This window comes from Lolium perenne, chromosome 7 (assembly GCF_019359855.2).
Source record: "Lolium perenne isolate Kyuss_39 chromosome 7, Kyuss_2.0, whole genome shotgun sequence".
Classification (NCBI taxonomy): domain Eukaryota; kingdom Viridiplantae; phylum Streptophyta; class Magnoliopsida; order Poales; family Poaceae; genus Lolium; species Lolium perenne.
In genome coordinates, this window is record NC_067250.2 from 262817524 (window position 1) to 262889612 (window position 72089).

Sequence of the window (72089 nt, forward strand, 5' to 3'; positions counted from 1 at the left end):
GAGCATGCGCCCGAGCGATCCCATCGTCCCCTGGACGCGCCAGCTACACCCAGAGCATCGCCTAGCCGTCGCCTACACGACGCGCATCCTAGCTTGCCCCTTCGCGCCCTGGAACGCCCTTGCCGTCGTCAACCTCCACGGACACCCACCGCACCCAAGCGCAACTATAAATAGAGGCACCCCCTTGATGATTTCTCCACACCAGCCGCCTCCCCTCCTTCTCCTTGATCTCCTCGAACACCTCCCTCGTCCCAATTCCGCCGGAGTAGCTCCAATTTCACCGCCGACCACCGCCACAGTAGCTCCTCACCGCCGTCAAATTAGACCACCTCAAGCTCCGCCACCGGTACCAGTCGATTCCTCGTCATCGACAACGTCATCTAGCCCCTGCGCCGCCCCTCGCCAGAGCTCCGTCACGCCACCGACCCCCTACCTCGCCAGCGCAGCAAGGTCATCTCCCCCGACGGTGACGACGACCCACAGTCGTCCGATCCACCTCTAATCGCACGGCCGACATTGCCAGGTACCGCTTCGGTAAATTTAAGTCACTGACGCGTGGGACCCCATGTCAGCAGGCCCGAATCATTACTGGGCTGTTTCTCTGTTTAAATCATTTCGGCCCATCTGCTTTTCCCGCGCAGCCCAACAATTCAAACCTTGTATTAATTTGATTTAGAAAATTTCAATACTGGTCTGTGCTATAAATTGAATAGTTTTAAATCTATAAATTCAAATCTTGTGATTCAAATTGTTCCAGAAAGACTATGAAATTATCTACATTTTGCCACTGGTCTCAACCTCATATCTTGTGTAGATTTTGAACAGCAAAAATAACAAAACAGAGACTTTTCAGTATTCAAATAAATCTTAAAAATCAACCAATTTGAATTTTGAAGTGAATCCAATTGCAATAATTCACATTTCACCAACTATAATTTACTATGTAAAAATAGGATATGGGTTCTGTACATGATCATGGGCTAGAAGCAAAATATTGGCTATGTAGTCAATACTAGTCCATTTAAACTATATCAAAATTTGAGGAATTTAAATCTATGAGGTGTAGCACCTCATTTAAATCATTTTCTCAATTATTATGAAGTAATGTGATGATCTCTACTGCATAGGCTCATACTTGCTCACTTGTAGAATTTAAAACATTATAGTATTTAAATTGCCATGGTTATTTAAATCACCTGAGATGATGAATCTCATTTAAATCACTTTTCTCAAATAATAAGTGTGAAGTGTTGACCTTGGTAAACATGGGATCATCCCTGTTTATTTGAGAAGATTAAATCTTAAGAAGATTCGATGAGAGGAAATTATTTCTCCAAACCAAAGAGAAACCCTAATCCCAATTTTCAATGAGAGGAAATTATTTTCCTATTGTTAAATAAAGAAACCCTAGCATAATTTGTGAATAAATGTAAGTAGTGATGCTAGATCATTTGTGTGAGCCAATAAGGCTAATTAAGACTACTTAAGTGTTGTTTGGTGATTGTATCCTCGTATTCGTTTATAGACGCTAGTACCGGAGACTATCAAGAGGAAGAGGTTTTCTACCAAGAGGAAGAGCAAGAGAACTTTGATCACATCACCAACCAAGGAAAGCTATTACCAATGCAAGCTAGACTAATGCAAGCTACTTTGTGCAAAGCTCTACAAGAGCAAGGCACCATTACTTTTTACTTTATGATCCTATCCCAAGTTTTTACTTTACAAGCTTTATTGGATTTTATTTATCAAAGTTACTTTTTGATTTATGATTCACTTGGTTTAGTTATGGAGTAGTACAAGAGCATCACACTTAGCCTAGAAGCAAGGCAAACTACTTAGCACCCCTCATGACTAGTTGCTAGTGCTCAATATTAAAAGTGACTACTCTAGTTGGGAACTTGTGAATTGAAATGACTTTGAAAACCTTGGAATGATGAGTCATTCTATTGAGAGATTTTGAAGGTGAATATGACTGGTGAATGACTTGGTGAATTTTACCAAAACTGATGGTTGGGTTCGGATGCGATACCATTCCAATTTTACAAGTACCCCCACAATACCTGAATGTGGGTAAGGCTTAGCTGGAAACTTATGTATTTTAGTATGGGTTCCCTCTGAACAAGCGTCATAGGGGTTATGCCGAGGCTGCCTCCATTGAATGTGAAATGATGTGAAATGAGGTGAATGTCCTACCCAAGCCCTGTGCAGTTCCCGGGTTGACGGTTTGTTTTCACCGGGAGGCCAAGCTCATGGGGAGAGGTGCCTATACTAGAGTATGTTAATGAAAGGTTAGGATTGGTAGTTCGCGTACTGCGTACGATAAATCAGGGCCAGTTACCCCTGACGAACTATTGCAATTGTTGTGGCACAAGTGTACAACCTCTGCAGAGTTAAACCTATTCGAATAGCCGTGTCCGCGGTTATGGACAGTTGGAAAGGCCATACTGTTCCGTCATCAGAACTTTTCCAAAAAATATGAACGGTGACTTGTGATTTGAACTGAAAGGTGACTTTGACTTTGAATCACAACTGAGTTGTGGGAATGACACTAATGTTCCCACTTGAGTTAGTTATTTGAAGAGGCTTTGATTATTAAAAGTGCTTATGAAATAAAACTGGCTTTATGCAAATGAAACTAGAGCTTAGAACCCCCTTACTATAGTTGATAGTATTTACCTTAGTATTAGTTTGCGAATACTTTGAAGTACTCACGGCTGTGTCCCTGGCTATTCAAATGGCCAGACTATGAAGACGAGTACCAGAACCCGGAAGAAGGACAGCAGGACGTCTACGACAACTAGGACCACTCCTGACGTCAACAGTTGCATGTGGAATAGATGGACTACTACTACGCTATTTCGCTTCCGCTATGTGTTATGTAATGGATCAATAGAACTTCTATTATTGTAATAAGACTGGATCATGTGATCCTTTATTTGTAAGACGATTATGGTATGTAATGAATGATGTGTTGTGATATCAATCTATTATGTCTCGCAAAAACAATATTCCTGGGATTGCGAGGAATGGCATAATAGGCATCTGGACTTAAAAATCCGGGTGTTGACAGACGGCGTGGTGGCGGTGGCGATGGAGAACTCCGGCGGAGCTTCGCTAAGCGTTGCGGGAGAGGAGGAGGAGAGGGGGCAGCTAGGGTTTGGGAGAGGGGGTGGCCGGCCACTATGGGGTGCGGCCAGCTTGAGGGCTTGTGGTGGCCGGCCCCCTCCCATATTCCCCTCATTATATAGGTGGAACCCCCAAGTGTTGGACTACAAGTCTTCGAATAAGACCCCAACCCAAAACCTTCCATGTAGTAGGGAAACCTACCCAAGGTGGGACTCCCACCCAAGTGGGATTCCCACCCTTCCATGTGGGGGGGTGGCCGGCCCCCTTAGGTGGAGTCCACCTTGGACTCCCCCCTCTAGGGTTGGCCGGCCATGGGAGGTGGAGTCCCTCCGGGACTCCTCCTTCCTTAGTGATTTCTTCCGGACTTTTCTAGAACCTTCTAGAACCTTCCATAAAATCACCGGATCATTTTCAAACTTATAAAATTACTTCCTATATATGAATCTTATTATCCGGACCATTCTGGAACTCCTCGTGATGTCCGGGATCCCATCCGAGACTTCGAACAATACTTCGAACTCCATTCCATATTCAAGTTCTACCATTACAATATCAAACCTTAAGTGTGTCACCCTACGGTTCGCGAACTATGTGGACATGGATGAGAACTCTCTCCGACCAATAACCAATAGCGGGATCTGGAGATCCATAATGGCTCCCACATATTCAACGATGACTTTAGTGATCGAATGAACCATTCACATACGATACCAATACCCTTTGTCACACGATATTTTACTTGTCCGAGGTTTGATCATCGGTATCACTCTATACCTTGTTCAACCTCGTCTCCTGACAAGTACTCTTTACTCGTACCGTGGTATGTGGTCTCTTATGAACTTATTCATATGCTTGCAAGATATTAGACGACATTCCACCGAGAGGGCCCAGAGTATATCTATCCGTCATCGGGATGGACAAATCCCACTGTTGATCCATATGCCTCAACTCATACTTTACAGATACTTAATCCCACCTTTATAACCACCCATTTACGCAGTGGCGTTTGATGTAATCAAAGTACCTTTCCGGTATAAGTGATTTACATGATCTCATGGTCATAAGGACTAGGTAACTATGTATCGAAAGCTTATAGCAAATAACTTAATGACGTGATCTTATGCTACGCTTAATTGGGTGTGTCCATTACATCATTCATACAATGATATAACCTTGTTATTAATAACATCCAATGTTCATGATTATGAAACTAATCATCTATTAATCAACAAGCTAGTTAAGAGGCATACTAGGGACTCATTGTTGTTTACATAACACACATGTATCAATGTTTCGGTTAATACAATTATAGCATGGTATATAAACATTTATCATAAACATAAAGATATATAATAACCACTTTTATTATTGCCTCTTGGGCATATCTCCAATAACCACAACCACCTCCATACGTTGATCCTAACTCCAACGGTGCGGTCTCGATGATTCAGAAGGGTAGGCCGTCCAATAGAGCTCAGAAAGTAATCTCGCGACAAGTGTTCATGGTAGAGAAGATGCCTCCACCAACGATTGAGTACCTAAATTGGTCAGGGCAGGACATTGGCTTCACAATAGCGGTTCACCCGCAGCAAGTTCCTCGACCAGGGCAGTCAGCACTTATCTTACCAGTAGTAATTGCAGGATTCGACGTATCTCGAGTATTCATAGACGGAGGCAGCAGTCTAAACCTTATGTACGCAGATATACTAAGGAAGATGAACATATCTCTAGCAAATCTGAAACCAACCGACACACGTTTCCATGGTATCACACCATAGAAGCCGAGTTATCCGTTCGGGAAGATCAATCTCGATGTTCAGTTTGGGACCCGAGAAAATTACAGAATAGAAAGGCTGGAGTTTGAAGTCGTGGATTTCCCGTCGCAATATCACGCCTTGTTGGGACGACCAGCATATGCCAGGTTTATGGCGGTACCACATTACACATACTTGCTATGGAGGTTACCTGGACCTAAGGGACCAATCACAGTCAAAGGAAGCTTCGCGTTAGCCGATAAATGTGACAAAAAAAATCATCGACTGTCAGAAACTTTCGGGATGCAAGCAGAATACATGGCGTCAAGGCTCACGACTGATTATGATATGCTGCCAGATGTAGGGAGGCCTAACAAGGAACCAACCTTTAACACTGCGAAAGATTCCAAGGAGGTGCAGATTCACCCGACAGATCCAAAGAAAACGACGTCCATCGCGACAGACATGGACCTCGCATAGGAAAGCGCGCTCGTCGAGTTCCTCCGTGAGCACTGGAAAATCTTCGCATGATGTCCAGCTTACATGCCAGGAGTACCCAGGAAACTTGCCGAGCACCACCTAAACTTGGATCCAATAGCGAGACCAATTAAGCAACCTTTGCGGCGCTTTCGGAACCAAACCGCAAAGCTATGCTGTCAGAGATTGATCGACTCAGAGAAGCTGGTTTCATTAAAGAGTTACATACAGAGGCCACGTGCGTAGCAAACCTAGTGCTGGTCCCGAAGAAATACACTAAAGTCCTTCGCATGTGTGTCGACTTTACGTGTCTAAACAAGCATTGTCCAAAGGATCACTTTCCCCTCCCGAGGATCGATCAAATTATCGACTCCACGGCAGGATGTGAACGTATTTCCTTCCTGGACGCATACTCTGGTTAACCAGATCAAGTTGAAAGAAGAGGATGAGGTCAAAACAGCATTCATTACACCTTACGGCGTGTTTTGCTACAGAACAATGCCCTTTGGTCTGAAAAACGCGGGAGCAACATATCAGCGGATGATGCAGAAGTGCTTAGCAACACAGATTGGGAAAAACGTACAAGTGTACATTGACGATGTCGTCATAACGTCAAAAAAGGGGACAACGCTGATCGAGGACTTAAAGGAAACTTTCGACAACCTCGACAAGTTTTGTCTCAAACTGAATCCGACGAAGTGTTCTTTCGGCGTCCCTGCAGGAGAACTTCTCGGGTTCCTAGTCTCAGCAAGAGGGATTGAAGCTAATCCAGAAAAAATTCAAGCTATCGTAACAATGAGGAAGCCAACAAAGTTGAAAAAAATACAGCAATTAACTGAGCGAGTCGCAGCTTTAAGCAGATTCATCGCCAGGCTGGGAGAAAAGGCGTTACCGTTCTACGCTTTAATCAAGCAAGGAGAGAAGTTCCAGTGGAACGAAGAGGCAGATAGAGCTTTCGAGGATCTCAAGCGCACAATTTCGACACCACCAATCTTGGTGGCGCCTAAAGAGAAGGAACCCCTCCTGTTATATATTGCAGCCACACCTCAGGTGGTCAGCACGGCACTTGTTGTCGAAAGAGAAGAGGAAGGAAAACTCCATGGAGTGCAGAGGACGGTGTATTTCATCAGTGAAGTTTTATCGCCTTCAAAACAGCGGTACCCGCAGTACCAGAAGCTAGCATATGAAGTCTTTACAACCGCAAGAAAATTGCGGCACTATTTTTTGGCGCATCCGATAATAGTGGTCAACGAGGCGCCTTTATCCAACATACTAAACAATCCAGAAGCTACGGTCGTGTCTTCCTTTGGGGAATAGAACTTTCCCCTCGGGACATCACGTATGAAAAAAGAAAAGCAATAAAGTCGCAAATTCTTCCAGACTTCATCGCAGAGTGGATGGAGCTACAAAATACAGGACCCCCGGATTTATCGAGAACTTGGACTATGAACTTTGACGGGTCCAAGAGATTAGAGGGAGCTGGAGCATGCGTGATACTAATATCACCTGAAGGCGACAAATTAAAGTATGTCTTACGGATGATGTTCCCAAATGCGTCTAACAATGAGGCAGAATATGAAGCTCTCATACACAGGATGAAGATGGCGAAGGCTTGTGGTGCAACTCGACTAAAAATATTTGGCGATTCACAATTGGTGGCTCAGCAAGTCATGAACCAATGTGATCCAGTCAATGATAGCATGGTGGCATACAAAGAAGTGTACAACGAGCTAGAGAAGCTATTCGATGGATGCGAAGTAAATCACATTAGCAGGCTGAGCAATGATGAAGCCGATGTTCTTGCAAACATCGGGTCGCAGTGCCTCGCAATTTCACCAGGTGTGTTCTGGGAAGAGATAACCGAGAGGTCTACAAAGCCGAAGAAGGCACAGAAGAAGCAGAAGGATGAGAAAATCTCGACGGCTCCTAAAGAAGCACTAGAAGAAGAAGAGGAACATGAGCTAGTGATGATGGTGCAGGTTCCATGGATGCAAGCGTACATATCATACATCTTAAGGAAAGAAATACCCGACGACCCAGTTGAAGCAAGGCGAGTTATTAGACGATCCAAATCTTTTACGGTGGTCAAAGGGGAGCTGTACAAGCGAAGTATTTCGGGTGTGTTACAAAGGTGCGTCACACCCGAAGAAGGAACGATAATTCTGAAGGACGTACACGAGGGAATATGTGGTCATCACGCAAGCAGTCGAGCTATCGCGGCCAAGGTTTTCAGAGCTGGATTTTATTGGTTGACAGCAATCGAGGATGCGAAGGAGATAGTACAAACTTGTGACGCGTGCCAAAGATTTGCCGCGAAGCCTCATTCTCCGGCAGCGGAGTTGATGCCAATACCGTTGTCTTGGCCCTTTGCTCAATGGGGCCTCGATATGGTAGGAAAGTTACACAAGGCCTCGCCAGGAGGATACGAGTATATGCTCGTCGCTGTCGACAAATTCACTAAGTGGATAGAAGCAAAGCCGATAAACTCACCAGACGCAGCGTCGGCAATAAAGTTTGTGAAAAGCATTGTCTTTCGGTTTGGAGTACCTCATAGTATCGTCACGGACAATGGCAGTAATTTCACATCCAAGGAATTCAAGACATACTGTGTAGAGGTAGGCATCAAATTGCACTTCGCGTCAGTTGGGCACCCGCAAACCAATGGTCAAGTCGAGAAAGCCAATGGTATCATCTGCAACGGTATCAAGAAGCGCTTGTTAGGACCATTGAAAAAAGCTCGACATACTTGGCCAGAAGAATTGCCGAGTGTATTATGGAATATTCGAACAACACTAAATACAGCGACACAGGAGACTCCGTTTTTTCTGGTCCATGGAGCCGAGGCAGTACTGCCGATAGAAATAGAGCATGATTCTCCAAGAGTCACGGAATACGATGAAGAAGCTTCCAGAAGAGAATTAGAGGATGTTAAGGATGTAGCCGTGGAAAGCCCAGCGAGGACAGCATTTGAGATCGATGAATTGACAGCAAACTATGACACGTCGAGTGAGAAATCTGTCCGAAAAGAAACAACCTGGAACAAACCACCGAAAGGATCTTACAAATTAAATATTGACGCCCCTATTTCAATGATGGTCTAGGAGCGGCTGGCGCTGTTCTTCAGAACTCTATGGGTGAAGCCATAGCAGGAAATTACTATCCTTTGGAGAATTCCCTCTCTGCCGCAACAGCGGAGGCTAGGGCACTGCTCAAGGGTTTGGAACTGCTGGAGCGTCTAGACTGCAGTAATGTGTTGTTGAGTCGGATTCTTTGGAATTGATTCATGCATGCAATGGTACCATCGAGATCTGGAGTCCATACTCCACAATCTTGGCCGAATGTGTTCTAAAGGCGAGTAATGTCAACTCAGTCTTGTTAGACTGTATTTATATGTAGTAGATGTATATGTCTTTATAATCTGTATTGTACACTTTTGTGTACCCTGTATAAATGTGAAAGCCACACCCGAATTAGGGTGTTGTGCAGTTGCCCCAAAACCTATGTTTAATATGGTATCTAAGCTAAGGCGTACATGCCACGCGCGAGGAGTCTGTTTCAATCCATAGAGGACCTTAACCAGGCAACACAGATGATGAGGACAAGCATAGACTAACACTCCAAGAGTCCGTCCATGAAGAAAAGTGTTGTGAACATCCAGCTGTTGTAGAGACCACCCTCATATGACAGCCATTGAGAGCAAAAGACGACTAAAGGTATCTTCATAATCAAGGTTATATCTCTGTTTTGAATCCCTTAGCCACTAAGCATGCCTAGTAGCGTTCAATAGAGCCATCAGAATGTTTCTTGATCTTGAACACCCATTTGGAGTCAATAATATTAACACCAGAAACAGCTGCCAAGTATCATTCTTCAGAAGTGCCTGAAACTCTTGCTCCATCGCACAACGCTAGTGCGGAATGCCAAGAGCAGCCTGGAAATGCTGAGGTTCAGCTCTGGGATCAGCCTCAGCTTGAGTGACACATGCTGCGATCCACGCGACTGTGCCATTGGTGCGTTCTCGCGGATGGAAGATACCATTGTGGATGCGCGTGTGCAGTAGCGGTCACCGTAGGAGGTGTTGCGGCAGTAGCACGCTCAGGCAATGAGATAGGTGAGGACGAGCTCGTCGAGGGAGCGCCTTCGGAAAGATACATGGCATGGGCTCGGCGACCGCGGCCCGAGTGGCGAGGGCGCATGTGCGTCAGGCGCTGAGGGCGCCAGTGCAGCAGGGGCTGCGTAGGCAGCTGCTGGGCCAGACGAGAGCGGTCCATCCAGAGCCGGTGTAGGGGAGGTCAGGCTGGGCGACGGACCAGGCGAAGTCGACTGCAGGTCGAGGAGGCAAACGTGATCGACGTGACGCGTGCATGGCACATGCAGGCGATCGACGTCGGGCGCTGGCGAGGAGATGCTCTACCGTGGCGAGGCGAGATCGTCCGGGAGCTGAAGCCGCGCTCCTCTGCCTGTACATGCAGCATGATTAGGCAGCAAAGAAGGGGTATACACAACATGGCAAAAAAGAATGCACATGTGGTGTAGGGGTAGTGGTGGTGGTCGGAAGTGCGGATAAAGGGAACACGTTCTCATCAAACACGACGTCACGAGAAATGTAGACACAATTACGGAACATGGAGGCATTTTTACCCGTTATGAAGAGAACTATACCCCAGAAAGACGCACTTTTTAGACCGAAACTCGCGCTTATGTTTATTATATGGTCGGAGGTGAGGCTAACACGCACATCCAAAAACTTTGAAGAACGTATAATCTGGAATTTTCATTGAGCAAGAGTTCAAGAGGTGTTTTCACGGGAAGAAGCCATGTAAGAAGTCTATTATTAATGAGAAAATAAGTTGTACAAAAAGCATCGCTCCAAAATTGAAACGGAACGGATGCATGAGCTACAGAGTTAGGCCAGTTTCGACAAGATGGTGATGGTTCCATTCAGCAGCACCATTTCGCGGATGTGTATGAGGACAAGACACACAATAAAAGATCCCAAGCTTATCAAAAAATGTGTTGAGGTTGTGATACTCAACAGACCCTCCCCCCCCCGCGCCCACATCAGAGACGCTCAACATGTGCTTGAAATTGTATAAAGACATCGAACACATCAGATTTGCGCTTGATAAGATAAAGCCAAGTAAACCGACTATAAGGATCAATAAAACTGACATAATAATTATGGACACTAACAAACGTTTAGGTAGGACCCCATACATCAGAAAAGACAAGCTCAAGTGAAGTTTTTACTACACGACTCAGCTCGGAAAAAGCAAGCTGGTGACCCTTGCCCTGCTGACAGGCATCACAAACGGTTTCAACATTATTATTGGACACAACTAGAAGCTCGTGGCGATGAAGAACATGTCGAACCATGGGAGTGGCGGAGTGACCAAGATGCGCGTGCCAATGATAGGAAGACACACGAACACTACTGAAAGCTCGAGAAACCGGCAACTCATCAAGCACATAAAGTCCATGGCGCGGGAAGCTAATCAAGTGGCGCACCATTTGGCAAGACATGCTTATGATTCAAAACTTTCATATAGTTGGGATGGTGATCCACCAGATTGTATTCGATCTTTAGTATTGTATGATGTAACCCTTTTATCAATGAAATAAAGGGCCTAAGAGGCTTTCCCTTCAGACCCTCCCGTGACGAGGGATTAACTCGTCAATGCCTACAGATTGTAGACTTAGGGTTTCGTGGAAATAGAGAGCAAGTAGAACTCGAAGGTTGTCAGACGAACAAAGGCGTCCAATTCGAAATATTACGGTGGCTAGGGTTTCACAATAATCGATCCTCTCTCTGCCCTCAACTTTGCCTTTATATAGGAGACGCAGCCGAGGCTTTTCGTACTATACAAGTTTACATACACTGTGCCGGATTAGACCTTTCCATATATTGCTTACAAGTTTTCCTATATTGACTCTATTTCCTTAACTCGCGCATCCTCATCCTCATGGGCCTTCAAACCTTTGGATCTGTGGGCTTTGAAGTCTTCAGATACATATGAATGGATTTTTTCCCTTATTGATACTTTATCACACGAACAGTTTACCAAAGCTGTGGTCACCTTGTGGGCAGTTTGGAGTGCTAGGCGTAAGGCAATACATGAGGAAATATTTCAGAGCCCACTTTCCATCTATGGTTTCATAACAAATTATCTTGCTGAGTTAGAAATTGCACACCCAGTCAAGCCCCAAAAACCAGCAGCTCGTGACTCTACTTCAGTAACATCTTGGATTGCCCCTCCAAGTGGTTTGGTGAAAGTAAATGTCGACGCTGCCGTTTCTAAGCATGGCAACAGGGGAGTGGTCGCAGCTGTATGTAGGGATGGAAATGGTTTATTCCTAGGAGCTTCAGCTCTTGCAGTCCCAGGTATATCTGATCCTGCTACTCTTGAAGCAATTGCATGTCGTGAAGGTTTGTCCCTAGCATTTGATCTGCAAGTGCAATCTGTTAATGTTGCATCGGATTGTTTGGAGGTACTTAATGCGATCAGAGATACGAGCAAGTGCAGCTACTACTCCATTCTGCGTGAGATTTCACAGCAAAGGTCGGAATTCACACAAGTCAAGTTCAGCCATGAGAAGAGATGTTATAACTTCCATGCACATAATCTAGCTCGCTGGTCTATCTCTCTAGATCATGGTCGCCATTTGTGGCTTTTAAATTCTCCTGATATAACTATTGTACCAATGTGTATTGAGTAATAAAGGCGACCATGTATCCCTCAAAAAAAAAAAAGGGACCAGGGAGACACACACACACACACAACATGTCCTTTGGGCACACCCATGTCATCCCGTGCCTTGGTTTTAACTTTTGTCTACTTTGAGGCTGAGATGGACGGGCTTAGAAGGCTAGAACTCTGAACAAACATCTTCTTTTCATATGATTCCTTGTACACTGGTTGGCAACATGACTGGCAATCTTTCATTCGAGGGCTAGGTTTTGACCTTAGTATCTATTTTCAGTTGCCATATAGTAGCAGGAGGAAGTATCGCTCCTGCTGATGGACCCCCAAAAGTAGGCTTCTTTTATGGTACCTTTTTCCACTGCTAGGAAGGGAAGAAGTATGATTTCAGCAACGGTCACGATTAACCGGTTTAGATTAGGCCCGGTAGCCCAACAATAAGTAGATAATGGAAAAACAATTAAACTAGTAGTATTTGGCCCGGCCCAACAATTGGTCTAGCACACGACGTCGTAGGTCACAATCGCCTCCGCCAACATCGACATCCCCTCGTCCTGCATAGAGGGTGTCTGCCTCCGCCATCGATACCCCAACCTCCTGCATCGAGGGCGCCATCCGGCGCCGCCATGACTCCCAGTCGTCCTGCATCGAGGGCGACCGCCGCTGCCACCATAGACTCCCCGTCGTGATGCATAGAGGGCAACGGCCGCCGCCATCTACTCGCTGTCGTTCTTCATCGAGGGTGACCGCCGCCGCCCCATTGACTCCCTGTTGTCCTGCATCGAGGGCGGCGGCCGCCGTGTAACACCCCACATACTCTGGGCTAGGACTGAATGTTGGACTGCTGATATGGGCTCGGCCCAGCTGATCAAGATATGGCGACGAGGGGATAAAGAGACGCGGATGGTGAACAGGAAGGGCATCGAACAGAATTGGATGAACGTTCAGAGTGTATCCTCTCCCTTGCTCCTCTTCTATGGTCTGATTTCTTCTCTAGATCCCCGTCTTCTTCAGGTCCGGTGGCTACCACAAGCCACCTTGTATCGACCTCACGCCCCGATCCTCACCGGCGGCAACGGGGTGTGACAATTTGGTATCTAGAGCAAGGTTCCTTCCACCAAATCCCACCCAAAAAATTTCCCCAATTTTTTTCCCCAATCGATTTGATTTCGAAGCGATGGAGGCGATAGAGGCTTCCTTGAGCGCCATCAACGAGAGCTTGGTGCAGCTCAGCATGAAGCTGGGTCGGATCGCCGTGAGGCAGGAGAATATGCTGGTGGATTTGGAGAAGATGACGGCTACGATCGCGCGCACAGCCATAGCCTCGCCCATGTCCCCGCCAAGTCTACTGGAGCAGCTGGAGGTCAAGCCTTTGTTACCCATGGTCTTCTCGGCGGTTCAGGTCGCTGGTGCTAGTGCTACGCACGCGGACGTCATCCTCGCTCCCGTCACGCCCAAAAGGTGTTCGACACTATGTTCCGATGTCAATGTCGGCAAAACCCTTGACGTGGTCGTGCTTCCGACCAGTGGCACGACGCATATGACTTCTACGAGGTTGACTGTTGCTGGGAACGGGATGCTCCAGGGTGCAAGTGTGTCTGCCACGAATACGTCTGCAAGCTGTTTGAGTCATGTCCTCACCAGCTCAGGGGAAGGTTTGGTCGATGGTGCTCGTGCTTTCAACATCAACCATACCCGCAACAACTCCTTCCCTCGCTTTGATGGCACAAATCCAGGCCTCTGGCGAGAGAAGTGCCTCGAGTTCTTCACGAAGTTCAACATATGTAAACCCTTCTGGACCACTGCTGCCAGGATGCACATGGATGGTAAAGCCAAGGAGTGGTTTGATGCATATAGATTGTGTCATGTGGTTGGTACTTGGGCTGAGTTCATCGACGATGTTGAAGCACACTGTGGTGTTAGGGATCTTCCACTATCGACAACAGTGTTGGGTTCTGATCATTCGAGTGGTGTTGTTCATTCTACTGAGGACATCTCAACTAAAACACCCAATTGTTGTTTGCCCGTGAGTACCAAGGAGGTACTGGTCACAATTGCTGAGCCAACGGAGCCGACACTTAATCAACTTGCAAAGAGCATCCAATTGCAGTTTGCGCTATTGAAGTTGGAGCTGGTCAGTGACCACGGGGAAAGGAAGAAGGCACATTTGGGAAATGTAACTCAAATGGCAGATCCACTTGCAAATCAATCTGACGAAGTGTTGACGTATGTTAATGGTGTATCTTTGTTCCTTGAGCTATGGGTGGAACCTGCAGGGACAGTATGCTCGGAAGAAATTTTGATAGAGCTTGCAGATGAGGCGTTCACTTGCGTTGGAGGCTCGTCACTTTTCCTTGAGTTGGATATCGATTCAGCTACCAAAGTGTTTGAGGTTGAGGAGCTCACTTGTGTGGGAGACTGCTCCATTTTTCTGGAACTAGGCATGGGTGAACCAACAAAGGTGTTTGCTACACCATCAAATAGCTATCTTGACAAATGGGTGCCAGAAGTGCAAATCAGTCGATGCCCACTACAGTGAACTCCGAGGAGCAAGTACCACCACTCCTCACCACCTCCGCCACCATGGCCTCGAGAACAACAATGTGTAGGTCAAGAAACTGCTCCAAAGCCACTGCCGTGGCCATCCTTTCGGTTTGGGACTTCACTTTGGTGTGACTACAAGCTTACGCCACCACAGAAGAAGGCATGGTGCCAAAATTCTTTCAGTCCTGGATATGAGAAGCAGCTGCATAGGGTGCATTTGTTCAAGTGGTATTGTTCCACGGTTGTGATGCATCAAGGTTATTACATGATGCTTGTCAGCTTCCTCAAACAATGGAAATCATGTCCAGGTTTATGGTATTTAGATGGTATTCTCTTTGGTACATGTATTGAGTTGTCTTGGGATCTGGGAGTCCACAAGATGTGTCGGTTGATAGTATATGTAGTTTATGTATGTATATAGGTACATGTAATCTGTATTGTACCCTTGTGTATTATATATAAAGGCCAACGCCCACCCGATTAGGGTTGTGTGCGTTTCACCCCAAACAAACAAACCCTTTAGGTTTACATGGTATCAGCCTAACAACGATCCCAATGACCTCTCCCTCCACCGTCTCCTCCATGGCCTCTTCGATCTCGTCGGCGCCGTCTGCCGATGATCTGGCCAAGCTCCGGCCCGCGCAGCCCGTCACCACAGCCGCGGGATCTCACTCATCTGGTCCGGTGCACTTCGGTCATCTCATCTCCATCAAGCTCGCCGCCGATACCCATCTGCTCGGGCGTGCACAGGTTGTCTCCCTGTTGCGGAGCAATCTTCTTCATCCCTATGTCGAGGGCACCTTTGCCTGCCCTTCCCCGACTGTCTCCGTTCCTCATGAAGGTGGAGCTCCAGAGGTTACCCCGAACCCTGCGTTCGCGGCTTGGGTGCAGCAAGATCAGGCTATCCTGTCTGCTCTGCACTCCTCTTCGACGCCGTCTGTTGGCGCCATGATCATGTTTGCGGCTACGTCTGCGGAGGCTTGGACGATCATCAATCGCACCTTTGTTGCGCAGTCTAATGCGCGTGCCTCGCAGATTCGTGCTCAACTCGCCAAGACGGCGAAACTTGACAAGTCCATGGCGATCTTCTACAACACCATCAAAACCCTAGCTGACACGTTGGCTTCGATTGGTCAACCACTTCGTCCTGAGGAGTTCAATGATTTTATTCTTGATGGCCTTGATGAGGATTATGACTCCATTGTCGAACTTGTGCGCGATCGTACCGATCCTATGCCCGCGCATGATCTCTATGCTCGTCTTCTTGCGACAGAGCAGCGCATTGAGGCCCGTCGGTCCTCTCCTCATCAGGCTAACGCTGCTCGCTATGGCAGCAAGGTGCCTCGGCCTCCTATGTCCGGGGCCTCTTCTTCCACGCCACGCCCCGGCACCCCTACTCCGAAGCCCTACTATGCTCCTCGTCCTGCTAGTTGAGCCCCTCCCACCTCGGGCACTGGTGGTGGTCGCCCAGATCAGCGCTATGGTGCACGCCCTGACGCTCATGCTCCTGGCCGCAATGATGGTCGGCGTCCTGCCTCTATCTGTCAGCTGTGCGATGAATCTGGCCACGTTGCTTCTCGCTGCTTCAAACGGTTCCAGAAGGAATACTTGGGCATGTACAATGATGGTCATTTTCTTGACCGTCAGTTCTCCATGGCGAATTATGTGCACGGACCGAAGGGACATACCTCCACTCTTCCTGTTGATCCTACCTGGTATATGGATACAGGTGCTACAGATCATTTTTCTGCGGAGATGGAGAAGCTGCATATGAGGGAGCCCTATACTGGCAAGGAGCATGTCCATACGGCCAACGGTTCAGGTATGCGTATATCTCATGTTGGTCAAGCACTCCTTTCTACACCCTCCTCTAGGCCTCTTTATCTCCGTAATATCTTTCTCATGATAATAATGTCTTTGTTGAGTTCCATCCTAATAGTTTTTTTGTTAAGGACCTGGACACACGAGCAATAATCCTTAGAGGTCGGTGGCGTGGTGGTCTATATGCGCTTGATGCTCCTGCCGTCAAACAAGTTCTCAGTGCTCTTAAAGCCTCTTCATCTCAGTGGCATGCTCGCCTAGGCCATCCTTCGTCACAAATTGTTCAGCATGTTCTTAGTCGTCATGAGCTTCCCTCAGTGTCCAATAAAGATAAACTAGTGTGTGATGCCTGTCAATAAGGCAAGAGTCATCCGTTACCATTTTCTCTTTCTCATCATGTAATAACTGCTCCTTTAGAGCTTATTTATTCAGATGTGTGGGGCCCTGCCCAAACCTCAGTCAGTGGTCACAATTATTATGTCAGTTTTGTGGATGCTTATAGTCGTTTTACGTGGATATATCTTATTAAACGTAAGAGTGATGTGTTCCATGTCTTCTTACAGTTTCAGTCTCATGTTGAACGCCTTCTCAAACACAAAATTGTGCATGTTCAGTCTGACTGGGGTGGAGAGTACATTAAACTTGATGCCTTCTTTCAGAAGGTTGGCATCTCTCATCGCGTTTCCTGTCCCCACACACATCAACAAAATGGTAGTGTTGAGCGTAAACACCGCCACATAGTTGAGACAGGCCTCACTTTGCTTGCACACTCTTCTGTTCCGTTTCGATACTGGAGTGATGCTTTCATTACTACCTGTTTTCATTCTGATGTTCTTCTTGAGGCTGAGGTGGCGAGTTTCTTGGCTGCTGCTCTTGTGATGATGATGTTTTCTCTCCTGAAGAAGAGGGCTTTGAGGTTGCTTCTCAGCCTGATGGCCTTGCTCTGACTCAGCGGAAGTATGCTCATGATCTTCTTCAGCGTGGCGGTATGTTAAAGTGCAAGGCTGGTGATACTCCCATGTCTGCAATTGTTAAGTTGTTTCCTGCTGATAGTCCACTTCTATGTGATGAGGATGCTACTACTTATAGGAGCATTGTTGGAGGTTTACAGTATCTTACCCTTACCAGACCTGATTTGTCCTTTGCTGTCAATCGTGTCTGTCAGTTTCTTCATTCCCCCACTGAAGAACATTGGTCGGCTGTCAAGCGGATTCTGCGCTTTGTACATGGAACTCTTGGTCATGGTCTTCTCCTACGGCCCTTACGGTCTCTCTCTGTGTCTGTTTATTCTGATGCTGATTGGGCTGGAGATGTTGGTGACAGGCGATCAACGGGGGGATATGCTCTGTTTCATGGTGTGAACTTGATTGCCTGGAGTGCTCGCAAACAGGCAACTGTGTCTCGTTCTAGCACAGAGTCTGAGTACAAGGCAATTGCTGATGCAACTGCTGAGTTGATTTGGGTTGAGGCTTTGCTCAAGGAACATGGTGTTCGTCAGCAGTCTCCACCAGTGTTATGGTGTGATAATATTGGTGCCATGTTCCTCTCCTCCAATCCAGTATTTCATGCACGAACGAAGCATATTGAAGTTGACTATCATTTTGTCCGTGAGCGAGCTGCTAAGAAGATGTTGCAGATTCGGTTTATTTCTTCCAAAGAACAACTTGCTGACATCTTTACAAAGCCGTTGCCACTCCCAATGTTTCAAGAGTGTAAACGCAATCTCCATATGTTTCCCATAGTTGAGATTGAGGGAGGCTGATAGTATATGTAGTTTATGTATGTATATACGTACATGTAATCTGTATTGTACCCTTGTGTATTATATATAAAGGCCAACGTCCACCCAATTAGGGTTGTGTGCATTTCACCCCAAACAAACAAACCCTTTAGGTTTACATCGGTTTCTTGCCATCAGTGATATTACCATTCTCTGTCAGGAATTTCTACAGTTGCATACCTCAGTTACTTCCCTATTGTCCAAGTACAGAGAAATAGAGAACGACCAGTCAATGGTAAGACAGTGGGATCCAACATTAGCACTTCATCAAGGTTCCGATAACCATCGTGTGGATTACATCTTCTTTTATCTGATTGTGGCCTGGGGCATGCACCTCTTCAGTATTACTAATGCCTGGCTCAGATTTTCTGCTTGGCTCAAAATATATTATGGTGGTTGGCCAGTTGGAGGACAACTTTGTTCTCTCCATCAGCTGCTTGGTCAGAAATTGAGCTTGACAGAAGACATGAAGAGACACGTGATAGGAGTCATTAGGCCAATCAAGGACTTGGACTGTAGTATTTCAGTCACGATTGCTACAAGTGTGAGAGCCAATGCATGTATGGATATGTTTGAGATTATTGGAGAGGATAGCGTGTTAATACTTGACCACAAGCAGAAAGCTCGCGTGTTAGTGGTACTTACTAAACTTCTGCTGCTACTTCGACAACCACAAGGGCTTGGTCTTTTGAAGGTTCATGTACTTCAAGATGGGTGTTGGACAACTAGCATGCCTATTGTGCCTCCTGTCGAGGTCTTGGATACACACATACAATGGGATACCGTCAGGTTCTTGTCGACCATGAATGGTGAACAAGAGCCAAACTGTACTGAACGATCATGGAGGATGCAGAGGATTGGTGCTCGAGGATACAGACTGAACATAGGCCTGGACGACTTGTCAGTACCTTGGGATCCAGGTACAGTCTCAATCTATGTGTATACCACTGCTGTCAAGTCCAAGTGGTCTCAATGCCAACGTGAGAGCTACACCCAGTCACTGCCTGAGCACAAGCACGGCATTGCTTGGGGACAAGCAATGTTTTGCCCGGGAGGTAGTGTAACACCCCACATACTCTAGGCTAGGACTGAATGTTGGACTGCTGATATGGGCTCGGCCCAGCTGATCAAGATATGGCGACGAGGGGATAAAGAGACACGGATGGTGAACAGTAAGGGCATCGAACAGAATTGGATGAACGTTCAGAGTGTCTCCTCTCCCTTGCTCCTCTCCTATGGTCTGATTTCTTCTCTAGGTCCCCGTCTTCTTCAGGTCCGGTGGCTACCACAAGCCACCTTGTATCGACCTCACGCCCCGATCCTAACCGGCGGCAACGGGGTGTGACACGCCGCCACCGGATTGGCCCGGTCTTGCATCACCGACACTAGGTCGATGCCACCACAACATCAAGGTACGCCGAGTCTAGGTAGCATATTGCTCTATTCCCTGTTGATCTGAAGTAAATAATCCATACTCTCTGGTCTAATCGGCCAGCCCATTGAATATGGTTCAACTTTGCTTTCGGATTCTTGTGATTTTCATTTGCTGGAGTGAAGAAGAACCCCTATGAGCATATTGTGAAGTTCCTTTGCTAACTGCTAATATAATCTGACTATCATCCATCCTTAAAATTGATGTGGGGTATCATCCATTCTTCTTTTTTCCTGAAATTTTCTCCTTTGGTGATGTGAAGAACAAACCAGAATAGCAAGTGCGTTTTTAAATCATCACGTGATTCGTGCAGTTGATTCGTTGTCACCACGTAATTTGATTGTTATTATTATTATTATGTAAAGCCTTATTTCTTAATAATACTTGGTAATACCATAAGCTAGCATCTCATTGTTTGGTAGTGTTAAATATTTTCTTGTTAAACTTACGATGCTATTTTTACTGGTCCTTTGTATTCAAGTTAACAAACTGATATCGCATAAGAATGAACATTCTAGGCAATATGATTAGGTGACACTTTCAGGTTTTAGGTTATGAACTTCAAACGTCCATGCTGATACTTGCATTGTAAACACCAGGACTTCCGATGTTAACATGACACAATTACAAAGAGCATATGTCAAGGTTCTAGGATCACACTTTACATATAGCACATGTCGACATTCATTAGAGCAAGCACAGAGTAGAGAACTTGAATAAATAAAGGTAACATAAGAAGTTCAGCAGCTATGTTAACATGGAACTTGGATTTGTCATCTTCCAAAACAGAGGAATCAATTTCTCCCTTGGCAAATTTAGTGGCACTAACATTAAGGATAGCTGCAACAACCCTAAAATAGCTTTCTGGAAACAATTTACCTGTCATAGTCTCCTTGTGGTTTACTGATAGATCATTTGTTCCTCATTTGGGTGTGATTTGGATCTACGCGTTGTCAGATCGGTTGGTTATGTCTAAATAGCATCTGAGTTATCTAAATAAATCTGAAGGTAGTGTTGTGTGCTTAAAATTTGAAGTGGTACCTTGAAAGAAAATAGCTTTATGTTCTGAAATACTTTATATTTTGTAAGTACCGTATTCACTAATTAAAGATCAGGTCAGGGAGGATACCGGGGCAAGAGTCACATTTGCACATGTGCAGTTTGTTTGATAATTTGCAGCTGATCGATGGTAGACAATCTATATGTTTTGTCATATGAAACTGGAATCTGAAACTTTCTCATGATTTGTAGGAGCAGAATATATTGCTGCTGCTAGTGCATCGCTGGATACTTACAAAAGGGTGATTGCAGGGCCGTTGGCGTTGACCGCAATCTTGCTATTGCGATCATTAGATGTTTTTATTACATGAACTAGTTTTTGTTACTCAGTTTGTCAACAAAATGCAAACTTACAAACCAAATGTATATGTTCTTCAGTGCAGTCGCTGTAGTGTTACCCTGCTGAATGGCTAAGTAGATGTGTCCTGCATGTGTACACACTGAAGCGTCTCTATCGGTTTCGGTGGATGGACTTGGCATCGCTATGATTCCTGATTATATATATATATATATATATATATATATATATATATATATATATATAGGTCTGCTATTCTCGAACCGGTTCGAGAATAACTATTCTCGAACCCTTTCTGAACTTCCTAACTTATCGCATGCGAACTTCCCGTGAGTCTTCATATTTTCGCGTCCCACGTCCCGCTCGCGTCCCGCTCCCGCGCGCGTGTGAACTTCCTACGAGACAACGAACCGTTACGTGTCCCACCTCCCGCTCGCTACCCACCTCCTCCGTGCTCGCTCCCCACCCTTCCCTGCTCGCTCCCGAGCTCTTCCATGGCGATTTCCTCCCTGCTCGCTCCCGAGCTCCTCCCTGGCGATTTCCTCCCTGCTCGCTCCCGAGCTCCTCCCTGGCGATTTCCTCCCTTGCTCGCGCCCGAGCTCCTCCCTTTTGCTCGATGCGTTTCTTAGAACTTCGACGACGGTGGCGGCTCATCTCCATGCTCGTGTCCAACGCTCCATCGACGAATTTGTTCTCCACTGGTGCATCGCAGATCGTCGATGTCTGCGGCACAGTTTCTTCTATGCTATCCGGACACTGCTCTTATCTTTTTTATCTTGATCTGCAGATTTGTTTTTTCCGATGGCCGTCGCACAGCTTCGGCGTTCTTCTACGTGAAATCCTCGAGGTTGATGGCTCCGCCGTTATATTCTCGCGCATTGTTTGTCTTCGGTAATGGTATTGGGTCTCTCTCCCCTGCAGGATTTTGTTTTGATAGGTTTGCTTGATCCTTATCCACGAATTTTGTTTTTCACAGATCTATGTTTTTTGCTTAGTTCGCTATTTGCCTATGCTTGTGTAGTTATGTTTTCCTCAGTTGATGCAGTGACGACGCGGTGGTGTTTATGCTTGCACTTTGATGTAGTAACAGAATCCAGATAATGCTTGTTATCTGTGGGTTTTTTCGTAGCTTACAAGTCTCTGCTCTGTTTTTCATTACCAGCAGTGAATGTTTTTTTGTTGTTATAACAATTGAACTTCTTTAACTTTATGATGTGAACTACCGGAATGCATGAACTTTGTCAATTGCATGTTTGATTTTCATCGTCCAGACAAGTTGGGGCCTCTATTTCACATGTAAATCCACATCGAACATGTATGTATCTCTCTGTTTGTAAGTTGTGAACTTCACTTTAATTTACAATCCAATTTTATTGTATTATTGTTTTTCCATTCATAAGCATGTTTTTATCTTTTTTTATCTGAAAATGAACTGCTGTTACTTTATTACGTGAACTACTGTCAGTTTACTTCTTTTATTCTATTTCTTTAACTCCATGTATAAATTAACCAGTGTTAATTTTTTTATTCTTGTACATACATTTTAAGTATAATGTTTTATAGGAGGGGGGGGTTGGGGGGGGGCCCCCCCCATACTAGGAAATGAATAAAAGGTTTTTTAATAAATGTTTAAAATAGATTATAATTCCTTTTTTAAGATGAGTGAACTCCTTGCGTTTACAGAAGTGCACTTCGTAATTGTGGTGGTGAACTCCTACCCGCCATATTAGGAAATCAATTAATGTTTTTAAAACATACTCAAATACCTTTTTTCAAGATGAGTGAACCCCTGACGTGTTTTGAAGTGAACTTCGTAATGGTTGTGGGGTCAGTTCGGGTGTGACCCTCCCATCCTATAATTTTTCCTTTTTTTTAGACAAAGTGAACCGCAGTCGCAGTTTGATGTGAACTTCCTGTTGTTTCTATCTGACTGACAAAGGTAACGTTTCAGTGTTTTTTTTTATGGTTGCCTCCTTTTTTTTAATATAAATTTGGTGCAGTAATTTCCCAAGTCCTCTTTTTACTCCTCTTGTCTGCGCCTTCGCCTTCGCCCTCCCCACTTCCCCCACTCGCAGGCGAACATCCCGAAACTGCTACATCCTCTCTGCAATGGCGGCGGCGCTCTAGGTAACTGCTCCCCCCCCCCCCCCCCCCGCATCGTTTGCTCTCCCCCGTCCCCTGTGTTTTATTCCTTCCTTCTATTCGAAATCCACCATTTCCCCTTTGGTCTAAACCCTAGGTTCACTGCAGTTTGCTCGTCCTCGCTGTCTTCGGTGTTTGCCGGCGACATTTCCCCGTTCGGCCGGCGGTTGGAACTCCGGCGTTACTCTGATTCTTCTTCGCGGTGGTTCTAGTTTGTCCCAGATGGGCTGGTCGTCATCAATTTTTCGTTTGGGAGTCCATTCCTCTTTCTTTTTTCTCTGTCTGATGGATAAGGATGCTACGACTGGTGGTGGAGGTTTGCTTTTCGGTTTTGTATTTTTTTACTACCCCATAAATTCATGCTTTTCTTGCGTTGTCAAAAATGAAATATCCATGTTTTTGTTCTGTCCTATGACTGGCCCATTTATTTTTGTTCTAGGGTTTGCTTTTCTGTAGGCTTTTTTTCTGTGTTATAATTCCCCGTGGTCACCATTTAGTGTTCTATCTATTTATCTGTTTTCTGTATAGCACATGTAATGAACTACTTGTCATTAATTGAACTCACTATATTAATTATGTTCTTTCTTCCTATTTATAATTTTAATTTTCATGTAGAATCTGTTTTTTTAAAGTGAATCATGAAATTAACATTTTGCTGCATATAGGAACATTGAATTTCTTTATTTTTTTTATTTTTTAGGGAAGGTATTTGATCATGTTGATGATTGTGGTGATGCTGTGTTTTCTGGTTTGGGGAATCTATCTTCTAATATGACAGATGATGCTGATGAGTCAGGTTAGCAACATACATATGTGAACCTCAGTAACATTTTCTAGTGAACTTCCTTTTCCTGCAATCCATACAAGCTTTTTTGTTTACATGTCCTTTCTTTTTTTGTGTTTTTTGTTTGTGTTATGCAGCTGACCAGACTATAAGAGAATCTCTGGACTTGCTGAACCAGGATTTTGCTGCATATTCTGCTGCTAGTTTACCGTGTTTCTTAGATCCCCCTGTATTTGACAGGACTCCTGCTGTTGAGAAGGGTAACATGGGCAGCCCTGTCTTTGATTATACTCCTCTGCGGCAAGTTCTTGAATCTGAAAAAGTTGAAGCTACACCTGTGATGGAAGAAACCCAATCTCAGTCTGTGGCTGGTACTCAAATAGTTACTCAGGATTATATGGTGGAAGAACAGCTTGCGAAAGAAAAGGATAGACAAGCTGCTAAATTAGCTCAGCACCAGGAGAGAATTACTACATATTACCGGAAATATCCTGCGAAAGCAAAGTCTGCTAAGGGTACTGCCGTTGTCCATGATGTTGCATGTGATGGCGAGGCTGCTGAACCCACATGTGATGAATGTGGTGCTGAAACTGTTTCTCCTAAAGTTAGGAAAGAAAGGGTTGTTTGCAGGAAGATAAAAGAGAATTCACCTTTGGGGAAAGCTGCTGCTGCTGCTGCTGCCCAGGCCAGAGATCCTTTGCAGCAGACATACGCCCCAGGTGCCACTAAAGAAGATGTTGCTGCTGACAAGGTTATTTCTTTTATGTTCTTATTTGTTTTATTCTGTTAAATTCCCTTTTTGTTCACTTTTACATAGGTGTACCATTGTGAACTTCTCTATTTTTTAAAAAAAAATCTGCTGCTACTGTGCAGGCTACAAATCCTGTGCATCGCAGCCCTCGTGTTGCTGCTACTGTCCAGCCCACTGTTTCTTCGAAACGAGTTTCATCTCCTGGGAAATCACGTCTGGGCAACCGTAAACGTAAGATTGATGTCGATGAGACATATGTCCCGGATGCCACTGAAGATGGTGTTGCTGCTGGCAAGGTTATTTTTGTCTGTCCATTTTTACATAATTGTACCACTGTGAACTTCTTTTTTTTTTGTTTATTGAATCTGAACTCATTCTTCTTTATGTATCTCATTTTTATGTAGTGCAATGCTAAGAAGAGTCGTAGAGAAGTTGTTAGTGATGAATCAGATTTTGAAGCTCCTGCCAAGGTTAGTGTGAACTTCTTTGTTCATATTGGTGTGAACTTCCTCTTCTCATCAATTTTTTTTGTGGTTTTTAACTGTTTGGTTTTTTATCCTTTTTTCATTACCAGGGGAAGAAAGTTGGTAGGAAGCCAGGTCCTTCTAAACCTGTTGTTTTGGAAGGTGATTCGAAAAAAGTTTTGAAAAGGCCGACAAAGAAAACTATGGCTCAGAAGAGGAAGGCAGTTGAAGATCTTGACGGTGAGAAGACGCGTTTTCAGCAAACTATTCGCTGTTCTCTTGGCGAAGTGCGTTCTGCTGTAGCATTGTTAAAAGATCATCACAGATTGAAGGTTCAGGAAGCTGGTTTTGGCTGTGTTTTTCATTGGGTCCTCGAGGGTAACATATCACGTGTTCTCATGTGTTATTTGATGAAGAATATTGATACCTCTACCATGAAGTTATCTTGTGGATCTGGCAGAGTTCTAGAGGTTAATAGAGACAGTGTTCATCAGGTGTTTGGTTTTCCTATAGGAGGTGATACTCCCATACTCCCTGCAGAATCTGGACATGATGAGTCATTGGCTCTTTTGAAACAAGAGTTTGGGTTCGAAAGCAATGCTAGTATTGAGCCTAAAGATCTGCGACAATTGTTAACTGATCTTGTTGAAGACCCCGAGAAGGTAGATTTGGCTGTGAAGGTCTTTTTTGCCATTCTTTTTAGCAAGCTCATATGTCCTGGTTCAGCTACCCGTATCGGTAGGGAAGCTGCAATGCTTGTGAACATGGATTATTCTAAGATGGCAAAGATGGATTATTGCCAGCTTGTTGTTGATGAGTTGAAACGAGCTGCTACTAAATATCAAGACCCTGATATCCCTCAGGCTGGGTTAGAAGGGTGTGCTGTTGTCCCCACTGTTATGTATCTTGATAGCATCTTTTTACCACCACATTCTATCATGCATATTCGAACTCCTCGCGCAAACTTTCTGCATGAGAAACCGCCGAAGGCTATTTACAAAATGGACATTGAAAAGAATGGTGGACCAGAGTTGATGAAGTACAAGTTTGGCAAAATTGTGGTTAGTTTTTTCAAACTGTAACCCTTTTTTATGTGGCATCTGATCTTCATACTACGTTGCAAGTGAACTTCCTAAGTCTTTTTTTTAATGTTTTATGTGGCATATCAGTTTTACTTTTTATATCCAAGTGAACTTACCTAGTTTTGTATATATTTTTTTTACTTTTATGTATCATCTGAACTTCATAGTATCTGCTAAGTGAACTCCTGTACTACAATGCAGTGGAAAGGCCGCAACAAATTGCTTATTCATATCGGTATCGTGTTGAAGATTTAATTGTTCATCTTAATGAGGGCACCTATTGTAGTGAGCCTGATGCTGGTAATGCCAATGAACATCCTGCTGGAGGTCATTGCGAGATTCCAATTTCGCAAATTGCTAATGTCAACACGAAAGACAAGCACCAGTCTGCTTCAACTAGTGCTGGGATGCCTTCTGCTGGTGTTATTGATGAGATTGGATCACTATTGCAGAAAGTTGAGTATCTCTCTCGTACGATTCCGACTACAGCTGATCGTCTGAAACAATTTCAAGGTCGGCTTGCTGATGGTAATTTCCCCAGTGTTGAAGCACTGGATGAGCAGTCAAAGCGTGAAACATCGCTCCTTGATAGCTTGAGGGGGGCTTTGTCTCTAATGCGCACAGGTTTTCTTGATTTTGGTATGAATCAGGACTCTTTGTGCAAGCAGTATGAGAGCCGTGCAAATGTATCAGGCAATAATAGTGTTGAAAGTAATGTTCAGAAGAATATTTCTTCTTCTGTTGAAGATGTTGATGCAGGACTTGGTCAGTCAGCTGCTGAAGCTGAGGTATAATTAGTAATTCTTGAACTTATGTCCATCCCTTTTTATGTGAACTTCCTTTTTTATCTCTTGTTTTGTGCTATTACACATATGTGAACTTCTGTGTTTTTTCATATGAACTTCCTTACCTTTTCTTTTTTGTTATCCTCTTATTTTTTGCAGGAAGATGCTAGGATTGCTGAGGAAAATGCACCTCAGAATTCAGGAGATGGTGATCATGCACTTGTGAATGATGGGTTTGTTCGTCCGCCAACCCCTCAATGTCCTCCAGCTTTTTCTGGTGATCATGTTGAAGATGCAGTTTTTGATAAATCACCTCCTTTAGCTGAGGTATTTTTTTTGTGTTTTGCAATTTATTTTTTTATTTTTTTTATAGTTGGGCTTTTGTTTTGTTTTTGTTTGTGTATATGAACTACTCCATCTTCTCCATCTGAACTTCTGTTTTTTTTGTTGGTAGGTAAATGAAAAGTGTGTTGAGAAGGATGGTCTTCCAGATGACAGTGATGACAATTCATCTGTTGATCGTTATTATGTCAAGCATAATTTTGTCCATCCGGCAACCCCTGTAACTCCTCCTTTAGATGACAAAGATGGTAATTCTGGTGGTGCCCTGTGACAAAGTTGCTGATCATTATTCTCGAGTTAGACTCTGTTGGAAAGGGAATTTATTTCCCGAGATAGTTGCACATTCTGATGGAGACAAAGATGCTGAACACCATGTCAAGAAGGTGCAAGCATCGGAAAAGGTTTCTCAATTCCTGAAGATCTTGTAACATGTCAGGATGGAAATGATGCGAAGGATGCTGCCCAACTACCTGGCATTGGTGCAGTTGTTTCCGAAACATGTGCTGAGGTTGCTGATGATGTTGGTGTATTACCAGCTGCTATGGATTGTAAGTCTGTTGTTGCGCATGGTCGTGAGGAAGTAGGTGTTGCTGCTGCACGGGGAGAACTGCCGGCATCAAGCCAATATAGAGCGCAGCACTGGTGCTGATGATGATGACAATAATGAGTTTCAGGCTGGAGATAACCATGGACGCGATGCCTCTGATTCGATTGAGCAGTCGAGCTCTTTCTTTGAAGAATCAACAGATGACTTGAGCGCTTCTATTGAAGAATCCCCGCAAGACTTAGGCAAGGATATCTGAATGGGGAACATACAGTTCTCCTACCCCACACACCCTCCCCTAATGCTAGCCCGCCTTTTTATTCTTTATGTTTACTCCTCATATATCTCTATCTAAAACCTTTTTCCCTTTTTTTTGGTTCTTTTATGGGGGGAGGGGTGTGGTGGGGTGCTTTTGTATATGTATTTTGTTTTTCGCTGTTTGGCATCATGTTCCATGTAAGACACTTTCTAATGCTATGTAATGCGGCATGAGTTCATGTCGTAGTTTTCATTTTCTGCATGTATATGACTGACCGGGGGGGAGCGATATCGTGTGTGTGTATTTTTTGATGGTAGCCTTCATTGATGAACTGTGGGTCTTCTGGACATTCCAGTTTCTGCACCACGTTCTTGAATATGTGAACTTCTGGAATATCATCATCTGAACTTCCTTTTTGTTCTTACATTTTGTCTGTATTTCCTTATTTTTTGCAGACTCGAGTTTATGTTCGACGCCTCCACTATCTCTTCAACCTATGATGATTAAAATCAAAGAAGTATATGAAAGCGTTTGCAAGTTGAGGAAAGATCCCATAAGAAGGTTCTATCTGTTTTTTAGGCTTTTTTCTTTTTTTTGTTTTGTTTTTTATTTTTATTAAATTTTTGTTTTGTCCTCTATTTTTTGTGTTTTTTTCTACAGTAAGAAGACCCTTTTCAGGAATGATCAATGTGATTGCACGGTCGGACAAATTGCTGAAGCTTTTAAACCCAACGGTTTTCTTTGTTCTCTAACTGTTTCTGTTGGAACATAATTGCTTGGTCAGAAGTACAAGAATTCTGATAAAATGGTGGTGCCATACAATTGTTCTGTAAGTTATTTATCCGTTCTTTTTATCATTTTTTATTTTTTTTTTGTTAATGTAGGTGCTTATTTTTTTCCTCCTTTATGTTTTAACCTTTTTTGTGTTTCATTGTCATGTTTGCAGAGGCAGATATTTGAAAGAAATCTGAGTTCTCGGCTTGTACGTAATATTTTCAGCGTCGATGCTCCGGAATGTTTGGACCACAAGAAAGTGGTACTGACTGTTGTCTTTTTTCTTCTTTTCTATACATCTGAACTTCACTAATTATGGCATGTGGACTTCCTACCTTTTTTTTTCCTCCCCTGTTGTACATGTTACTAAAATAACTCAGTAGTAAAGTTAAATGTGATTTCTTTTTTCAGGAAATAGTCTACCTTTCATACTTCTAACCTGTCCTTTTTTATTTTTATCATTTTAATGGCAGATTCTTTTTGGTACCTTTGATCCTCCTGATCCATGTGCACCACACGTTCCTGGTCACTTCTGCGTTGTTGCTTTGAACCTTGAGAAAGAGCGTTTTGAATTGCTTGATTCATTACGCGATATAAATGATCCAGATGGTAAGAAGCTGTTACATACAATGGCATCTGGTATCAAGAAGTTATGGTCGTTAGCAGGGAATTCAAAGGGTGATCATTTTCATCCAAAATCCATCGACCACTTCAAGCTTCACTATGTTAATTCTCCAAGACAAAAGAATCACAGTAGCGTTTTTTTCCCCTTTCTGTTTTTTGCTCTTTATTCTGTATACATTGACTACAGGTTTTTTTTTGACTAATACAATTGTTTTCTTTTATTCTTATTCTTTTTTTGTTTTTTTTTTGCAGCCATGATTGTGGGTTCTTCATGCTACAGATCCTCCAGTCTTATGATGGGGAAAGCATGTGCTTGTTCAGTCAAAAAGATATTCTAAACATCAGGATGACCATGTTATATAGCTGGCTGACAGGTGGAGATTTCAATATCGACCTGAAAGATGTTTTAGGTGTTGATCCTGGTATGATTTTTACTTTTTTGCAAAATATATCGCTGGCTATGCTCTATAACACATGTTTTTTGGACTGCACTGTTTTTGTTTCTTTTTGTTTTTTGATTCAGAAGTGAACTTCCTGGTTTTGTATACTTTTCATGCAGGTCCATCTCTTGGTATCGAGGAAGATAATTTCTCACTTTTCGAGACTCAGTCATTCACACCAGAAGTTCAGATTATTCCTGAAGAGAATTTTGATAGTCTTGTAAGCAAGTCAAAGAAGATTATCCAGAGGCTGCATTCCAATACCAGAAAATCTTCTAGGAATAAGGTTCCTGACACTGCAGAGAAGGGGAAGGCTGATGTAGTTTTGCTCGACGACGATGATGATTCTGATGACTTTGTCACTCAGCTTGGTAAGAAGCTTACTGCGAAGCCCATTACAAAGGATGTTCGGCGCTGTTCTCCGACTAGCAGTGATGATTTTGAAACTCAGAAGCCCAGGCAGTCTAGTGCTAAAAATCTGGTTCTTTCGAATAAAAGGCCTACTAAATTGTCCAATAAGTTCAGGGAAGAAGTCCCAAACTTTGTACCATATGTGTTTCCTCATTTATCCAAGGCCAAGTAGATGATGGAGTTAATTCTAAGCAAGGAGTACATCAAAGCTCATGGAAGGTATGTTTTTCGTTTACTACTTAGTTAGTTTTTTTTGTGGCATATGAACTTCATATACTGTGCTAAGTGAACTTCCCTAGGTCTTTATTTTTTTCGTGTTTAGGAGAGTTTCATTTTTTTATATGCTAAGTGAACTTCCCTAGTCTTATATATATATTTTTTATTTTTTAATGTGTGTGCAGTGTCCCCCTTGTGAAGTTCTGCAATGCTTTTGATGATCCTGTTTTAATTGATGCCAAGTACTTGTATAAACTGTTTGGCCGCTGTGAAATGTTGGAATCCGACATGATGGATCGTATCATCAATTACTGGAAGGATGATCCAGGTATGAAATATATTTTTGAATCTGGCTCCCGTGTTTTGATGTCACCTCATACTATCCCTGTAGGTTTTTTCAAACATTGAAAATTTATTTTTCAGATATACCTTTGTATGCATATACTTACTTTGTATAGTTTTCTTTTTTTGGTTGTGTTTTTCCTTTGTGTGTTTGTGCAGTACTTGCTTGATTTTGTGCCATTCAAGTTAAGGGACAGCAATGGTAATCCATTACCGAGACAACCTTTTGATGTGAAGTCTGCTGCTAAAATGTTCAAGCGTTATGTTCGGCCTAATGAAAATTTGCTTAAAGCAAAGTTGGTATGCTTTTTAATCTGAACCTCTTTTATATATTTGCTTTAGTGAAATTGCTTTTTTTTGTTTTTCACGTGCGTACTTTCTTTTTGTTAATTTGGGTTGTTGCTGAACAGATCATCATCCCTCATTTCATGCATGATCATCACTCTGTTTATGTTATGAACAAGTACACTGGTACGTTGGACATCCTTGACACTAGGAGGTATACTGGTCTGGCACATACTTCAAGGAGTCGGCATCACGAGGATCGTGTTGAGATCGTATGTGATTTTCTTTTCATCATTTCTTTTATTTACTTTTTCACTGCTATCATTTTTGCTTTTTTTATGTGAACTCATTTGTTAATATAATGTGAACTTCCCAGCTTTTTTCTTTTATGTGTACTACTGCAACCATTCAAACTTTTTTGTCTGTACTGATATGTTTTAAGAATATGAACTTCCTAGCTATTTTTATATTTTTTTTAAACTGCTGAAACCATCTGACTGTGTGTGTTAATTTGATATGTTAGTACAATGTGAACTTCCTAGTTTTTTATATGTTTTTTAAACTGTTGAAACTATCCATAGGAGTGTGTGAACTGATATGTCATTACTATGTGAACTTCCCAGTTTTTTATTCCTTTTTGTTTTTAAACTGCTGAAACCATTCACTTTTTTTTTGTTTTTGCAGATTAATAGAATGGTGGCCTTGATAAAACAGGTGTATGGTGTTGCAGAATTTAACAAACATAATGGTAATATACAGTGGGATGTTGTTGCTGACAGGTGTTCATATCCAAAGACTCCGGCACAAGGGGTTAATGAGTGTGGTTTCTATGCTCTAAGAATTTGTGCTACATACGGTGGTGATAAGATTGCTGATAATATAAAAAACCAGGATGTAAGTGTAGTGCTGTGTTTTTCCCGCTGTATAGCTCTTTGTCTTTTTTTTTACTGTTTTTCTTATGTTTTTTTTTTTGCATTCCTGATTGTCTACCAGCGGCGCGTTGAGGATTGGAAAGCTGAGTACATGTATCAGCTCCTATTTCATCCCAAGAATGAAATTCTGGTGGAGGAGTGGCCTAGTATGTTGAAAGATCTGATGCTGCTTATTGGTCTAGGTTCGCAGACAACCCAGCAATCATTGGGATCTGCATGATGATGATCTGATTCAATTTTTTCGCAATTAGTAGTTGATAGGAAATTCAACATTTCTATATTGTTGTGCTAGTGAACTGAACTTCTCATTATGTGATTGAATTCAGGATACAGATTTATTTAGTGAGGATATGTTGTTTCTTTTTCGAAACAGCGAAATGTACAAAATTTGTGCTGTAACTTTGTTATTAGTGAACTTCTCTGTCATCACAGTGTGAACTTCTATTTTTTGTCAGTTATGTGTGTAAAAGTATTCCCATATCCATTCGTTTTTCTCAATGCAAACTGTACTATTTTTATTTCTGTGTAGTTAGAAATGATTTTTCATGTATGAACTTTTGTGAATATAAACTTGCTAATGTTTTTTCATTCCTAAGCGAACTTCGTACTCACTCTATGTGAACTTCTTCATAAGTAAGCATTCTTATTACATCAACAATACTGAAACAACCATAATTGTTCTCGGTGGTGCTGATACAAAACATAAGGTTCAATAAAGTAAACTGGTACATAATTTTATTTTCATAGTAAGTTTTTCAGACTCAGTTGCTAAGACGTGTCACGAAGCAGCCGAGTTCTCTTGTTCCGTCGTAGAAGCAGAACATGCAGATATCTCCATCTTTTATTTCTGCACCCATGACTACATCTGGCCAATTTGTTGTCATCACTGCATTTCCAGTTGCAACCTTGTTTATCCTTACCCGTGTACCAACCCAGGCATTTGTGTTGGAGGTTATTGGAATTGTTGTTGGCACCGTTAGATAATTCTTTAGGTGTTCTTCAGTGTATTCATTATCGAAAGTCTGCATGAAAACACATGAAAGTGAATATCATAGCCATGTTCAGTGTATTCTGTAAGTGAACTTCACTGTTTCTTTTATCTGGACTTCAGGAAACATTTAAATATCGGAAGACTGTAATAAAGTTAGTAATACATGTTGGTTCAGCCAAAACATCATATGTAATACAGGTAGTGTACGAAAATAAGTTTTGTAAGTTGGCGTTTTGGTATTACCATTTTACCTCTCGTGAGGTTGTTCGTTGTCTTCCCCATCTTGCATACATAATATGGGATTGTTGGCTTGTAGTCAAGTACTTGCTTTTTGAGATGATCCAGATTTTCCTTGGTCATTTCAACTTCATTTCCGAAGTGACAGTGCTTGTCAAAGATTTCAAATCCATGAATAGTTGGACCTGCATAAAAAATAAGCACATTTTTAGTTCCATAAAGTATTTTTGAAAGCATTTCTATCTTTTTTTACCTCTTTTGCAGGTCTCTTCATCGCTTTCGCTGTCACTGAGGATGACGTACGATGGACCAGCAGCCATTCCTGTCACAAGATTCCAGCATAAAACATTTTTTGTACTAACAGGACCTCTGCACTTTTTTGAACTGAACTTCCACTTCTAGTTTGCATGTTTTTGTGTTATTCTGTTGTCTACATTTTAAACTCCAACTTCTTTTATTATATATTTTTTAAGTTTCCCAATCACAGTATACTAATGCCGGCTGGATACATGTTTGTAGATTTTAAAACCCTCCAACTTATTTATTTTTTGTATATTGTTTTCCATTTCTTTTCACAAGTGAGCTTCTCGGGAGTTCTTATCTGAACTCCTCTTCTTGTTCATTAGTGTCTATTCCCCCCCCCCCCCCCCACCCTCTGCCTAACATGTTTTTATTTGATTTTTTTTGATAGATCTATCGTATGCAAACCATTTTTTAAGTAATCTGTAAGGTATTTATTTTGTTAAGTTGTTAGATCTTGTTTTTTATACTAGTCTAGATTCAAAACCACGGCCATGAAGGATGAAAGAGAGGAAGATCCACGGCGATTCAATGAGTAGATGAGATGGGGATGGGTTAGACGCACCTTCTTTTGTTAGGTAATCCCTTCGCTTTTCTGATGCTGGATTACTTTTCTGTAGATCTTGCTAGACTTCTCTTCTTCTTCTTTTCTCTGTTCTTGTTCTCCCTTTGCTCTTCCTTCGACTCCTTCTCCGTGGGATGTTTCTTCCGGCGGAACACCAGGCAGTGGTTGAGTTTGTTTTGCGCCGAGTGGTGGTTTTTAGTGGGTTGGGCGTGGTTTGGTGGGTGGGGGGTGGTTGGTTGGTGTGGAACAGCTTTTTATTTTTTCAGTGTTTTTACTCTGTGCGAACGTCTGCACTGTTATCACGTGAACTTCTTTTGTAGTGTTTTTATGCTTTTGTTTTGTGCTTGCACGTGAACTCACAACTGGCCCTGGATAAGATCCTTTTTTGTTTGTTATCCCGCAGGATTTTTTTTTTTTTGTGGTTATCTCTCGGTTGTTTCTGTTTTGTTTGATTGGATATGTATTGGTTTGTTCCCTGAATTTGTGGATCACGACGTCTGTTGTTACATTTCTGGAACTATAAATACATGTCTTTTTTCCTCTGTGTTTCGGTGCATATCAATCACCGATTCTTCTTCCTTTCTTTTTTCTTTTTCTGTGTGTTTTCTCTGTTTCACCGATTGCATGGCAAACCCTCCTTTTTCCCACGAGTACACATTCCCCTGCCATGGCACAACCACTATGAAGGTTTTGTACACAAATGCAGCAGCTAGTGTTGAGGAGTGGATCACCAATGCTGAAGCTTCCCTAGATTCTTCTGCTAGGAAGATTGTTGGTCTTGATGTTGAGTATGATAAACTCAGTGGAACCTATTTCAATCCGAAGAAAGCTGCTGTGATCCAGCTATGTGTTGGCACTGATGTTCTTGTGTACCACATATGCCATGCTGATGAGAGGAGTGAAAAGTTGTATGATTTCTTTCATGGCTATAGGTACACTTTTGCTGGGTTTTGCGTCGTAGAAGACCGCACCATTCTGTCACGTTCAAAGTACTATGTTCATAATGTGAAGGATATCCAGGCAATATGGAGAGATCCGGACAACAGGAAGAGAACTCAAGGTCTGAAGGATGTTGCTGGAGTTATTATAGATCCAATCTATTTTGAGATGAAGGATGGTTTTGGAAGGGCAGAGCACAGGATGTGGGCTGATCCGCCGCCTCTACCGCCTAAGCATTTGGAATATGCTACACGGGATGCATATGCCACGTATGAGGTTTTTCGGAGGCTGGATGTGTTTGAGAGGGGCTTCTTCTCCTTATTCAAACATACCGAGAAGAAGCGTGGCAGGGATTGGTGAAGATTTTAGTTTTGTAGGGACATTTTTATTTTTATTTTTTCTATGATCAGATTGTAATCGTTTACTTTACCTACATTTTTCTTTTAGGTTTTATGTTTAAGAGAACTCCTTAGTTGGTTAGATCTGAACTTCGCAGTCATAAATTTCTTTTTTACTTTGTGTTTCCCTTCCCTTTTATTCATTTTATAATACAATGAAGATGTCCCTATTTACTTTTTTTGCAATCCTATATGTTGTCTGTTCATTTTTTTAACAATTCAGTACCTTTCACGTATGAATAGTATGTGAGAACTTCGCAGCTGTTGATATCTGAACTCCCTTTTTCTTGCATGTGTGTTCCTGTTTAATTTTTATACGAACTTTTTTTCACACCGTCATACATAGTTAACTTCGCGGATAATCGGCTGTGAACTTCCTACTGTTTTTTTTTAATCAACATTTTACGTGAACAACTGTCTAGCTGTTGAATTACCCGGATAAGGTCCTTTTTGTTTTGTTATCCCGCAGAATTTTTGTTTTCTTGTTATCTCTATCGGCTGTTCTATTTATTTGTTTTGGATATATACTGTTTGTTTCCTGAATTCGTGGATCACGACGTGTTTGTTACATCTCAATCTATAAATACAGGTCTTTTCTTTTCTCGCCTTGCACGTGAATTACCAATTGCTTCTTCTTTCTTTTCTTCTGTCCACCGATTTGCATGGCAAACGCTCCTTTTTCCCACGAGTACACATTCCCCTGCCATGGCACAACCACTATGAAGGTTTTGTACACGAATTCAGCAGCTAGTGTTGAGGAGTGGATCACCAATGCTGAAGCTTCCCTCGATTCTTCTTCTAGGAAGATTGTTGGTCTTGATGTTGAGTATGACAAACTCAGTGGTACCTATTTCAATCCGAAGAAAGCTGCTGTGATCCAGCTATGTGTTGGCACCGATGTTCTTGTGTACCACATATGCCATGCTGATGAGAGGAGTGAAAGTTTGGTTGAGTTTCTTCATGGCTTTAGGTACATTTTTGCTGGTTTTTGCACCACAGAAGACTGCAAAGTTCTCTCACGTTCAAATCTCTATGTTCATAATCTGAAGGATATCCAGGAAATATGGAGAGATCCGGACAAAAAGAAGAAACTTCAAGGCCTGAAGGATGTTGCTGGAGCTATTATAGATCCAATCTATTTTGAGATGAAGGATGGTTTTGGAAGGGCAGAGCACAGGATGTGGGCTAATCCGCCGCCTCTACCGCCTAAGCATTTGGAATATGCTGCACGGGATGCATATGCAACTTACGAGGTTTATCGAAGGCTGGATTTGTTTGAGAGGGGCTTCTTCTCCTTATTCAAACATTCCGAGAAGAAGCGTGGCAGGGATTGGTGAAGATTTTAGTTTTGTAGGGACATTTTTCTTTTTATTTTCTATGATCAGATTGTAATCGTTTATTTTTACCTACATTTTTCTTTTTTAGGTTTTATGTTTAAGAGAACTCCTTAGTTGGCTAGATCTGAACTTCGCAGTCATATGTTTTTTTTTACTTTGTGTTTCCCTTCCCTTTTATTCATTTTATAATACAATGAAGATGTCCCTATTTACTTTTTTTTGCAATCCTATATGTTGTCTGTTCATTTTTTTTAACAATTCAGTACCTTTCACGTCTGAATAGTATGTGAGAACTTCGCAGCTGTCGATATCTGAATTCCCTTTTTCTTGCATGTGTGTTCCTGTTTAATTTTTATACGAACTTTTTTTTCACACCGTCATACATAGTGAACTTCGTGGATAATCGGTTGTGAACATCCTACTGTTTTTTTTAATCAACATTTTACGTGAACAACTGTCTAGCAGTTGAATTACGATATATTTATTCTCACAACATCCTGTGTAGAGGTTTAAAATAAATGATATTTATGAAAATTCCTGTTCTTTACAATTTGGATCGCTGGCAGTAGCACGAACAAATAGTGAACTTCAGCAGTATATTTATTCTACACAATGTAACCAACTACATATTTGTTTCAGTATGAACTATTCTATTTTTTTTCCTTTTTTTGTGTCTACCTCTTTCTGGTACTCCTTCTTATAGCTGCTGGTGTAGTTTGTGTTTTCTCCTTGTTCTTCTCCTTGCTTCTATCTTCCATTGTGTTGCTTTCATTTTCTGTTGACTGCAGGTGTAATAGTTGTTCCTCAAGCTGCCTTCTTGCGCAAGTTCTAGAGTTGTGTCCCCTTATCTTATTGCATGTACCACAAGCTTTCACCCCTTTTGGTTTCATTGTCGCACCATCACTTTTTTGTCGTTCAACAATCTGTTGTTGTAGTATCTTTTCCCTGTTGGGGCATGTTGATGCGTAGTGTCCTAGCCTTAGGTTGCACACGCTGCATTTCCTTTGTCCTCCCGTTTTATTTAAGTTTTGCAGTTTGCTCTCCACATCTGGTGTTTGCTGTGTATCTTCTTGCTTAGTGATATCTTCATCCTCATCTTCTTGCTCATATTCTTCATCATCCGTCTCATCTTCGAAGCATTCACCCTCATCTGTGTCCAGTTTTTCCTCTTCATCATTCTCTGGGATGTGCTGGCGAGCAAGCAAGTTTCTTATGCGCACCTTGATATTTGCTGAAGATGTTGTAGGCCCATACACCTTCTTATGTGTTTCCAAGAGTTTTTTAGCCAGCTGCCTTGCCTTGCAGGTTCTGGAATTGTGGCCATTAATTTTATTGCATGTTCCGCATATTCTTGTACCTTTCGGTCTCCCGTATTCATCTAGTTCTGGTTCCGGACGGGCAGGTGCAGGGGGTTTGCATTTTCCATTCCTCCTTGCAGCATCTGTAGTCTTGCTTCCTTTTGTTATTGCAAGTAGTGGAGGCTGTATATCTGCATATGGATCATTGTCCTCAGTCTGAGGAATGTCGTTGTGCTCGCCAGTTTCTCGTGTTGTGTTTTCTTGGTTTGATGACTGCTCATTGTTCTCCATCTCTGCATCCTCATTATTCTCCATCTCTGCATCCTCATTATTCTCCGGCTCTGCATCCTCATTGTCCAGGTTTGTATTGGCATCTCTGAAGGCAGATAATGCTATTTGGAATTTTGCTTCCGAAGTGCATCCTTTGTTTATAATTTTAACTGCTTCACTGTAAAGGATTGTTCGTCTGTATTCAATTGAAGTCCCATCATCTGTTGTTGTCCTGTAGTCTCTGCGGTTGAAATCAGGGTTTGTCACTGCATCTTTGGTGTATCTCTGGAGTATATACTTGCTTGGTATCTCATCCAGGCGTAGGTGCTCAAAGACAGCTATGACATGGTGGCAGAACAACCCTGTGTGTGCATAAAGTTAACATTAGCTCGGTTAATTTTTTATTTTTTCGTGTCAACAATTACTTTTTTCTATGCATCTGTAGTGTAATACAACCAAAAGCAATTGCTGAAAGAGGCTTTTTTTTACCTGTATGTTCCCACAGTTTACATTCGCATTCATAGCGGCCTTCAACTTCATCTGCTAGCACTCTGAATTCATGTCTTGACCAAGCGAATTCTTTACTCTGATTGTAGTGATGCACAAGGTAAATGTTGGGATTATCCTGGGAAGTCTTAATGCGGAAAGCTGTGCTGTGATATTGCCGCTCCCGGAAAACTGAGTACACTGCCCGTGTGTACTTATCCATCACCTGTGCCTCGAAGCCATACCTGGTGACTGTTTTCCTTGTGCCCTGCAATTTTGATTTTTGTCGATGGAAAAGTCATTTGCTTTGAACATGAAACATAAGATAACTTATATATATATATATGAACCCCAGAACTAAACAGATGTGGACTTCCATGCATATGCATACTTTTTTTTTCGAAAACAGATGACACTTTTTGTGTACAGAAGAACCCCTGACCAAACAGTTGTGAACTTCCATAACATATGCATAGTTTTTTTCCTTTTTTTATATGTTCTCATCCTATGTTTTTCCAAATTATTGAAGCATATTTTTTTTTCATTAATATAAAAAAGGAAATCGAGCACTCACCGTTGATGCATTTGCCTCTGCATTCTCTGCTTCATGCCTTGCCTGTATGCAGCTGTTAACTTGCTTAGCAAAAATGTGGAGGTTGTCTCGTTCAGTGACAAAACCCCTTTTCAGCACAAAGTTCATGCTCTCGCTTCTTTGTGTTGAAGTCATGCGTGCACAGAAAACTTCTTTCCACTAAGCTGATATCCACAATTTCCTTTCAGCCCATAAGTTAATCATGACATTTATATCATGCAGATTGTACTCTTCAATCAAAGCCTTCCACGCATCTTCAAACTCAGATGACATTAGGGGATGGTTCAAAATTGCAGTCAGCTTATCCTTCAAGTCAGGGAATAGTTTATAAAGCTTCTTCAGCGGGTCCTTATGCTTGTTCATTATGTGCCATCTACAGAACTTATGTAGAGTCCGTTTGAAAATTTTAGGTATTGCTTTTGTCATTGCTGGGCATTGATCTGAACAATTATTAGGAAAAAACACATCAGGTATAATGCAAGCAAACTTCACAAAAACAAAACAAAGGTGAACTTCAGCAAATTAAATATCTTTTATTTTTTCGTGTTGCAGGGGTGTAAACATCTGAACTTCTGTGTGTTTTTGTTATGAACTACAACTGAAGGTACAAACAGGAGGATAGATTCTGATTTTCTCCAAACCTGTAAGTATGCAGATTGGTTGTTTACCGCCCATGCATTCAAGGAATCTGCTGAATACCCATTTGAAGGACTCCTCTGACTCGTTTCCCATCAACGCAACACCAAAGATTGTTGACTGCAAGTGGTTGTTTACGCCGACAAATACTGCAAGGGGCAAGTGGTGCTTGTTCGACTTGTAAGTAGTATCGAAAGTTATGCAATCTCCAAAATCTGCATATGCTGCCCTCGAGCTAGCATTAGACCAGAAAACATTTTCCAGTCTGTTTTCGTCATCAACCTTGTAGTCATAGAAGAAATTTTCATTCTCCTTCTTCATGTCTTCAAAGAATTTGAACATATTCTGCACCTCATTCATGGACTCCTTCCTCGTGTTTTCTGCTTTCCTGCAAAAAGAAATTTGTTGTTATTTTTCTTTTTTTGTTTTTCTTTTTTCTTTCCCCTGTTTTTCATGTAAGTTTTCATTTTATATATAAAGGAGGGGGGTGGGGGGAGTACTTACATGTTTAGTATGTCTCTGTTGTGGCAGCCAATCTTATCACGGCCACCATGCAGCCTTGTAAGCAGGCCCATTATGTTTACATGTTTTATATTGCTGAACTGAAGGTCTTTTACCAACCCCTTCAATGTTGGATCCACCTTTTTGTGAGAACGCATGAAAACTAGCATTGATGGGCTTAACAGCAGGGTATGGTTGTGCTGAAGTGTAATGTCCTTGACAATGCAGGTACCATCACTCCTCTCTTTCAATCTCATAAAGGCCTTGCACCCAGTTCTTTTGGTCATCTTGTCACGCTGTCGGTCTTCCTCGTTGACACTTTGGCGGTGTGCACCTTCTCGTACACATCTCAAGTAACGCCTGCTCTTGTTGTGCTGTCCTTTCCTTATCCCAAACCCTGTGTGCTTTGCATATGTATTGTAAAATACATATGCGTCTTTGAATGTGCTAAATTCTTGACCAATGGATGGTATCAGGTCCGGATCAAGATCTGCAGCCTGCAAATTGCCACGGTTTTGTTATTGCATTATTTTTTTTTGTTTTTACATATGTTATTGTATGTTAACTTCAGGAAATAGGTCAAGTGAACTTCCTAAAATTTAATAAAAAATAAGAACATGGACTTTTTAAAGTCATCTGAACTTTTTTTCACAGAAAAACTGTTGCACATGAATTTCGAGAACATATCAACTATACATTTCATATAATAAACCGAGCATGTGAACTTCCTAAAAATCAGCTGAACTTTTATCAGGGATACAGGGTTCACGAACTTTCCAAATCATATCAACTGTTTTTTCTAAAAATATAGCATGTGAACTTCCATGCAAATGGTCTAAATAAATGTGTGTAAGAGTGAAATTTTTATCAGCAAAATATAAATTGAACTTACGTGTGTGTATGTTCGCAGCTCTGCAGGGGTGGCTCTATCATCTGGTACTATGGGGCATGGCGGTGTGACTTTTGGTACATGGCAGAGTGGATCTCGAGGTGGCATATGACTTGATTGAGTGCCTCGACGATCTTGGTGTATGTTGTCACTTTCACCATCCCCATAATCGCGTTGTCGTTTCAGAAGCATCACTGCTAGAAGACGACTTTTGCCCACTGTCCCTGTTCACATCGTTGCTTCCAGCTGTGGTTGTGTTAGATGTACTTGTAGATTGCCGTTTTCGTGGCTGACGGAACGTTGCATTACTAGCAAATATCTCCTCAGTGCAGTTTATTGGAGAACGGGGTTTTTTCGGTGGACCTGACCAACACATAATATCCTCATCATCATCTGTTGATGTTGTGGTATCCCGCTTCCTTTTGCTGTTATCCATGTCATCTTGTTCTTGGATTTTCTGATTGAAATTCCTTTCAACGGCAGCAACATTTGTCTTTCTCTTGGGATTGCGGAACACTGGCTGGATAAATGAAACTGGCTCATCACAGCATATGGGAGTCATTGGAGGCTTTTTAGGGCCTGACCAGCTGATTATCTCGTTGTCACCACTGTTCTGCATTCTTTGCCCGGCAAAGAGCGTAACTCGGTAAGTTTTTTAACATGTGAACTTCTTGAACATTGGGACTAGAACTTTTATACATAAAACTTTGTCTGATGTCTTCAAAAAACTAAAACAAGTAAAGTTAACCGCCACACAGTTTAATATGAACTTCCTGCATACATGCTAACCTGCATACTTATTTTTTTCATTTTGCTGTTTTAATTTATTTATAACTGAAGTGAACTCCATGAAACTGGTTTTAAGAACTTCCCAGTAAAAGACATATAAAAAAGAGGAAACAGAGTGATGAATTGTTTTCTTCTTTCCTACAATAGACTCTGCATGTGAACTTAAGTGTGAGGTGAACTTCCAATAGGTAAATCCAGTGGAGGTGAACTTCCAATATCAGTAAGTGAATCATGTGAACTTCCTGTTTTTTTTGTTACCTCATCCTCTGCTGGCCTCTTTCTGGAGCTTGGCTGGCTTGTGGAGCTTGGCTGGCTTGAATTTGGAGGATGCTCTGCCGATCTGCGTCGAATTGGAGCCATTACTGCCTGTAAGGAGGCTGGATCTCGCCGTTCTCCGCCACTGGCTCCTTTCCGTCAGCTACCGCCGCCGTTCGCCTCCGTCGCGGGCTCCCTCGCGTCGGCTCCCGCTGCCGCTCGCTCGCCCGCGCCGACGAGGTAGGGATGCTTGATTGTCTTCGCGTCCGCGCGGGCTTCCTCGCGTCGGCTCCCGCCGCCGCTTGCTACCTCGCGCCGACCAGGTACGTGTCCGTCGCGGGCTCACTCGCGTCGGCTCCCGCCGCCGCTCGCTCGCCCGCGCCGACGAGGTAGGAGGTCGAGGTGCGGAGCTGGATGATCTCCGCTCGAGGCGGGGCGGGGGCGCGATGTTTCTATGAGAGGGAGGTGGGGAGTTCGGTTCCTACACGAATCGTTATCGGTGGGGGAGTTGGGGAGTTCGGTTCGGACGGGGAGAGGTGGCCGAGCGGGATTAGGGGGGGTTCTAGAGCACGACGAGGTAGGGATTAGGACGCGGATTTTCTACCCACATGGCTAGCTACCCATAGGCTTAGCACCGTTGGATATGGGGAGCATGTGGGTTGAGCCAAGCAGATTGGTTCGCTGGACATTTGTGTAGAGCAAACGCTGTTAGCCCACCGTCCGGGTGCATGCACTAGCTTGCGTACTGCCTTGGCGGCAACAGACACATGCATGCCTCCCAACTGACGAAAGATGCATGCAACAGCATCGGCGCGACGTGCTTATTTGGATGAAGCTGTGTCGTAGAGCGCGTGGGGCGGCTTTTTTTGTCAACCGGTTTGCTCTCAGCGTAGTGGATGCCACCGTGTTGGTACAAACAATGGACCTATCGTTCGTATAAATTTTAGCTTCAGCTTTATTGCCGCACAACTGCTACTCGTTTGACAGGGATATCTGCATGCTTATTTTGGTGAGAGAAATCAGAGTGCACGTCGTCCTAACGCATGTAACTATGTAGTGCATATCACTGTGTTGCATCAACCATTGGACTGGTCGTTGGATTCGCATTTTTTTAGCTGCACCTATGTTGTCGCACGGCTGTTCAACGTGCAGTTCATGAGCCAAAATCGAAAAGGATGCGTACCATGCACCGAAGATAAAAGCTTTGCGATGGATCGACGACGGTACTCCGTCAAAGAATCCAGGATGCATTTCCACAAATTCTGATTTTTATTTGAAACGAAATCATAATTTGCCTCTCTCGCAAAAGCAAGGGAGCGGTGTTCTTCTCGTGGGGCCTATAGCTCAAACGAGCAAAGCTGAATCTAGCCAAGCATCCTTTTACAACAATCTAGTCGAGAAACACGCCATTCACGGACCATGGGATCTGGATGGGGAAACACAGTCGCGGGCGGGTCAACGGGAATGGCCAGGATCCCCCATCGGCGTCTCCAAGTCTGTATTTCTGAGCTTGCACTTTTTTTTTCATTTCAATTGCACATAGTATCTGATTTAAAAAATTGGTCCATCGACAACGACCTCTAAAATGAATGCAATGCCGACCAAATTCATAATTTGGGTAAAAAACTCCACTCTAAAAATCACTAGAAGCAGATTCACCTTTTCTACTATTTTTTTGAGTGTTTCTTTTTCTACTATTGAAAGAAACGGTGCTTTGCAAGAACAAATCTGGGGACGGTTCTTTACAATTTGCTCTAATATCAATGAAAATATATGACATAGACAAATTTGTTCTACCATCCAACGCAATTACATGATCTAGAGAAACCTGAAAACAATTCGGAAAACCTCTATGCAAGAACCATTGGATCTCAAAATTACTGTCAAAAAAAGGGAGATAAGAAGATCCATGGTGGCAAGATCCAACCGGTGGTTCATCACATGAATCAGACGATTGGAATCTAAAATCATCAGCCCAATTTGAATCATTGTAATGACACAAGTGCAGCCACTGGAGATAAGACACGGGGGCAATACACAAACTCTAAACAAATCAGGACCTTGCCGCCGCCGTTCCCTCAAGATCCTTGAGATACAGGTCTAAAAAGAAAGTAATCTCAACAAGAACAGGTGCAAAAAATCAACACAGAATTTGGATTGGAAACACAGGAAAAACTTGAACCTCACTGATCGATACGATAAAGTTCAATTAAAATGGCATCAACCAAAAGAGCTGAAAAATCTATCACATATACAACAAATCAAATCATATCAGTTTAGCTCGAGAATCCTTCACAGAACGGATAAAACCAAACCGAGTCTCCACTGCCGAGCATGTGCTGCATCCAAAATGTCTAAAGGATTTGCAATAAGTAGATGTGGAAACATGATAGGGAGGGGCCATGGATCTTGAGCATCAAGTTCAGTCCGCGCCCCTGCTACCCGTCTAGCCCATTGACACGGCCATTGGCCTTCCTCCATGTTACAGTCAGCAGGGACTCAAATCGACAGAGAAAAAGGAAGCTCATCGCTGCCTCTTGACCTGCGCCGCCTCTCGACACGCAGCTGCTCCTCCCTCAAATCCCAAAAAAACAGCAACGCAAACATCTACCTAGAAACTGATCGGAGAAAAGGATGTGAAGCAAAGCCACCTACTGCTAAAGTGCTAGTGCTAAACCGAAGCAACAAAAATTAGGCATAGAACTAGCACATGAAAAAATTGGATCCATTTGAAGCCAAAACAATTATGATCTGCATGATGGATTCGTACCCAAAAAAAAGCTTCTGGAAAGGATCTGCATCTTGGTAAATATTTATTCCAACAAAACAAATCAAAGAGTCTCAATAAAAAAGGAAGAACGAAGCTTTTTTGCTTCATATTTTGGACCCTTTATCTGTATGAACATGGGATACGGATCGGGTACACATCATGTATTACAAAAATACCAACTGAATGGATCTGGATTAGGTACACACCATGTACAAAATAATCAACACCGCGGGAAGCAATTCTAGTGGAAAAATCAACTGATTGGATCTGGATCTGGATTAGGTTCAGTGACATCACAGATCGCATGAAGTATCATGCAAAAAATACTAGATCCAGCGTTGCTAATATTTATGAGCTGGAGAAGAAACCAAGAACACCAGAGAGAACCAGGAAAACGTGTGGATCCATATCACTGCAAAAATCAATTGGAAAAAGGCAGAAAAAGAGCAAGCAGATCCAGATGGAGATCTCGAACAGCCGAGCCATGGTCCATCTATGGCATCCTCCAGCGCGCCGGCCGCCTCAACGGACGGTGACGCTACTGCGCCGGCCGCCTCAACGGACGTCGATGCTGCCGCGCCGTTGACCACCAGCACCAGCAACCCCACACCTGTTCGTTGCTTGTGATGTCCCTGGCGGCCCATGAACCACTCTGCTGGCTTCGAGATAGTGGGGATGCTAAATGATGGCAGCATTCCCTCAAAAAAAATGATGGCAGCATCTGCCAAACACGTGAAAAAGGGATGTGAGTCTAGCTGGCTGGCGTAACGGCGTTTGACGAGGAGTTAGCATCGTGCTACCAAAGAATGTGCTCCCTATATCATCAAGTGTGTATATCAACGGTTAGGACCCCATGGGTATATATATATCGACGCGGATTTTCTACCAAGGGTGGTAGCTATGCATAGGATAGCAACCGTTGGATAGTGGGGCTCCAACTCTCTCCAGGTGCAGATCAAAAAAAGGGTCCGTCATCTCATGTAACGGTGTTTTGGTTCTCTGCTAGTATAGATGTTTGGTAGTGAAATGACAAAATCACACGGTCACGGTAACCATACCGTGTGCAAGTTGTCGTTTTTTACCTATTTTGACAATTTGTATCGGTAACGGTAGCATATGCCATACCGTATGCATTTTGTTATGCAAGTACTAGTAGCTACCATAGTCACATTGTTGTTTTGCTTCTAAAAACACACATTGCCACGGCTATGGTTGTCTGGTTTTGTCATGCAAGTACTAGTAGCTACCATAGTCACATTGTTGTTTTGCTTCTAAAAACACACATTGCAACGGTTACGGTTGTCTGGCACTGCGAGTGAGCTATCATCTGTGTGCGGTTGGAATTGATTCAATAAAATATAGTGGTTCAAGATAGCCGTAGTCGTGGTTAAACTGTTGAATTGTGGTTGAATGCCCAAACTATTTATGGCACGGTTGTTATATTCGCAGCATTTTTTCACATGCAGTTGATAATAAAATCTGAATGCACACTTATCCCGGCTCGTTAGTGGTCCCCTTAATTTGATAGTTGTATCGAATTTGAATGCACAAAACCTGGACAAGCAGTTTTACGTTTGTCAGAGCGCGGTTGCATGCGGTTGACAAAAAATTCTGAATCCACAAATCTTTCACAGCTCGGTACTAGTTGGTCCGTGCCGTGCATAAGTTGTCAGAGTGAGTGCAAAACAACGTTTTTATTAGTAGCCATGCCAGGAACAAATACAGCTGGTGTGGGGCTTCAAAACTTTCCAACATTTAGTTCAAATTTCACCACATGTACAAATATACGATCAGTTCTATACATTGCCGACCACACTTCAAACTGATCATATATATAGGTGATTTTCAAACACATATGCCTCCAGATTTGTTCTTGGTTTCTTGAAGTTCCAGCTTGTTGATAGGCATGAATGTCATAGAAGAACATGCTTCAGGCATCCATGTTAAAAATAAGTTTAGTACGCAGATAAAAGAGTTTAGTGCCTGTAAACATAAAAATGACTGCAGGTAAACATAATTCTGCAGAAATTGCAGATAAAGTGAAGCGGCGATATCGATAGTAAGAAGATAATACCATAAGATGAAACGATGGTAGCAGAATGAATAAGTGAGACGCCCCATTTGTGAGCTCATCTGACAACCCCTCACCACCATTGAGGATCTTGGTCACAGTCCCGCACCCTGATATCTTGTCTTTCCTGATCAAATTCAAAAACTCAACAACAAACTGTACACGGACTGTTTGACTTTTAGAGTTGTACTTTAGTGTTACTTCTTACTGAGCATAGGACAGTAGGTCAGCCATTACTGCGGGAACGGTGATGAAACAAGTCACTTTCTAAAAAAAAAGTCACTTTGCGTTCCTAGATGGCTTAGGTAGCCAATTTTGCGTCAAATTTAGGTATCAGAACATGGCAGCCTCCAGCCATCAGGATGACCAAGCATGAGGAGATCCCTCCGATATGGCATACAGAGGGGCTGTATGCAGGTGAACATGCAATAAACATACAATGCAGGGATAAAAAAGTGAAAATACTCTAGAACTTCAGATAAAAACGATGAATACAAATCAATGTAACGAACCAGCCCATATCTTTTACCAGATGTAAAGCATATCAAAGCTACATCCCTTGGAGCCGACACAGGCTCCATCACCGTAGTTCCTCCGTAAGTTCTCTTGATATGATTAAGTGACATGACTGAAAATGATATGTTGAATACATAGGATTACAAAATGCCAGTACTATATGCTGCAAAGGTTTATTTTCAAACTGACTGATCAATCCTAAAAAGGGAAGGAAACATGTATCTTCTTCATCCTCTGCATAATAATCCAAAACAAAAACTTGCAGGTTCGCTGGTGCTGACAGGGTCCCCCATTGTGAGGTAAAGACCAATGGTTGAGAATCTCTTGCTCTCCATCAACTGGAGCACCCATGAGCTGTAACTTCCATCAAAGATGAACGCCGACGGTCGCACAAGCTCTAGGGCATGTGTTGTCTCCTCGAAGCTCTAGATGACAAGAAAGAGAACCCCATTGTTTAATATCCCATTCTTCAGAGTAGCACATTCAGAAAAATACCTATCAAAAACTTGTGAAGCGAGTTGGGAGATTATGATGGTGTGCGGGTGCTCTTGATTAGATTAGGGGAAGAAGAATGTTCTTACCCAGCGGTAGTTGAGAGGGGTGATGATTGCTCCAATGTAAGGGATGGCAGTAAGAGAAAATAAGCAAACATAAGTAGAATTTCTAAAAAAAAATGTAGAATTTGGGAAATCCGTGAAGAAACGGAACTGGATCTTTCAGACGAAACAAACAAAATCAACATCGCCTAGTGAAGCAAATCCTGATAAAAATTTCTACTGTACGATTTATTTGAATGAACATGGATTTCAAAATTCTCACACAAATCAACAAGGGATTAGAAACACCACTAAAATCCCGTTTCATCATGGGACCAATTCGACAGAGGAGGAAGGAGGAAGCAGTTCATGATACCGACATGGACAGTTCAGACGACCGAAAATAGAATTTCAGCCGTGTTTTGCACTAATGTTCTGAACTAGCGAATCATCCACACCGATTTTTTGCACTGTTTTGAAAGCCTGCACTACCTTGCCAAAACATGTGTGATTCCTATCGAGCAATAGCTGAACTTCCCTACTTAGAAACAAAACAGAGGGGGGACAGAAAGAGGATAACTGGGAAGAGAAACACGGTCCGAGAAACACCAACCATCCTCGGCCATTACCGTGATGGCCGGAAGCACGAGAGGACCAGGTGTGCCCAGATAGCAGAGAAGCATCAAGCAAGAGGTGCTTGGCCTCCCGACGGAGACGTGGGGAACAGCAGGCCCTGCCTCCCGGCGACGGCGTGGGAACAGCAGGGACGCTGCGACCCGGCGGCTGCACGGCGAGCACGAGGGACGCGACCTTCGCGGTGCTGCGAGCAGAAGCTTCGCGGCCTCCCGGCGGCGACGCGGCGAGCAGGACTTCCCGGCCACCCGGTGGCGGCGCGGCGAGCAGGAGCTTCGCGGCGACGCAGCGAGCAGGTCTTCCCGGCCACCCGGTGGCATGGCGGCGAGCAGCAGAGTCACAACCTTGGCGACGCGAATAATAGGAGCTTTGCAGCCTCCTAGCAGCAACGCGGAGAGCAGGAGCTTCGGCCTCCCGGCGGCGGCGCGGCGAGCAGGAGGGTCACGACCTTGGGGGCGCGACGAGAAGGAGCTTCGCGGCCTCCCGGTGACGGCGTGGAACCAGGAAGTGTGTGGCCTCCCTGCCGGCGCGGAACCCGGTGGAGGTCGCCGGTGGTGGGATTCCCGGTGGGGGTGGCGTGGTGGGATTCGCGATGGGTTCGGGGGAACGGGCGTCGTGCAGGGCTGGACGGGAACGGCTGCCGTAGCCGTGCCGGATGGAGGACGGGCACGGGCGCCGGCTGACCTCGCCCCCGTCAGGAGCCTTCCACAACCAAGCACCCGCCCGCCTCCACCCCTCTCTTCGGCCTGCGCGACACCTTGATTTCTTCCCGCGCGCTGTGATGCGGGGGTGGTCTTGCGTCGGTGGGAGCGGCAGGAGCCAGGTGAGGGCGGAGTCGCTTGATGGCAACATCTCCCCACACCCCCGGCCATCGTGGATTCCGGCGGGTTCTTTTTTAGGAGCGAGACTCAATGCCCACTGTAATTGTTGCCGAGTTGATCAGCTCTGTGAAGAGAAAAAAATACCCACTGTAATTTTTTTAACATGATTTCACACATTGAGTCGGCAATGGTGAAAACAATCCTCGTGTGAAAATTTAGCTTTTCTTACACCTTTTGACAATTTGTACCGATGACACGGTAGCTAGAGCCATACGTATGAAAATTTGCTTTTTTTACTTGTTTTCACACATTTGAGTCGGAACGGTTCTCGTAGTAGTACACGGGATTTAAAAAATAAGGTGATGCCATTAGTTGCTATCCACACGTAGTCAACTCAAAAAACTGCCAACCGTGACCGTCATTTGGTTGTTGTTTTGGCAAAAAATTGCTACGGTTTGTATGAAGTGTCTGTACGATCTGCACCGTGGTGTTGTTTAGGTTTTGGATATTAACCGTCCGACGGGTTCTTTTCCTGTGGTACAAACCGTGTCCGTGGCTGGTTGTTGTTTTGGTATTTGTAAGAATTGCGGTATGGTTAACTAACGGAGGCGCTTGTTCGAAATCGGATGAAAACAAAATGGTCTAACACCGTGTGCTCCTTGTGTGCTCCCTATAGAAGATCTAATGGTTGGATGTATATGCATAGCTACCACCCATGGTAGCCCACTATTTTCCAACGACGCGGATTTTCTACCAAGGGTGGTAGCTGTGCATAGGGTAGCATCCGTTGGATAGAAGGAGTCTCATGTCCAGATCAAATACCCAGGAGCACTTTCACTGAACGGACGTTTGTGCTCCGTGATTGCATGCAGTCTAAAAGGCAGGAAAAAAACGTTGCCACAACTTTTCCACACTCTTTTTTACATCATTCCACACATTGCGTCGGCAACGGTGATGACCATCCGTCGTGTGAAAATTTAGCTTTTTTTAGCCAAAAACACACATTGCAACGGGTGCTGGTGCCCGGTCATGTCGAGTGAGCAATCGTCGGTGTGCGGTTCAAATGGGCTGGTAGGTGTAGTTGTACATGGTAGCCGTTTGCTTGGTGAGAGTACCGGACAGTTGATCAATGCGTGTGCGGTTTCGGACGCAAGCCGTATCGGTAAAAAATCTGAATCCACACATAAGACACGGCTCGGTCCTGGTTGGTCCGTGCCGTGCATGAGTTGTCAAAATCGCAGCAACTGTGCGCATTTAGTAGGGTGTGTGCTTGAAAACCTTTCGTACGATCTGGTTTAGTTTTCATCACATGCGTGTATGATCGGTTTTGAATGTGGAAGATAACCTGTATGTTGCTGTTGTAGGTAGCGAGAACGGCTAGCAAAGTGCTCTAAATGAAAACGGCATGAATAAATCAACAGTGAGTCCAAACTTTAGGCCTCTCGTTTTGTAGTGTGGGTGTGAAATTTTATCCCAATTAAATACAATTACCTCATCTGATCGTTCTAATAGAATGTACAATTTCTGCGCGGGCTTTATGAAAATATAAAAATTGAAAAATGCTCCAAAGGAAATTCACACATTGGTATGGTTTTTAAACCTTTTTGATAGTGTGGGGTTACCCATTTTTTCGTCGGTTCCTTGTATTTGCATGTGTGTTGTTCGAGGGTGGAGATGTGCAAACAATGCAGAGCGATTACGGACATGCTTCGTAGGATAAAAAATGAAAAAAAATGTGCGGAAATTAATTACAAAAGACGGCCCAAAAAATAAAAACTTCCGTGTGTTGTTGTAACACTGCACGACAAAAATGATACAGGCTTTAAATGGATAATAGTGGATAGTCGCGACGGAGTAGCTAGGTCTTCTTATTGTCGTTTTGGAGTTATCTTTTACTCGATGAATTGGACAAATTGGGCCGGCAAGTTTCCTGAATTATTTTTCAGGTGCAGCACGTCAAATAATAAATCTGCCTGGGTAGGACAATCCTCCTTCGGCTTGTCGATTAGGTACCACAAAATCTGTCTCCAAGTAGTGACGCCAGTCAGGCGTTGCTCCGTTCGACGAAGCTTGCTGGAATCGACGGAAACATACGTCGCACGTTTCAGGTCCGACCGATCCACCAATTTTGAATTGCTCGATTAGTTGGGAGGCTGAAATTTCGATGAATTTGGGTGATCCATGCCTCAACCAGCAACGTGTTGAAAAATAGTTTAGTTGAATAATTATATAAAAAGAGAAACACTGAATAAAAGATGCAAAGTTGGTAATGTTTGTGTGGTTGAAAAAAAGGTGGTTGGTGGGAACCTGTTATGTTGTCCAATGGATCCAACTGCCCATTTGTGGAATGTATTTGCAGCCTCTTTTCTCTTACTGCAAAAAAGCTAAAAGAGGTACTGGTAGTCGATCCATTGTTCCAACAACATATGTGAAGAAAACATAGTCGATGTGTTGGCGAAAACTAAATATACCATGCCTAGGATGTATGATGCATCAAGGTTGCCTGCTTCTGCACATGTTTGCAAGAATGCTTTTGCACCAACCGACCATTTTTTCGCACTGACGGCGAAGCAACGAGCACTAATGTTTTTTGAGACAGAACCGCTCCTACCAATCTCTGTGAACCTCTTGGACCTGCGTTTAGAGGATTGTAACCACGGATTATTTACGTGTTGGGTGGGGGGAGGGACAGTTATAAATAAAACTACAAAATGATATACTCACGTCATGGTTGCGGACAGAAAGTCGGTGGGGACACGAGCTGATGCTGCTACAGATTCAAGGATAGATGCAATCACTCCATCTGGGAGGCCGTCGATGCTCATTTCTGCGACAACCTCGACCGTGCTATCGCTAGGCGGTTGCTCTATCTTCTCGTCGATAGACGGCGACGATGAGCTAAGGAATGGAACTACGGTGCGGTTCATGTTTTGACTGGATAATTCGTAACAAGCACTATCCAAACTATGCAATGCAGTGGAACGAATTTGAGGAGCGAGACTCAATGCCCCCTGTAATTGTTGCCGTAGTTGATCAGCTTCGATCCGTGAAGAGAAAGAAATGCCAACTGAATTTTTTTTAACGTGATTTCACACATTGAGTCGGCAACGGTGGTTACAATCCATCGTGTGAAAATTTAGCTTTTTTACGCCTTTTGACAATTTGTCAAGGTCACGGTGGCTAGAGCCATACCGTATGAAAAATTAGCCTTTTTTACTTGTTTTCACACATTTGAGTCGGCCACGGTCCTGGTTGTAGTACACGGGATTTAAAAAATAAGGTGATGCCATCAGATGCTACATATCCACACGTAGAAAAATTAGCTTTTTTTACTTGTTTTCACACATTTGAGTCGGTCACGGTCCTGGTTGTAGGATGCCATCAGATGCTACATATCCACACGTAGTCAACTCCAAAAAAATGCCAACCGTGACCGTCCCTTTTTTGTTGTTTTGGCAAAATAAATGCTACGGTATGGTTAACTAACGGAGGTGATTGTTCGAAATTGGAAGAAAATGAAATGGTCTAACACCGTGTGCTCCTTGTGTGCTCCCTATAGAAGATCTAATGGTTGGATGTGTATGCATAGCTACCACCCATGGTAGCCCACTATTTTCCATATATATATACTATATAGGACATATTCATACTACACCCGGGTGTAGTTACACCCGCGCGTGTTTCTCATAGTCTATAGAGTATCTATCATACCGGAGAGTATGTACATGTAGTAAGAAGTATATAAGACTATTTTGGTAGTATATATAATACTTTTTAGGCAGTATGTACATTTTGTTACGTAGACTTATTTTTTACGTATATATATGCATGTATTTTAGATATATAGTGCAAACTACATGCTCACTTGAATTTTTTTCATCAAACTTGGTTTAGAATATCTTAGATATAGTGTAAGAACATACTCAAACCGATAAAGTATCGTACATACTTCTATATGGTAGTATATTAGATATGGGTGTAGTTACACCCAGGGGTAATATATATATATATATATATAGAGACGCGCTATTTGACTCCCTGGGGGCAGAATATTATTCTGCACCCCACCGGACCAGGCGCTGGCCGCACCAGCCAGCCCGTGCGATTAGCTGCACCGGTTCACACGTCAGTCGACGTAAAATAGTAGCGCATGGGACATAAAAAGGTCAGGCTGAGCCTGAGTCCGCCCGCTCAACCGCAGGTACCCGATCGTGGGTTGCATGCGACGTAAGAAAAGCTCCGTGCGATGTAACAAAAACATGGGACCAGTGTAATTATTTTACACACAATCGGGTCAACCCAAACTAACGCATGAGCCACGTGAGCTATTATTTCCGTAACGACCAATGTAATGTATGAAAATTCGTCAGCTCACGTAAGAAATGTGATGGCAACGTAAGACTGGAACAACTCCATTAATTCATCTGGCGCGAGGCCAACCAACAACGTAAGATTTTTTCTTTTAACAAAACAACTTAAGAACTAATGGATGTTCCAATGTAACAACAGTAATGCGCTTGTAAAAATTTGCCTGCCTGATTACACACTATTAAAAATAGTGTCATAAAAAGGCTTAATGTGGATGCAAAATCACGCGCCATAAAATCATAGCAACTTATGACAGCCTTGTGTATCAGAGATTTAATAAGAAAGGCATACACATAATATTTGTGTAGACCAATTAATTACATGTGAAGCCTAGTGCATACACAATTCAAACATAGCTCATGCATGAGGCACAATAATCCCTCATAATGTCGTTGATCCTGACTTTATGTCACTTCATTTGATGTTCAGAGGATGGGAAGCCACGCAGCAGGCAGTGGGTCAAATACAATGTCAAATATATCCCTGCTTCTTACACGCCAAGATGGCAACAAGATATCCGAGAAGGCATTGGAACAGTGATATACTTTCGCAAGAGTGCTACACAAGGAAAAAAGATAACACATCAAGTAACTGATGTATTTTAAAAGAAGAAACTTAAATAAAATTCTGATGTGACAAAAAAATTATCTTCTTCATTATAGAAAGAGTCACATCCTATAATCATAGAAAGAGCTGTCATATTTTATTAACAGAGGAGAACTTCACCTAGAAAGAGCAAGACCAACTGGTACGAAGCACAGCTGCTACTGCCAGCTTAGCGTGACTGCTGAAGTGAAATTGCCAAGGAATTCGACTATAAGAGCCTGCATACACAGGAAAACCTTTCCTGTAACAAAAACCTTTTCAGCTAGGAACAGAAAAATTATGGAGTTTCATTACCTAGGGTATCTCCACAGTGGCCACAAAGGGGTAGTTCCCTGTAATAACCTTAATTTTTTTCAAGCGATCCATGAGGGGATCGATTTTCATTACCATGGAGATAACGAAAACAGGGGGCGAGCATCCAGGTGCAAAGCTAAGAAACAGAAACAAAAAAAAAGAGATCGCCGTCTGCTGATAGCATTCCAAAAGGGGGTGTGTTATATACAAAGCATGGGACAATTCAAAGTCAACAGAAACTTCCAAACACCCGAAGGAGGATAAGTTGTAATAACCTTAATATATTCAGCTCGTCGAGTTTCTGGAATCGAACACATTAAACACCTGAAAAAGCAAGACAATTAGCAACAAGTAATTACAGTTATAAGATGCAGAGATTGTACCTATATTATTTAAACTGGACCATATGCTACTATTGAAAAAATATTTAAATACAACAACACATGGGAGCTAGCTACTCCTGAACTACAAAAATCAGAATCCAAGCTTCCAATCACGAATAAATGGATCGATAAAATATGTAAAGAGTCTTACACATGATTTCGTTCTTTGTAACCAAAAAAATCTATGGACTATGATGCACGTGAAGACATGTACATATGGATTCAGAATTCAGTTAATAATAAGCTTATTGTCCTGGATAAATGAGCTCATAATCTTGAGAAGCTACAAAAAAGTCAAAAATTGCCAGATGAAAAACGATAATGAACCTTAGCTCAAAAAGGCTCACTCGACTCTGGCTTGAGAAATAGCCGCACAACAACACAATCCACAGCTTGAACAATTAAATCACCGTGTATATCAGCTCCCTCTCGCATAATAAGGCAAAGAGCTACTAAGCAACCGATGCAATGGATGAACAAACAGAAAACCCTTTTCCCGTAAATATTTGTCGCAAAAGACATATGAATCCTCCTCAGCGTCTAACCCAATATTAGAATACTATGTCTCATTGTGTTATTCTATCAAGTTAGCACTTACGGTCCATGAGAATGGAATGCATAATGTTATATCGAGAACAATCGATCAGAAAAATGAATCAGATGTGGCCAAAGAATAACTAACTAAAAATAAAGTTCCAACCTACTTCAAAAGCAAAGAAGACTAATGTTATAATCCCCTAAAGTGTAATCTTCTTGCCACTTTCTATTCGACAAATCAATGTAAAGAAACACATAGAAGAATGCAGATGGGATGAGGATGAATGCCATTTGTCCAAAGAAGTACCAAAAGAAAATAAACACGATGCACAAAAGTTCAACCTTTTATTTCTAATCATGCCGTAGGGACAAAGGCCATCATCCTAGCTGCACTCCTCCGGAATGTTCATTGAATTTATAAATCAATTGGTACCCTACATAAATTAATTGATGGGATTGTAAAGCTATACACAAACTATATAGAGCTAGATAGAGATGATATGATGGGGTATCACCTGGATCTACATGATAAGAAAATTTAGCTAAGGAATCAACAGTGCTTCTGTTCGAACAAACCACATCAATAATCATCACTAGTTGGAGACAAATGCCTACCTTTCGGAGACAAAAGTTTTATGTACATCCGGCCATGTAAACAATATGGAGGGAAGTTTGACCTTTTGATTGCAATCACGCTGCATCACTAAGGAAATCATCCAGGAGGCACTCTTCTAATGATTTAGAATTCAATTAAGCTTCTAATCCTGAAATGAATCAATAAGCCGATAAGCATTCAAAGTTACACATAAAGGAGCACAGAGGTGGGACTATGGGAGGAAAAATCCAATGGCAACAACAAGCATAGGCTCCTCACAATGAAGCCGAAGCCCACCATCATGCCCTGCACAGCTTCCGCTTGCCACCATTGCATGTGATTGCATAAAAATTCCCAGCTACTGTAAATGTAAATTACAATGAGAAATAATATGATTAAGAAAAAGGAGATAACAACACGATTCTATAGCCACTGATTCGTTTCCACAGTTGCAGATTAACTAATTTATTCATGCATAGAGTCTACAAATCAAGTTCATAAATTCATATTCGACTTATCTTGATGACTCCATTATATGATAGTCATCTTCGAGTGGAAAAAGATTATATATCATAGCAGCAATAACGAAAGTTCTTGAATGATAGTTGTAAACAGAAAAGATCATGTGAAAAATAAATGTGTACTAACAACATGCAGAATTTGATTGCTGAAGTCGTATTTCAGCATTCTTTTGAGAGTCTACTTTCAACCCCATACTTGCTGCTATTTGAACGATGAATCATATCTACAAAATCATGTTGGCTTTGCTATCACAGTTAAAATTCTTGTAAAACCATGTAGGTTGATTCCGGTGGCAGTCACAAGGAATTAGACCTTTTTTGATGACATACTATGTTGCTTACAGTGTTACCAAACATTTTCTTTCTTGATGCAAACACTTTTTTAGCATAGATGCAGCTTCACAATAGGATATTACCTCCTTTGTTCAGTGGCATATATGGGCAATGTTTGTGTATATTTCCCTGAGTTGGAGGCAATATCAGGCCCATCGTGTAGGCAACACTGAGTGCTGAGTAACACACCGAATCTTTACACTTTGCACTGCCCATGGCAGAGAATAACTAAACTGTGTATTTTTGTGAGTGCAAAGACAACCATCAGTAATTAAGTAATTCTACTTATGAGCTAGTCGCCAGTACAAATTGCAAAATATCCCACATGAGAAGGATCAGTCAAAAACTAGATCAACTCAACTCAAGTACCAACATTAGTTTGACCAGCAAGAACAGGTTACAGAGGCTAACCGTGCCATAAATTTCTGAATCCTACACACTATTGACAGATCCGTATGAGCCATTGCTGGTGATAGAAGAACAGTAGTAGTACTTCTTTTTATTGATTCAACCGGTGGAAACTGCGACACTGCTGCTGGCTAAAGAAAAAAAGGATATAGCACCACACTTTACCTTGAGGTCGAAGCCCACCGGCTGGCCGGCATGCTACGCCCGCAGCACTGCCAAAGCTGCTCGGATCACCATGTCGCTGATGCAACTCTGTGCCACTCGCAGACACCACCGATGCTAAATGAGTTCCGTACGCCGCGGAGTCCACCACAATGCTGCCTAGGCCACCGGCCGCTCGCGTAGGCACCAACGCGGCCAATCGCTCACCACGGCTCAAGCCGCCCATATCCCCAGATGTAGCCGCTCGCCGCCGGGGAGATCTCCAGCTACAGCCACTCCCCGCGAAGGCCGCGATCTTGCTGAAGCCGCCCGCCGCCCGCCACCCACCGCGATCTTGCTGAAGCTGCTCGCCGCCCACCGCGATCTTGCTGCAGCAGCTCGCCGCCGCCGTAATCACCGGCCTCGGCGTCTTCCCGGCCGCCGCAATCGCAAGAGCAGTCGCTCCCAAAAATTCTTGAACCGCCTGCTGCACACGATGCGCTCGATTAGACTGTGGTAGGATAAGCTGCTACTAGCCCACGGGCAGAAATTTGGGGAGGAACCGTCGTCATAAAAAAAAAAAAAGCAATAATTTACAGCAGCCGGGGTGGGACGCTAGAGATTAATTGGGTTTGGCTTAACTGGTTCGGTAGAGCATTGTCTGGTCCGGCTCGGTCTACCGACCTGGGAGCAGAATAATTTATTCTACACCCAGGTGTTTAATAGAGTTTCTATATATATATATGATTCCTGGGTTGGCTATCACTAGCAAATTTTGTTACTCCCGAAAATGACAAATTTTGTTACAAATAAAGTGAAGTAACAAAATGTGTTTACTGAATAACAAAAATTCCGAATCAACAATGTGGTGTTGGACCAATCTATTTTTTTCGCGAAAACGCAAAAGCCTTGCGTTTCGATGCATTGATAGATAGATGCATTGATAGATAAAGAAAATTTGTATGTACAATATCCCCAAGAAGGACCAACACCACGCCGTACAAATCAACCCAAAAGACCTAATCTAGGGGAGGAATTGGCGAAGCCCTCGGGCTGGTCCTGTCTATTGAGCTAGGCCCATCTATTTTTTTTCTCTGAGGTGCAAAAATTTGCTAACATACCACTTCAATTTTCGACTGTGGTATGAATTGGTTTGGACCATAAGATGGCCGAAAACTTGAGCTACCACAAAAGAACCCCAAAAGTAGGGCACTCAAGAGAACAACACAGCTTTATTTATTTTTGGCCGCTCATGAGTGGACGGGCTGTGATGCCTGATTCGTGATGCTGTCGAAGTGACCACCCGAACCATCCAATTCCTAGTGAGCTGTATTGCCTGCCTAGAGGGCTAAACACCATTTGTTGGTCCATCCACATCTTTCGTTGATGCAGTTTCAGAAATTGATTTTTTCGGTTCTATTCTTAGCCGAGCTACACCCTCACGCTTGCATGACAAATGGAAGCCTTCTATTTATAACCAAAATGCAGACCACAACGCCCTAGTGTATATTTAATTCTTTCTCACGTGTCATAATTAACTGCAACCATGCATCAACCATGTACTCTGTGTGGCCGTACAGACATTGAAGATTATTAACCTCTCCTCGAAATAGGCTTTCGTCCCGCTATATTAATTTAGCACAAGATCGATACAGCATAGGATCCATGGCTGGAGCAAACAGCACAAGCACGCCCAAAAGAAAACAAAAAAAAAAGACAAAGGAAACTAATGCCGAAAAAGGTTGGATTGACGAAAACGGAGATGCCTCGCAACCGCTGCGCCCGCCGGAGAATATCCACCACAAGCCTAGCACATGGAAGCCCCGCGTACCAAGCAACACCTTCAATAAGGGATGCGACGATGACGACGCTGCTGCCCGGAGTGATCCTAGGGTTTCCCAGACGCGCAGGACAGGAAACAGGCTTCACCCAACGCCCTTCAAGAAGGAAGGGTGGCGCCCCGCGGCGTCATCACACGTGTCGGCGAAACCGACAGGGATTTCTCCCGACCCTCGTAGTCCCGCCCTTGGACGCTCCATCGTGCTCCACCACACTCGCCGCCCACCACCTCACGCCACCACGGCCTTGCAAGCACCACCGCCATCTCACCGTGACCAACGAACATGTGTTGTAGTACTTTGTTTTGGGACGCCGTAGATTTCATATTTGTATATGCCAAGAAAAGCAACTTGGATTTGCCTTATTATCAAGATCATGCATATCTTGAGTTTACGATAGAGCAGGCCTTCCACTTTGTTTCGGGACAGTGGTAAATTTTAATTTTTGTCTATGCAAGAGAAACAACTTGGATTTGCCTTATTATCAACATCATATAGGTTCTGTTCAAAATATTTGTCTTGCGCTCACATATGTAAGAGGCGAAAAACTTCAGTAATACACGATATGAGATTTCTGTTTCTGTTGGATAACATATCAGAGTGAGAGCAAGTATAATATGATTCCATATCTATTACGTGGTGTTTGTCTTCTAGTTAACTATTTTATTTTACAAGTTTTACAGTGGTTGATATTTTTAATAACCATCCATTCGCTCTGAAACCAAACTGACGGAACCAAAACTGTAGGACCGGAACCAAAATTTGTGGGACCAGAACCTCATATATATTCGGCGAATATTATAAAAGATAAATGTCCTTTTAAGCGGTCGAATCATCTGATGAGACTACATGAATCTTAAGGCAACAATTGAAATTGATCATATATGCACACATCGTAGAGCTGCCATCCTATTATTCTCACCAAATTTTTGTGAACCTCACGGTTCCTCTCTCTCTCAACCTCTCTGTCCCTCATCTCGCTCACTCTCTCGAACAGTCTGTCCCGGCGATCCCCGCGGCAGATTGGAGGGGACGGAGGGACTCTCCCGGCGATCCCTGCGATGGAGGGGAGGGGGCTGCATCGGAGGGAAGGGGAAGGCGATGGACCGGTATGTCCGGCAATCCCCACGACGGAGGGGAGGGGACGGCGATGGAGTGAAGCGGCGGAGGCGGCATCGACGGAGGGTCTCTCCAGGCGATCTCCGCGGTGGAGGGAAGCACGGGGTGGAGGGGACGGCGACAGAGGGTAGCGGCGGAGGCGCCCGGCGTGGGGAGGAGCGGCGGCGTTGGTCGAGGCCGACGAGGGGAGGCGCGCGCGGCTGCGTTGCAGGCAGCGCGGGCGAAGTCTGGATGGCCACTGGGGAGGTTTACTGGCACCGTATGTTGGACACTGGTCCGAAGAAACTGCTATCTGAAGAACAAGCACCGGAAATTTGGAATTCTCTTAGTACTTGTCGTTTCTGCAATAGTGTATGATGTAGCAGCATTGTCAACAAGGGGATTTGTATCTGGCAATTTCATAGAAATCTCTGTTTGTGTATTCTGTGAACAAAAGTATCTCTGTGAGTGTGTGTGTGCTATCTGGCAATTTATCTCTGTATGTGTGTATACAGCTGTTGTGAAATAAAACAAGGGGACTGGTATGATTTTAACAAACAAATGAATTAAAACTTGACAGAAGAAATTGTCTGTGTGTGTGCAGCTGATATGTGTGCAAATGAATTTTGACCGGAACAATATAGATGTTGGCAGGAACAATATAAACAACAAATGGACATGGAACAAACAAATGGACATGGAACAAACCAGATGTTGCGAGGAAATTGTAATATTCATCGATAACAAAATCTTGATAATATGTACAATAACACCCAGTACATATTGAGAAAATTCTGATAACAAATTGTGCAGTACATACTAAGGAAATTCACTGGAAATTAAAGGAAATTCAAGTTTTGCTTTCACGGCCTTAGAACAAACTTAGTAGTACATTTGCATTTCATGCGAACGTACACCTCATTTGGAAAGTGTTGAAGACTATTCTAGACCATCTAACTCTGATTCAACCTATTGTTCCACATTCCAGGTCCATCAAATTGCATCTTGGTAGAACTTGACACTCCATAAGAGCTTTGTTGAACTTCAAACAGCAAGTTTGTATCATTATCAAAGAATTGGTGGCATAACGATTGTAAGATACTTTAGTTCTCCATCATCATCAGTAATGTCTTGGCCTTCTCAAATTCTTTCAGCCGTGTCCGAAGATCCTTCAATGGGAACTTAGCTTCGAGTTTGTGGTCATCGACACACTTTATAACAGCCCGAAGCACAGATTGCTCTTCTTATTTGCGTTGATCTGCAAGAGGAGCTATATTAGACCCATTAACTGTTATGACAAACAGAGCTGGCAGAAAAATCCCCGCCAAAAGCCGCGACAAAGAATGAGAAGATTTTAATACAATGCTAGCAAGCACATATACAGAAAAACTGATGTGCACATATGTCTTTTAGAATGCCTTGCCGACAGACTACTTGTAGACTTTAAGGTATGCAACACTGACTTCAAATTTTTCAATATTACTACTAGTCTTACCCCAGATTGGCCACTGCTAGTAATCAGGTTATCTGAAGTATATTTTTAGAATCCTACAGGTAGGATTTCATAAGAGGGAATGAGGATATTTTTTGCAGAAGTCCAGCCTCATATGCAAAGTTCACAACATCAAGTTACTGACCCTTGGTCACAAGTTCTTTGATGATATATCTACAACCATGATTCAGGTCAGATGGGGAAGCTCAATTTTCAACAGACTCACTTGAAAAGGGTGACCTAAAAACTGAATCTTAAGGTACAAAGCAAATGAACCATACATACGCGGTCAGGCCAAGCAAAACAATATCAGTTTAGTCAAAGAAAATACAAGCTCACTGAGATTATAGTCGGTTTCTTGCAGAAAAAGGACTGAAATAAGTAACAAAAAGGATGCTGAAACATAAGATAAGTGTAAGGTTTCCCAGAACTTGTCTACGACAGTAACAATTCACGTACCTAGAGGACAGACACACATATCAGAGCTCTCACATTAAAATATTTTGGCGAACAGGAATATCTCGGCATGAAGTTTAGTGAACCTGGTGGCTAGCAGCCTAGCAGAGCAAAAGGCATAGATCATAGCCATGGGATCAGGCCCAACAGCAGCTTAATTTGACTGCAACCACCCAACTGTCAATCATAATCTCCCGCTACTTTCAGTCTCTAAGTTAAACAGATAACCATACTTACTTAAATCATTATTCCAGTTTCATATGGAATCAAGTAAGCAACATTGATCAAGACGGCTGAGTTACAAAGCAAATCAACCATGTTGTGCCAATATTAGGTAGTACTTGAGCGACATGTCTACCAATCTAGACAATGGAGTAAATTTATAGACAAATATGCCCAATTACGCTTTAGTAGCCCCTTCTCCCTTGAGTAACTTTTTTGATGAATCGGAGCTTACCGACAGTGAGAGAGGCGATCGAAGGAAGCAATGTGGACGAGGAGGCAGAGACGCGTCCGCCGTGATCTCAGGCGGCACTCATCATGTAGGAGCTGGATGCTTGCGGCGATCCCAACGACACTCCGGCCGATCCCCACGACGGAGGGTACGGGTCTGTGACTCTCCCGGCGATTCCCGCGATGGACGAGAGGGGGCGGCGACGGGGAGTACGGGGCCGTGACTCTCCTGGCGATCTCGGCGACAGAGGGAGGGCAGATGCTGCGAGGGAGGAGACGGGGGGCTGCGACGGAGGGGACGGGACCATGACTCTCCATTGATCCCCGCGACGGAGGGGAGGGGGCCGGGACAGAGGGATGGGCGGCGGCTGCGGCGGCGTGCGCTCTGGAAAGAAGGCCACGACCACGATGAGTACCGAGGATACAAGAAATTTTACGAACGCATCTATTCTAATTTGATGAGCCTTTCTTTTATCCGATCCTAAAATCATCTGTTTAGAATTGTTATATCATCGTAGAAGTTACACAAAATTTATCACCGATTTAATCAACGGTCACGAAAAATTAGATTAGACGGAACCTAGGTTCAATTAGATGGAACCTAAGTTCCATACCAATCACCATAAAAGAGCTCATTTTATTTTGTGCATATGAAAATGTTTCCGCACACATTTTTTTTTTTTTACTTTGGATAAAAAGTGCACACCAAAATCAGTGACGTGAATTTTATGGACTTAAAACTAGCTTTCTGTCAAACTTACAATAATCTAGAGCTAGCTAGCACTGAAGAGTACAACCATATTGGAAAGCTCTAGTAACTCATCTGCGTGTTAGAATTTAACTTGGAGACGAGGAATTCGAACTGCGATTCAAGTTTAAAGTGTGGTGCGCTAGAATTCAATGTTAAAATCTGACACTGAAGCTAGATGATATATGTGGTTAGTACCCTAGTATTTGATTATTTACATGACCATATTTAGTTAGGCATGGAGTATCATTACTAACACGGAGCCGAAAAAATGATGTGGACTGAGCGATTCGAAGGAATAGCATCTAGAAAATATTCAGAATTGAGTTTTTCTATATTCGAGGTACCAATTCATAAGTCCTCCAACCAATAAAAATAAATTAATCCTTAAGATGTTCTGTTTCAACCTAAAACTTAGTTGTGGTCTCAGTATCGGTGACCCCACTCTGTTACAACGTTCATATGGACTATGGAGAGTCTTAACTGGATCTAACTACGTCATGGTGCACCGTAGGCATGCCCCTTCTCTATTCATCACATAAGCAACTCATATGCAGAATTATGTTCACATCCTCCCTTCCATATTGGAGTTCTCAGATGATATAGGTACCTTCACCTTTTTTTGTTGGAATATGTATATCATACACCTAGACTAGAGACAAACATATTTATGTGGTTTCTCACCAAGCCAGGTATCCAAACCATTAATAATTCACCAACTTTTTAAGGATACATAGTTTGTTCCTCTTCAAATTTATTGGATAAATCGTGCTTGGGTGCTTCATTGTATGAGCATGTTAAATATTGTGATGTTTATTGTTACTCTCATAATTCGATGTGTCAAACATTTCATAATAAAGATAGGAAACAATGGTTAATTATGTAATAGCCCCGATGAATTGCAAAAGTTAAACACAAGAACTACAGTATGCGGTATGTACGGCGGTATGCATGATAACCGTATGTCTCTTAACTAATTATCATTACATTACAAATCTACCCTGTAACAGGGGTGTGTGCTTGCGTGCGCGCGTGTGTGTGTGCGCGCGCGCGTGTGTGTGTCGTGTGACTATCTTCAAGAATATATATTTTTTCCATCAGATTATTCCACTATACAAATGTTCTTTCGCTTAATCCATTTATATTTCATCCACTCTTGTGCCCTCAAACAACCCCGGTTAGTTGCATTTATGAGCAAAGTGCGGACAACATCTGACCATTTAGCAAATATCATCCTCTCATGAGGTCAGGCCGGAATTTCATGGTTGACATTTCTTCTCTATATATGGCCATGGGATTTCTGGTTTCATCATCATATGATCGGCGCAAGAAAGGTCTCACCCTGAGTGGGTATGTATGGATGAAAAAAAAAATTACAGCTGGCCGATGCTGGTCAAACTATTACATGAAAATTTACTCCTTCATACGGAAAGGTTCCCGTGTAAATGTGCGAATGGATTTTGGGGAGAACATCAATTCATAATTTAGTTCCTTTTTTTGATCATGTCTTAGTTTGTGTTGTATCCCCTTCCAATGAAATGAGCCTTGAAATCAGGTAAAAAAATGTGGTGATACTCTTAATTAAATGACAGGTACATGCACCTGTTCATGACAAAAAGAAAAAGGAAGCTTCATGTGCTGTCAATACCATGGGTTATACTTTCACAAGAATTATTTGAGTATTCATATTCAGGTTGACTTTGTACCAATAAATTTACGAGGGCGCAGTTGGTCATGCTTGGAATGGAAAGACCCTATTAAGATTTGGGTTGGAATGGGAAACCTGTGTACGGAGTGTTAAGCTTCATGCACTAGCTACTTGAACCGAAAGTCCGAACTGATGAAAAGGGCTAGGCAATCCACATATACACTTCACAACACCCTCACTCGCGTGTGACGGGAGAATAGAAAGTCAACACGTAAAAGTGTAGGATAACGTTGCAAAGAAAACAAAAAATTTCCTACCGCGAACACGCAATCCAAGCCAAGATGCAATCTAGAAGACGGTAGCAACGAGGAGTTTATCGAGTCTCACCCTTGAAGAGATTCCAAAGCCTACAAGAGGAGGCTCTTGTTGCTGCGGTAGACGTTCACTTTCCGCTTGCAAAAGCGCGTAGAAGATCTTGATCACGATCGCTTCCGGCGCCACGAACGGGCAGCACCTCCGTACTCGGTCACACGTTCGGTTGTTGATGAAGACGACGTCCACCTCCCCGTTCCAGCGGGCAGCGGAAGTAGTAGCTCCTCTTGAATCCGACAGCACGACGGCGTGGTGTCGGTGGTGGTGGAGAAGTCCGGCGGAGCTTCGCTAAGCGTGCGGGACGTGGTGGAGGAGAGAGGCCGATAGGGTTTGGGGAGAGGGGGCGCCGGCCACTATAGGGGTGCGGCCACCTTGTGGTTCTTGGGTGGTCGGCCCCTACCCCTTGGCCCCTCATTATATAGGTGGAACCCCAAGTGTTGGTCTCCAAGTCTTCGAATAAGACCCGAACCAAAAACCTTCCATATGGTGGGGAAACCTACCCAAGCTAGGACTCCCACTAGAGGTGGGAGTTCCACCTCCCATATGGGGGGGTGGCCGGCCCCCTAAGGGGGAGTCCACTTGGGACTCCACCCCCACTAGGGTTGGCCGGACATGGAGGTGGAGTCCCATGTGGACTCCACCTTCCTTGGTGATTTCTTCCGGACTTTTCTAGAACCTTCTAGAACCTTCCATAGAACCTTCCGCGTCATTTTAATTCACATAAAATGACATCCTATATATGAATCTTATTCTCCGGACCATTCCGGAACTCCTCGTGATGTCCGGGATCTCATCCGGGACTCCGAACAAATATTCGAACTCCATTCCATATTCAAGTTCTACCATTTCAACATCCAACTTTAAGTGTGTCACCCTACGGTTCGTGAACTACGCGGACATGGTTGAGTACTCACTCCGACCAATAACAAATAGCGGGATCTGGAGATCCATAATGGCTCCCACATATTCAACGATGACTTTAGTGATCGAATGAACCATTCACATACAATACCAATTCCCTTTGTCACGCGATATTTTACTTGTCCGAGGTTTGATCTTCGGTATCACTCTATACCTTGTTCAACCTCGTCTCCTGACAAGTACTCTTTACTCGTACCGTGGTATGTGGTCTCTTATGAACTTATTCATATGCTTGCAAGACATTAGACGACATTCCACCGAGAGGGCCCAGAGTATATCTATCCATCATCGGGATGGACAAATCCCACTGTTGATCCATATGCCTCAACTCATACTTTCCGGATACTTAATCCCACCTTTATAACCACCCATTTACGCAGTGGCGTTTGGTGTAATCAAAGTACCTTTCCGGTATAAGTGATTTACATGATCTCATGGTCATAAGGACTAGGTAACTATGTATCGAAAGCTTATAGAAAATAACTTAATGACGAGATCTTATGCTACGCTTAATTGGGTGTGTCCATTACATCATTCTTACAATGATATAACCTTGTTATTAATAACATCCAATGTTCATGATTATGAAACTAATCATCCATTAATCAACAAGCTAGTTTAAGAGGCATACTAGGGACTTCTTGTTTGTCTACATATCACACATGTACTAATGTTTCGGTTAATACAATTATAGCATGATATATAAACATTTATCATAAACATAAAAATATAAATAATAACCACTTTATTATTGCCTCTAGGGCATATCTTCTTCAGTCTCCCACTTGCACTAGAGTCAATAATCTAGATTACATTGTAATATACCTAACACCCATGGCATTCTGGTGTTGGTCATGCTTTGCCCTAGGGAGAGCTTTAGTCAACGGATCTGCTACATTCAGATCGATTGTGTACTTTGCAAATCTTTACTTCTCCATCTTTGATGTACTCGCGAATCGAGTGGTAACGCAGCTTGATATGCTTCAGCCTCTTGTGTGACCTTGGCTCTTGTGCATTGGCGATGGCACCCATGTTATCACAATAAATGATTAATGGGTCCAATGCACTAGGAACCACACCGAGCTCTACAATGAACCTCTTCATCCATACCGCTTCTGATGAAGCCTCCAAGCCGCTATGTACTCGATTCCGTTGAAGACTTCGCCACCGTGCACCGCTTTCGAGCTTGCCCACCCTACTCGCGGCACCATTCAATATAAACACGTACCTGCATTGTGACTTAGAGTCATCGGGATCATGTTCCAACTTGCATCGGTGTAACCACTTACAACGAGATCTTGGTCACCTCCATAACAAAGAAACATATCCTTAGTTCTTTTCAAGTACTTCAGATATTCTTGACCGCTGTCCAGTGTTCCATTCCTGGATCACTTTGATATCTGCTAGTCAAACTAACAGCATGTGCTATATCCGGTCTAGTACATAGCATGGCATACATGATAGATCCTACTGCCGAGGCATAGGGGATTTTACTCATCCTTTCTCTTTCTTCTGCCGTAGCCGGTCCTTGAGTCTTACTCAAGACTTTGCCTGGTAACATAGGTAAGAACCCTTTCTTACTTTCGTCCATTCTAAACTTATTTAGAATCTTGTCCAGATATGTACTCTCTGATAGCCCTATTAGGCGTCTTGATCTATCTCTATAAATCTTGATGCCTAATATATACGATGCTTCACCAAGGTCTTTCATTGAAAAACTATTATTCAAATAACCTTTAACACTGCTTAATAGTTCTATATCATTCCCGATCAATAATATGTCATCTACATATAATATCAGGAATGCTACAGAGCTCCCACTCACTTTCTTGTAAATACAGGCCTCTCCATGACACTGTATAAACCCGAAGTCTTTGATCACCTTATCAAAGCGTCGGTTCCAACTTCTCGATGCTTGCTCAGTCCATAGATTGAACGCTGAAGTTTGCATACTTTGTCAGCATTTTTAGGATCGACAAAACCTTTGGGTTGTACCATATACAACTCTTCCTCAATGTCTTCATTAAGGAACGCCGTTTTGACATCCATCTGCCAAATCTCATAATCGAAAAATGCAGCTATTGCTAACAAAATCCTCACAGATTTTAGCTTCGCTACAGGTGAGAAAGTCTCATCGTAGTCAACTCCTTCATTTGTCGGAAACCCTTTACGACAAGTCGAGCTTTATAGACAGTAATATTACCATCAGCATCTGTTTTTCTCTTGAAGATCCATTTATTTTCGACAGCCTTTCGGCTATCAGGTAAGTCTACCAAAGTCCATACTTTGTTATCATACATGGATCCCATTTCGGATTTCATGGCTTCTTGCCATTTGTTGGAATCTGGGCTCATCATCGCTTCTTCATACGTCGCAGGGTCCTCATCATTGTTATCCATAATCATGACATTTAGACAAGGATCATACCAATCAGGAGTGGCACGTTCCCTTGTCGATCTGCGAGGTTCAGTAGTTTCCTCGTTCGAAGTTTCATGATCATTATCATTAGCTTCCTCTGTTGCCGGTGTAGGCGGTACAGGTACAACTTCCGCATCGCGCTACTCTGATCAACGAGTATAGATTCATCAATCTCATCGAGTTCTACTTTTCTTCCAGTCACTTCTTTAGTGAGAAATTCTTTCTCAAGAAAGGTTCCGTTCTGAGCAACAAAGATTTTGCCTTCGGATCTGTGATAGAAAGTGTACCTTATAGTTTCCTTAGGGTATCCTATGAAGACACATTTCTCCGCTTTGGGTTCTAACTTGTCCGGTTGTAACTTCTTTACATAGGCTTCGCAACCCCAAACTTTCTGGAACGACAGCTTAGGTTTCTTATTAAACCATAATTCATACGGTGTCGTTTCTACGGATTTTGATGGTGCTCTATTTAAAGTGAATGCGGCTGTCTCTAATGCATAACTCCAAAATGATAACGGCAAATCAGTAAGAGACATCATAGAACGAACCATATCTAAGAGAGTTCGATTACGACGTTCGGACACACCGTTTCGTGGAGGTGTTCCCGGCGGTGTCAATTGTGAAAGTATTCCGCATTTCTTTAAATGCATGCCAAACTCATAACTCAGATATTCACCTCCACGATCAGATCGTAGAAATTTAATCTTCTTGTTACGTTGATTTTCTACTTCACTTTGAAATTGCTTAAACTTCTCGAAAGTTTCGGATTTATGTTTCATGAAATAGATATACCCATATCTACTCAGATCATCTGTGAAGGTTAGAACATAACGATAACCACCGCGCGATGCTACGCTCATTGGTCCGCACACATCGGTATGTATGATTTCCAATAAGTCAGTAGCTCGCTCCATCATACCAGAAAATGAAGTCTTAGTCATTTTACCCATTAGACATGCTTCGCATCTATCAAGTGACTCAAAGTCAAGTGATTCAAGTAATCCATCAGTATGGAGTTTCTTCATGCATTTCACTCCAATATGACCAAGACGACAGTGCCACATATAAGTAGAATTATCATTCAATTTAATTCGCTTAGCATCAACGTTATGTATATGTGTATCACTACTATCGAGATCTAACAGAAATAAGCCATTCTTTTGTGGTGCTCGACCATAAAAGATATTATTCATAAAAATAGAACAACCATTATTCTCAGACTTGAATGAATAACCGTTTTACATTAAACAAGATCCAGATATAATGTTCATGCTCAACGCAGGTACATAATAACAATTATTTAGGCTTAAAACTAATCCCGAAGGTAGATGTAGAGGAAGTGTGCCGACTGCGATCACATTGACCTTGGATCCGTTTCCAACGCGCATCGTCACTTCATCTTTCAGCAGCTTGTCGTTTATTCTTTAGTTCTGTTTCGAGTTACAAATATGAGCAACCGAACCAAGATCAAATACCTGTGTACTAGTACGAGAACCAGTGAGATAAACATCTATAACATGTATATCAAATATACCTTCTTTCTTCTTCTTGACAAGGCCGCTCTTCGTATCAGCCGAGATACTTGGAGCAATTACGCTTCCAGTGTCCCTTCTCCTTGCAGTAATAGCACTCAGCATCAGGCTTAGGGCCGTTCTTAGGTTTCACAGGAGGCGTGGCAGCTTTCTTGCCACCCTTCTTGAATTTTCCCTTAGACTTGCCCTGTTTCTTGAAACTGGTGGTCTTGTTGACCATCAACACTTGGTGCTCTTTCTTGATCTCAATCTCAAGAATTTTTAGCATGCCAAAGAGTTCAGGTAACTCCTTGTTCATGTTCTCGCATATTGTAGTTCATCACGAACTTCTTGTAACTTGGTGGCGTGATTGAAGGACACGATTAATCCCCGGGACTGTTAGGAATCACTATTCCCAAGTCACTGAGTTTCTTCGCATGCCCGATCATGGCGAGCATGTGCTCACTAACGGAGCTTCCTTCTTCCATCATGCAGCTGAAGAATTGTTTCGATGCTTCATAGCATTCCACGGCCGCATGAGTCTCAAAAATAGCTTTCAGCTCTTTCATCAACTCATGAGGATCGTGGTGCTCAAAACGTTTTTGAAGATCGGATTCCAGATCGCACAGATGGCACACCGAACTTGAGAGTACCGAATTTTCCGAGTCTCGTAAACAGCTTTTACTTCATCGGTTTCAGTTTCATAGGAGGGTCACCTAGCGGTGCATCAAGCACATATTGCAGATTTCCGCCGAGAGGAAGATCCTCACATGACGGAACCAAGATCGGTGAAGTTGCTACCGTTGCTCTTAAGTTTCTCTTTCTCTAGGAACTGGTTAAAATTGATTGGGGACGCCATCTCTACAACATATATTTGCAAAAATTTAGACTAAGTTTATGACAAATTGAGTTCAAATTTTAATTCAACATAATTAAAAATCTAGGTGAAC

At 43.0% G+C, this 72089-nt stretch overlaps 4 protein-coding genes and 1 long non-coding RNA gene across 7 annotated transcripts; 3 read left to right on the plus strand and 2 right to left on the minus strand.

The window, feature by feature from the left end:
- The first annotated feature begins 16082 nt into the window (after nt 1-16082).
- On the plus strand, nt 16083-18185 carry LOC139833926 (uncharacterized mitochondrial protein AtMg00810-like). Its single transcript, XM_071824298.1, has 3 exons — nt 16083-16152; nt 16332-16424; nt 17272-18185. The coding sequence occupies exons 1-3, from the start codon at nt 16083-16085 to the stop codon at nt 18183-18185; spliced, it is 1077 nt and encodes a 358-aa protein (XP_071680399.1).
- Nucleotides 18186-34943: 16758 nt separating this feature from the next.
- Nucleotides 34944-35561, plus strand: LOC127315314 (uncharacterized). Its single transcript, XM_051345813.1, has one exon. It carries the CDS (start codon nt 34944-34946, stop codon nt 35559-35561), a length of 618 nt encoding a protein of 205 aa, XP_051201773.1.
- A 757-nt stretch (nt 35562-36318) lies between these two features.
- LOC127315313 (uncharacterized) lies at nt 36319-36936 on the plus strand. The gene has a single exon (XM_071824299.1). It carries the CDS (start codon nt 36319-36321, stop codon nt 36934-36936), a length of 618 nt encoding a protein of 205 aa, XP_071680400.1.
- A 2805-nt stretch (nt 36937-39741) lies between these two features.
- On the minus strand, nt 39742-41006 carry LOC139833927 (protein FAR1-RELATED SEQUENCE 5-like). The gene is made up of 3 exons (XM_071824300.1): nt 40723-41006; nt 40282-40606; nt 39742-39888 (listed from the first exon to the last, which is right to left on the minus strand). The coding sequence occupies exons 1-3, from the start codon at nt 41004-41006 to the stop codon at nt 39742-39744; spliced, it is 756 nt and encodes a 251-aa protein (XP_071680401.1).
- A 13583-nt stretch (nt 41007-54589) lies between these two features.
- Nucleotides 54590-58767, minus strand: LOC127312982 (uncharacterized). 3 transcript variants are annotated; one of them, XR_007858716.2, is made up of 8 exons: nt 58210-58766; nt 57062-57143; nt 56803-56951; nt 56530-56621; nt 55543-55591; nt 55268-55438; nt 55094-55191; nt 54590-54925 (listed from the first exon to the last, which is right to left on the minus strand). It is a non-coding gene; the product is annotated as an uncharacterized lncRNA (long non-coding RNA). The 3 variants fall into 3 exon arrangements; XR_007858714.2 differs by having other exon boundaries at nt 55268-55591; nt 58210-58767; XR_007858715.2 differs by lacking the exon at nt 56530-56621 and having other exon boundaries at nt 55268-55591.
- Nucleotides 58768-72089: the final 13322 nt, after the last annotated feature.

Excerpts from the sequence above, each read along its gene's own strand:
- LOC139833926 (XM_071824298.1), top strand. The coding sequence starts at position 16,083 with ATGGTGCACGCCCTGACGCTCATGCTCCTGGCCGCAATGATGGTCGGC. Across the intron at positions 16,153-16,331 it reads CCTGCCTCTATCTGTCAGCT|GTGCTACAGATCATTTTTCT; the intron begins GTGCGATGAATC and ends ATATGGATACAG. Across the intron at positions 16,425-17,271 it reads CCATACGGCCAACGGTTCAG|GTGGCGAGTTTCTTGGCTGC; the intron begins GTATGCGTATAT and ends CTTGAGGCTGAG.
- LOC139833927 (XM_071824300.1), bottom strand. The coding sequence starts at position 41,006 with ATGACCAAAAGAACTGGGTGCAAGGCCTTTATGAGATTGAAAGAGAGG. Across the intron at positions 40,607-40,722 it reads AACAGAGACATACTAAACAT|GAAAGCAGAAAACACGAGGA; the intron begins GTAAGTACTCCC and ends TTCTTTTTGCAG. Across the intron at positions 39,889-40,281 it reads CAGAGGAGTCCTTCAAATGG|GATAAGCTGACTGCAATTTT; the intron begins GTATTCAGCAGA and ends CCTGACTTGAAG.
- LOC127315314 (XM_051345813.1), top strand. The coding sequence starts at position 34,944 with ATGAAGGTTTTGTACACAAATGCAGCAGCTAGTGTTGAGGAGTGGATC.
- LOC127315313 (XM_071824299.1), top strand. The coding sequence starts at position 36,319 with ATGAAGGTTTTGTACACGAATTCAGCAGCTAGTGTTGAGGAGTGGATC.